Source organism: Rattus rattus, chromosome 7, assembly GCF_011064425.1.
Source record: "Rattus rattus isolate New Zealand chromosome 7, Rrattus_CSIRO_v1, whole genome shotgun sequence".
NCBI classification, from domain to species: Eukaryota; Metazoa; Chordata; class Mammalia; order Rodentia; family Muridae; genus Rattus; species Rattus rattus.
This window is the reverse complement of record NC_046160.1, coordinates 121,667,436-121,739,524: the sequence shown is the minus strand read 5'-3', so window position 1 is coordinate 121,739,524 and position 72,089 is coordinate 121,667,436. Positions and strand designations below refer to the sequence as shown.

General features: G+C 37.3%; 5 gene segments (V, D, J or C); all 5 read left to right on the top strand.

Annotated features, from left to right (window-relative positions):
* The first annotated feature begins 4,791 nt into the window (after window positions 1–4,791).
* LOC116906228 lies at window positions 4,792–6,431 on the top strand. The segment is given in 3 exon segments: window positions 4,792–4,834; window positions 4,921–5,221; window positions 6,329–6,431. Coding segments are annotated over 3 exon segments (447 nt in total).
* Window positions 6,432–17,712: 11,281 nt separating this feature from the next.
* Window positions 17,713–18,165, top strand: LOC116906227. The segment is given in 2 exon segments: window positions 17,713–17,758; window positions 17,837–18,165. Coding segments are annotated over 2 exon segments (375 nt in total).
* A 15,666-nt stretch (window positions 18,166–33,831) lies between these two features.
* Window positions 33,832–34,286, top strand: LOC116906226. The segment is given in 2 exon segments: window positions 33,832–33,877; window positions 33,958–34,286. Coding segments are annotated over 2 exon segments (375 nt in total).
* Window positions 34,287–43,644: 9,358 nt separating this feature from the next.
* LOC116906224 lies at window positions 43,645–44,150 on the top strand. The segment is given in 2 exon segments: window positions 43,645–43,690; window positions 43,795–44,150. Coding segments are annotated over 2 exon segments (402 nt in total).
* Window positions 44,151–58,309: 14,159 nt separating this feature from the next.
* Window positions 58,310–62,411, top strand: LOC116905426. The segment is given in 3 exon segments: window positions 58,310–58,373; window positions 58,454–58,769; window positions 62,375–62,411. Coding segments are annotated over 3 exon segments (399 nt in total).
* The last annotated feature ends 9,678 nt before the right edge of the window (window positions 62,412–72,089 follow it).

The following is a 72,089-nucleotide window of genomic DNA, read 5'->3' as shown; positions in this document are numbered from 1 at the left end:
GGGCTGGGTGGGGATATCAGTAGATCCTCTCTGAGATGGGTGAGGTGTGAGATGAGGAACAGTCCATGGGCTGATCAGGAGGGGGATAATGTAAAAAAAAAAGTTTACAGAATAAGAAATTAATTTTTTTCAAAACAAATAATCAAAAAATAAGAATATATGCTCTCTGGAAGATAAATCTTCATATGATATATATCCTACTTAACTGAATGAGACAATATATTTTCATGACTTCTGAAATGTGAAGTTATAGAAAAATCTTGTCTTAATTACTTTTTCTGTTGCTTTTATAAAACACAATTTTCCAAGGCAACTTATCAAACAAAATGTTCAAATTGATTTATAGAACCAGAGGGCTATAGCATGACAGGAAAGCATGGTACCAAGCAGAAACTATGTTAGTTTGGGTAATTGAAGATCATTATATAACCAACAATCGGAAATAGACTTAGGGAACTCTGAGAATGATGTAAATATTTTGAAGTCTCAAACAGAATTTCTCAAGTAGAAAACAAACTGCCTTTTTTTTCTCAAATAGTTTCACTACTGTCTTCAGATCCATTCTTTCTTCCTCAGAAGCCGACTCCATGCAGAAAAAAAGACCCTAAATTACAAAGTGAAGTCCTGATTATGAAGCCGTCATGTCTTTCTAATGGGAACCTTCTTCAGGATATGTGTGTCCTGGGGCTCCTCCTGTGCTGTGTATCTGCACGATGTTGTGAGCGTCTCAGAGACAATCCAGGGCTCTTTTAGTCCTAGTACTTATTTGGAATCTTGAAAGTATCCCATGTCATGAACTGAGGAGCTTTCTGTTGCTCTACATTTATAATTGGTTGTCAGTGGGCAGATTGCCGTGAGATATAAAAGAAAATATTACACTATGTTGATGTATGTGCATTGTTTTGATTCTTTCCACCAGAAGTACCCTTCCTAGTACTGGAAATTATGTTTACATTACATAAATGACTAAAACAGTGAGATAATACTGATCTGAAAGCAGTTGAAAGAACAAAGGCTATTTTTATAAAGACAGAGATGTGAATCACAAAGGCATAGAAGAGAATCAATGTCTCTCAATACCAGACCCATTAAATTTATGGTCAGAAAGAGATTTAACCTCATGTCTTCAGGCTATGTTGATGATAAAATATATTCTGACATTCATGACTAGGTGTAAATTACACAATGTTTCATGTGTATGGGTGATTTAGAATGTGAGACAATAAATATGCAGTCATCTGGTGTCAACTACATTTGCTTCATATTTTCATGAAATAAAGTGAAACAAAATCAAACATTTTCCCATCACATTAAGGGGCATTTTATAGCTTGCACAGACAAGTCTGTTCCCGACCAAGTGCTGTCTTAGAGATAAGCTGTAGACAACATGGAGGGACACAAATCCAGATACAGGTAATGATACACCAGACCTAGTTTTATAGGGAAATGTGACAGTATGTTATGCTATTTAACTTCATACTTTAAAAAGGAAATGACATAAATACATATAAATATCATGACTGCCAAGGTTCAAAATAAACTTGCATCTTCTCTGAGCACTGTCTTTCACAGATTTTACTACAGAGCTTGCTACATAGCAAGAAGAGATGCAAATGGGGAATTCTACTACTAAACAAAGCCTTCACAGTGCTGAGCTTCTCTTGCAGTAGAAGAGCTGAGTCCTGGATTCCAACCGGGTTTTCCCATTCAGTGATTAGCACTGTACACAAACTACTCACTAAGGAGTTGGTTTGCCAAGTCCCAGGGAAGGGGCTAGAGTCTTAGCAGATACAAAATATGATGGGAACACAAAAGATGATGCAGAGTCTGTGAAGGGCAGATTTGCTATCTCCAGTGACAATTCTAAGAACTTACCTTATTTAAAAATGACCAGTCTGAGAAATGAGACTTGAGAACACTGACATATTACTGTATAAGAAACACAGTGAGGAAACTGAGTTACAAGCAGAAACCTCTCACAGAGGTGCTCATCACCAGCAGGGGGCGGTGGCACACAGGGAACTACAGGTCAACAGAAGTGGAATAGGAAAGTGAATGCCAAAACAAAACAAAACAAAACAAAAACAACAACAATAACAACAAAAAAACCCAAAAAACAAAACAAAACAAAACAAAAAACTAAAAAACCAAAATCAAGCAAACAAACAAAACAAAACAAAACAACAAAAACAAAAACAACCCTCTGAGTGTTTTCAAATAAACATCATTAATTTTGAATGACAAATTTGAATACAGGATGCATTATGCATAGAAGAAAATGCAGAGCATTAGCAAGGCTGATGTGCCTCCAGTGAGGGTGTCAGGATCTTATCTTGTGGATACATGAAACCAACATTTAGTTTTAAAACAAATGAAGTAGGGGGAGGGGTTATGAAATTTCTCAGATGATTGAAATCTATGCCATGGATTCCAGAAACACCTGACAGAATCCTGGCCCACGTGCATTATGAGACCTTTAGAAAAGGACTGAAAAATACATGCCATGATATAATATGCTTAGAATATTTGTTTGGAGATAGTATTACTGAATATACTATATCCAATGTGAAATTCCATAACCAGCTCAGTTGTATTCTGTCTTCCTTTGAGGTAGAGATTTGTCAGTTGTATAGGAGGGGGGTATTCACCCTGTACGCTTTAAAACTGCAGAGCCTCACATGTTGAAAGGGGGTTGTTCTTGAGAAGGATGTACACTTCCTTCTCTCCAGTGGGCAGTTTTAATATGGGCTTCAATAGGAGAGACTTGTTCTTACATTCTGGTGTTGCACGCAATAGCTTACCTGCTTGGGGTGCAGGGAATGCATCTTTCACTCCTGACTCATGCGGTTTTCACATCTTTTGTTATGTGATTAAACAGGTGTTCTTATTGCAACATTGCAGCATAACCAAGGAATAACTGAAGAAATATAAATTAGAAGAAATGTAGGCAACATATGTCCCAAGTATTGTTAGGAATATAAACACATATCTAGAATTGTGTGAAAGGTGATTGTTAAAATTTTGCTTTGCTGCTGAAATTAAGGAAATAATCACAAATACCAGGAATGTTCCTTTGAACATATATAAGTAAAAATGTCACTTTCCTCATAGATTTCATAGTATCTTTGATTGTCTTCACTATCTGTGGAGCCTCATAGGGACATTAGAATAAAGTTCATCAAAGGAGTTCTTCGGCATAAAATCTGTTTATGCTGTTTAATGACATAACAGTAAATAGTTTCATTGTTTTGTGAAAAGGGCATACCTTCCACTGTGGACAGGGATAGGATCTCTCACCCTTAGGGAGCAGTGTGAAGGTGGGTGATTTATTGTGTGTATTGGAGTTTCGATCCTGCAGGTAATCTTACTCCTCCTTGCCCATTTTAATATTCTGTCATATCTCATTTGGTAGGGAGAATTTCATGCACACTGTGATATATTATGGAAGTCTATGGATGAGGATTAAAAAAATCTATTGTTTCAGGATCTTTATAACTAGACCCAACAACCAGATATTATCTTTCTGAAATGCACTAGCAGTCCATTATTGTTAATCGTAGGAACTTCATGAGACTGTAAGATATCTTTTCAGAATTCTACTGACTTGACATTTTAAAGGGGCACCCGATGATCAGGAAGATCCCAACGCTTCCCATAACACAAAGTCATTTTGATGTATTTAAATTTGCTTCTTTGCTGATCTGACCCTCAAGAGGATGGCATAGCATTGAAAATTCTCCAGGTACAATTGTGAGCTGAAGGAATGTATTTGATCAGACAGAGAGAACATTCCATACATGATATAGAGTTAAATTAGATAGAAAAAAGTGACAGCGTGTCATTCACTGGTTTGTCTGCACAACACACAGAATTCTCCCCTCAGCTTTAAAAAACCAAGAATAAAGAGATGGTTTCAACAGTCAGATAACAGAGATACTTTGAAATTCTTGCAGATTCTTTGAGTATTGGAACAGAAGCATAAAAGAAATGAATACTAAGTATGTTTTCAATGTGTTGATCTATCAGAAAAGTGTAAACTTATAATGTAGTCTGAGGTTTCATTTAATCCAAACAATAACATTTATTAAATACTTAAATGAGAGAATTGCTGATGAGCAAATGGTGAAAGTATAAATATAATGCATGCTTGGTTTAACCTGTTGTAGTTCCTATGGAATTTTCTATGGAAGTGCTCCCAAAAAATAGATTACAAATGTAATGTGATCTGCGTATATCACCTCTGTGAATAGTGCTATGGATTCTGTACTATAAAGATACCATATCATCTGGGTAATGACAGAAGAGAGGGTATGAGTTCTAGAAAAGATAAAAATACATAGTATAGGGAGGAAGAGAGAAGAAAACTAGGAACAGTGTGGACTTACAAATAAGAAAGCAAGAAGTCAGGAATCCAAGTATGATAGGAAGGTTGGTACTGACTTGAGACAACTTAAGACAGTAAAAACACAGGATCAGAAATGTGTCTGTGTGGTGGTTGTTCTAGATTAGGAAGGGTGAAATCATGTCTATATAAATATGTTTCCTGTGATTCCTACAGTCCTCATGCACTGTAATTCCAGACTCAAATTATAGGAAGCCAGAGACAGTGATTGCCTTATTTTAATAACCATCTGCATTCAGTAGACACCTTTCCCTATTATGAAGACATGGCTGGCTCCCACATGCAAATGCATCTTCTATCTCTAAGTTAAATACCTTTCTGGACTGGGCTACCTTACATATCTCTCACTGGAGGCTGATCTCTGAAGCAAAGAGGGTGTAGCCTAAAAGATGAGAACGTTGGTTCTGCTGTACCTGTTGACAGCCCTTCCTGGTGAGTGCCGCCCATTCATACAAGTGTTCTTGAGGGTTTTCTTTTTTAATTATATGATTAACAGAATTAACTCTTATCGTCTGAAGGTATCCTGTCTGAGGTGCAGCTTCAGGAGTCAGGACCTGGCCTTGTGAAACCCTCACAGTCACTCTCCCTCACCTGTTCTGTCACTGGTTACTCCATCACCAGTGGTTATGGATGGAACTGGATCCGGAAGTTCCCAGGAAATAAACTGGAGTGGATGGGATACATAAGCTACAGTGGTAGCACTAGCTACAACCCGTCTCTCAAAAGTCGAATCTCCATTACGAGAGACACATCCAAGAATCAGTTCTTCCTGCAGTTGACCTCTGTAACTACTGAGGACACAGCCACATATTACTGTGCAAGACACAGTGTGGAGTCTTCAGTGTAAGGCCAGACATAAACCTCCTTGTAGTGCAACTGTGAACCAACAGGGGTCACACAACACACACCAAGCATTGTAAATCTACATTAGAGTAGGGAAAAAACAGTTGTTGACCAAAACTCTGGCACCAGACTCCTGATGTACAGGAAGACACACTACTGCTAAGATCTTCAGTTAACATAATACACACAGCCCAACATTAATCCTACAGTTATAAGCAGAATTCTTCACTAGCACCAAATCAATGACTTTCTATATTCCAGAAAAACACAACAAAAATCTACTGGTCTCCTGGAGGACTAACCACTAATAGAAACCGTAGAAAACAAATCAGAACTACAGTGACTATTTCATTTTTCTCAATTCCAGTTACCTAAAGGCTTTATAGGAGCCACAGATGTCACACAGGCCACAAAAACTCAATGGAGGCACCTTTTGGACCAGAAGTCTCTGACCACCAGAAGAAGAGGCCACACAAAAAGAAGACTACAACAGAAACAGAAAACATAAAAAGAAAATTATGTTATCAAAGATAAACTCTGAAACTGATACCAAAAGTTCTAATAATACAATATCCAAATGACTAGAGGCCAGCAATAGAACAATATTAACAACAACCAATATTCTATGGTTTCACTGTAGTCCAGCTATCCAACTCTAGCAATCCCAGGATATTCCAAAACAGCAGAAGTACAAGCAAAAACCTTAAGTTCAATCTTATGAAGCTTAAAAGATACATTAAAGTAGAAATTCATAATGGTCTTACAGAATTCCTGTAAAAGACAAATATTCAGGGAACCTGCATACCAATTCTCTCTCTCTCTCTCTCTGGAAGTTAAAAGGTGATGAACACATTGGTGATTTGGCATCATGTGAATAACAAAGGCCCACTGACAGTTATGGTTGATTTTTGAGGTCAATATTACAGATAGAACAAAGCTTAATTATCTCACCCTAGCAAGAATGCTCCAGGAGAAAATTGTGAACTCTTAACTCGTTTATTTTTATTTTACTTAATCCCATATCAGTCGACTCGCTACCCTGCTTACTCCTCAACCCTCTCCTCTGCCTTTTATATCAACCTATTCCCTGAAATTTCAAGTCTTTGGAAGGCTAGGCACTTCATCTACCATCAATGCCAGACAAGATAGCCAAGTTAGAAGAACATCACACACACACAGGCAATAGCTTTTAGGATAACAATTATAATAGTTGTTCTGAACCCATACTAAAACCAAGCTGCTCATGTGCTACATATGAATGCAGAAGGCCTAGGTCCATCCTGTGTATGGACTGTGTTTGGAGGCACAGACTCTAAAAGCCTCAAGCATCCAGGTTACTTGACTCCATTGATCCTCTTGAGGAGTTCCTATCCTCTTCCATGCCCTCAATACTCCCTCCTATTCCTATATAACAGCCCCAAGCTCCAGCCACTGTTTACTTTGAATGTCTGTGTCTGTTTGACTCAACTGCTAGGCAGAACCTCTCAGAGGACAATTTTTCAGGCTCCTGTGTGCAACTACAACAGAGTATCATTAATAGTGTAAGGGTTTGTCATGTGGGATGGCTATCAAGTGGCAACCTGTTTTAGATAGGCCATTACCTTAGCCTGTGCTCCAACTCTAGCAACATCATTTCTAGTAGACAGTAAAAATTTTGGGTTTGTGTCTCTATTGCCACACTCGCATCCCTGCCTGGCTAGAGGAGGTGTCATCTTCAGTTTCCAGATCACGAATGTACTGAATCACAGTTAAGGTCACCACCATTGATTCTGCAGCCCCTGTCATATCCCAGGTTTCTGTGTCATCTTTGAGATGCCTCCCACTTCTCACACCTATAGTTGCATATTTCCATTCACTTTTAGTCGCCATCTAGCCATGTCACCTGCCCTTCTCCACACACATGATTCTAAACCTGCCATTGCCTTTGGCATTTAACTTTCCCTTCCAGTTCCTTCTCTCCATCTTTCTCTTTTGACTATTTAATTCCCACTTCTAAGTGAGATGCAAGCTTCTTTACCTGAGCTTTCCCTCTTATTTAGCACATTTTGGTCTGGAGTGTAACAGAATACCTTTATTTTATGGCCAACATGAACTTTTAAGTAAAAACATACCATGTATGCCCATTCACAACTAGATTACCTCACTCAGGATGATATTTTTGAGTTCCCTCCATTCACCTACAAAATTCATGACGTCTTGATTTTTAATACCCAAATAGCATTATATTGTATAGAAGTACTTCATTTTCATTATCCATAATTCAATTGAGGAACATCTAGGTTCATTCTACTCACTCACTATTACAAATAAAGCAGCTACAAACATTGTTGAACAAGTGTCTTTGTGGGATGTTGAAGCATCTATGGGGTATATTTTCGGGAGTGGCATAGCAGGTATTTGAGGTAGAAATATTCAGTCTTTTGAGAAACCATCAAATTCTTATCCAAAGTCTCTGTAGATATATACATTCCATTCAGAAAGTAAGAAGTGTTCCCCCTGTTCTACATCCTAGCCAGCATGTGTTACCTCTTCAGTCTTTCATCTTAGCCATTCTGATGGATGCAAGAGAGAACCTCAGAGATGTTTGAATTTCACTTGCCTGAAAAGTAAGGACTTTGACCATCTGTTTAATTGATTCTTGACCATTCAAGATTTCTCTGTTGAGAATTCTCTGTTTAGTTCTCTATTTTTAAATGGGTTATTTGGAATGTTCTTTCCTCTTGACTCTATGCTGTTGACAAAGTCCTGAGAGTTCCAGAATCATTGTAATTTCAGGAGATCTCATTTACAAACCCTTTATCTCAGAGTCTGAGGCATTATTGTTCTGTTCAGGGCATTGTTTTCTATACTATGAGTTCAAGATTGTTTTTAATTGCTCTTTGAGAGATATAATATATCCATCATTCTGTTGAGGTCCTGAACCACTTCAACCTCATTTTTCGGTGAGCATGGGTCTATTTTCATTCTTCTACATACACATATCCTGGTAGTCCCGTATCATTTGTTGAAGATATTTTCATGTGTTCATTAAATCATTGTGGCTCCTTTATGAAAAATCAAATTTTCATTACTGTGTTGGCTTATTTTTGAGTTTATGATTCCATTCTTTTCCATTCCGTTGATCAATGTTTCTGTTTCTATACCAATGTCATGCAATTTTTATCACTGTTGGTCAGAAGTACAGCTTGAGATCAGGGATGGGGATTGCATTCTGGAAATCCTGGAGGTTTTAAATTTTCTGAGGATCCATTTCTTTTCATATACCCAAAAGATGTCCCAAAATCGTTATCCCTGGTTTTGCCTTATTTTTTTTTTTCGAATTGTTGTTTTGGAATATTTTTTTTTTTTTGCAAATTTTAATTTCCATATGATGTTGAGAATTGCACTTTAGCCCCAAAGGTCTATAAAAAACTATACTTCAATTTAGGTGGAGATTTTACATTGAATCTGTACTCTGAAAAAAAAAAAAGAAAAAAAAAAAAAAAAAAAAAACAAAAACAGGTTTGCTAAAAGGGGAACAAGAATTTTGGTAAAGGATATTTTTCACTATGTTAAAAGTAATTATCAGGGTTGGGCAAATTTAGCAAACCACTGAACTCAGTTGGTAGAAAGCTTGAGCAGACTCGAGGACCCCTTTGTCCAAGCAGAGACTAAGGCCCTGACCCTGGACTCTGACCTCATAGGTAGCAATAAATATCCTAGTAAGAGCACCAGTGGAAGGGGAACCCTGGGTCCTGCTAAGACTTTCGTGGTCCCCAATGGGGGAGGATGTGGAGGGAACACCAATGAAGAAAAAAAAAAAATGTTATCAGAAAGAAAGGGAATCATGGAAGTTAATAAAAAATACTTTCAATCATCTGACATAGTCTTCACTTTCTTTCTGCAGGTCCTTGAAATTCTTGTCACATAGGTTGTTCAGATACTTAGAATCTTTAAATTATTTGTTGCTATTGTAAAGTGAATTGTTGACATGATTTCTTTCTTGACCTGATTATCAATTATATAAATAAGGTTTATTGATGTATTGGAGTTACTTTTGTATCCAGCAACATTGCTGAAGGTGTATATCAGCTGTTGCAAACCTCTGGTAGAATTTTTAGTTTCTTATGTGTACTATCTTATTACCCGCAAATAGCAAAATATTGGCCTCCTCCTTCACAAATTGTATCCCTTTCTTCTCTTGGAGCAGTCTTACTGCTCCTACTAGAACTTCAAGTAATATATTGAGAGATTGGAAAACAGAGGACAGTCTTGTCCTTCCCTGATTTTATTAGAAATTCTTTAAGTTTTTCTTCATTTAGATGTCAGGTATTGGCTTGCTTTATACTGCTTTGATTGTATTTAAATATGTGTGCTGTATCACCAACTGCTCTAATACCTTTAACTTAAAGGGCTGTTGAACGTTTTTCAAAGGTTTTCAGAAACTAATGAGATAACCATGTGGTTTATGTTTACAGAGATTTTTTTATACAGAGCCTTATGTTGATGTATTTGTATGTATTGAAACATCACTGTATACAGTTTCATTTCTATTTTAATACATGCTTGCATACAAAACTGTATATCATAATTTCATATGAAAGGACAGCAATATAATATTATGAATACATGTATGTGTGAGACAGTCTTAAGTTACTTGATAAAATGATTACAAATTGTATCCAGTTTTAAAACAGGCATGAAAGTTCCTTATTACATAAAGATATACAATTCTGCTGTGTTTTACCAACACCTAGTTATTTTTTAATCACTGATTTCATTTTACAAAAATGATGTCCTGTTCTATAAATTTGATCTTGTAGAAAATGCAAAATTAATGATTGCACAAACACATAGAAATAGAAACAGATTTGGCATATTGAGGATGCTTAGCAAGTTTACATATACTGATTGTGGAAAAGCCCTTTCTCCAACATTTAAAACATGCAAAATTTCATAATGTTATAGTCACAGTCTGAAATACCTGGGAACATCTTAAAATGTTTTCCATTGTTTCCAGTCAATGCTGATTTAGAACTAGTATCAAAAACAATCCAGTGTTAGGTAACAGAGCAGAAAGAATCAAGGGCTGCTAATCTGTCTTCTTTTGTCCTGTGGTGGATGATTTATATGTCTGAATCTCTGTCTCTAATCCTTCATCCCTGTCCTCCTGTGCTTCCTCCTCTCCACCAACTCATATTGCTCCTATCTCCCTGTCCCTCTTCTTCTCCCTCTCCCTCTTCCTCCACCTCCCCCGTACACACCCTCTACTCCCCTCTCCCTGCCCATCCCCACTTCTCTCTTTGTATGTCTGTCTGTCTGTATGTATGTATGTGTGTATGTGTGTATGTGTGTGTGTTTAACAAACTCCATTGTTTTCAAGTAAAACCTGAGTTATCAACTACTCTAGATAATCATGGTATAAGATTTATTCAAAACTACATTATTTATTTTCAACAAACAATTGACATAAGACATCTAAAAATACACATGCATTATTCTGGAATCAGGAACATGGAAGAGGACATGATTTAGGATTATAACTCAGCATTAGCATATTTTTAAAGTTGATTTCATGGAAAGAAAAAAAGTATGGTTGGATGGTTTATTATTCTTATTTATTTATTTATTTATTTACTTACTTACTTTTACATTCCAGAATTTATTCTCCTCCTGGTCCAACCTACCAAGGGTTCCATATCCAACACCTCCTACCTACATCTATGAGGAAACATCCTCATAGAAGAAGGGAGAGAGGAGATGGGTTAGGAAGATTATAGATGGGAAACCAGGAAAGGAGATAACATTTGAAATATAAATAAAAACTATCCAATTTTTAAAAAAAGATAGGGATTATACCTGTCAGGATCACATTTTCAAAAAAAATGATGGAAGAAAGAATTTCAAACACAGAAGATTCATTAGAAGAAATTGATACATCATCAAAGAAAATAATATTTTAAAAATTTTTCTGACTAAAACATTCTGCAAATCTGCGGTAGCATGAAAAGACCTAACCTAAAGATATAGGAATACAAGAGATTGAAGTGTCCCACCTTCAACACTAAGAAAATATTTCCAGCTAAATCATAGAAGAAAAATTTGGCATCCTAAAGGAATAGATACCTATAACAAGTAAGAAGCTCATCGAATAACAATTACACTTGTACCATTCACATACCAAAACATAACAAAAGCAATATACAGCAAACCAGCAGCTAACATCATACTACATGGAGAGAAACTTGAAGCAATCCCACTAAATCAGGGATCAGACAAGGCTATCCACTTTCTCCCTACTTATTCAATATTGTATTCCAAGTCCTAGCCACAGCAACCAGATAATGAGAGGGAAGTCAAAAGAATACAAATTGGAAGGGAAGAAGTTAAAATACCACTATTCGCACTATTTATATAAGTGACCCCAAAAGTTTCACCAGAGAACTACTAAACATGATAAGCAACTTCAGCAAAGTGTCCGGGCATAAAATTAACTCAAACAAATCAGTAGCCTTCATCTACTCATGGGATAAATCGGCTGAGAAAGAAATTAAGGAAAAGACACACTTGACAATAGTCCCAAATAATATGAAATATCTAGGTGGCTTTAACCAAGCAAGTGAAAGATCTGCATGACAAGAACTTCAAGTGTCTGAAGAAAAAATTGAAGAAGATCTCATAAAACAGAAAAATTTCCCATGACCATGGAAAGGCAGGATTAATATATTAAAAATGAGCATTTTTCCAAAAGCAGTCTACAGAGTCAATGCAATCCACATTAAAATTCATACTCAATTCTTTATAGAGATAGAAAGAGCAATTTGCAAATTTATTTGGAATAATAAAAAACTCAGGATATTAAAAACTGTAGTCAACAAAGATAGAACTTCTGGGGGAAAAGCCATCCCTGACCTCCATTATTATTACAGAGTAATAGTCATAGAAACTGTATGGTACTTGTACAGAGACAGGCAGATAGATCAGTGGAACAACATAGAAGACAGAGAAAGAACCGACACAACTATTGTCACTTGGTCTTTGACAAAGTAGCTAAAATCATCCAATGGGAAAAAAAGATAGCATTTTCAACAAATGGTGCTGGTTCAACTGGAGGTCAGCATGTAGAAGAATGCAAATCGACCCATTCTTATTACCCTGAACAAAACTTAAGCACAAGTGTATCAAGGACCTCCACATCAAACCAGATACACTCAAACTCATAGAAGAAAAGTGGGAAAGAATCTTGAACACATGGGCAGGGGGGGAAATTTACTGAACATAAAACCAATAGCTTATATTCTAAGATCAAGAATCAACAACTGGGACTTTATAAAACTGCGAAGTTTCTGTAAGGCAAAGGACACTGTCAATAGGACAAACTAGCAACCAACAGATTGAGAAAATATCGGTAACAATCCTACATCTGATAGAGGGCTAATATACAAAATATGCAACTCAACAAGTTACACTCTAGAGGGCCAAATAACTCTACTAAAAAGTGGGGTATAGAGCTAAAGAAAAATTTCTCAGGTGAGGAATATCAAGTGGCTGAGAAGCATATAAAGAAATGTTCAACATCCTTAGTCATCAGGGAACTTCAAATCAAAACAACCTTGAGATTCTATCTTACATCAGTCAGAATGGCTAAAATACAAAACTTAGGTGGGGGCAGTTGCTGGTGAGAATATAGAGAAGGAGCAACATTCTTCCATTGTTGAAGGGATTGCCAACTGGTACAACCACTCTGGAAATCAATCTGGAGATTCCTCAGAAAATCGGACCTTCCACTGAATGTTCTGAGGAACCAGCTATACCTCTCCTGTGCATATACCCAAAAGATGCTCCAACATACAGCAAAGACACGTGCACCACTATGTTCATAGCATCATTATTTATAATAGCCAGAAGCTAGAAAGAACTCTGATGCCCTTCAACAGAGGACTGGATTTAAAAAAATGGTACTTCTACACAATGGAGTAGTACTCAGCAATCAAAAACAATGACTTCATGAAATTCATAGGCAAATGGAGTGAACTAGAAAATATCATCCTGAGTGAGGTAACCCAATCACACAAAAAAAATAGAAAAAAAACAAAAAACAAAAACCAAAAACCAAAACATGGTATGCTCTCATTTATAAGTCGATATTAGCCCAAAAGCTTGAATTACCCAAGATTCAATGCAGAGACCACAGGAAGCTCATGAAGAAAGATGATCAAAATGTGCATGTTTACACTCCTACATAAAATGGGGTACAAAATTATCCATAGGAGAGGATAGAGAGGCAAAGTTTAGAGCAGAGACTGAAGGAATGGCTATTTAGAGCCTGCCCTGCTTATGGTCTGTATATATATATATATCACACACACACACACACATACACACACACATACACACACACACACAAACACACATACAGAATCCCCAAAACTAGATAAAATTGATGAAATTTAAAGGGACTGGATACAGTTCTCTCCTGAGAGACTCAACTAGAGTGTGTCAAAAACAGAGGTGAATGCTAGCAGCAAAACAATGAACTGACAATGGGACCCAATTTGGGGGGATTAGAGGAAGGATTCAAAGAGCAGAAGGGGCTTGCAACACTGTAAGGACAACAATGCCAAACAACCAGAGCTTCCAGGGACTAAACCAGTACCGAAAGACTATACATGGATTGACCCAGGGATCCAACTGCACATGTAATAGAGAATAGACTTGTTGGGGCACCAGTGGAAAGGGACACCCTTGGTCCTGCCAAGGTTGGACCCCAAGTGCAGGGGAATATCAGGGGATGGTAAGGGGGGATGGATTGTGGGGGAACACCTAGACTCAATCATATACTACACAAATGCAAAAATATAGACACATATGTAATCACAATTAATGAATTTGAGAATGAGTAAAAGATGGATATGAGAGAAATTTTCGTGGGGACAGTGATGTGTATAGTATTTATGTGAGAAAGTCTATAAAAAAAAAACCTTTACATTTCAATTTCTACAAATCACCAATAAATTTCAGCTTTGACCCAATGCAATATTGGGTCTGTTCTCAGTCCTATCAAAGAATGAAAAGACCTTAGAACTGAAATCTTCCATACTCTTCCAGAGTTGCAGGTTAAGGGCTACACAGGTTTTTATGAGCACATAGATATTCTGATTGCATTTCCTACTGCTGTATAATTGAAGATCTGATTTAAAATCATTAAACGTAGAATGTCTCAAACAGAAGAGATAAGTAAACCTGTAGAATTTGAAAGAATGTAAAAATTATTCATTATATAATTACATATTTTTGATCCACAACAATACTAATTTTATGGTGATTTTTACTGAAGACACCCCTCTCTCTACCTTGATGTCCCTCAACTGAAGAATGGATTGAAATACTACCCAGCTACAAAATCCAAAGACATCATCAATTTTGCAGGAGAATGGATAGAATATGAGCATAGCATCTAGAGTAAGAGAACCCAGTCCCACAAAGACATACACTGTATGTTTGAGTTATAAGTGGATATTTGACATACAATGCAGGTACCATGGCATGCTTCATAGACCCCAAGAAACTAAACAAGAAGAAAAGTTTTAGTTATGTATGTTTTCTTGTGTTTAGAGCAGTGTACTTGGGTTTGATCAACTTATCAGGGAACTTACGTGTGAAGAAACTGACTGTCCCACTAACTGGAGCCAACAGTTTCCTGTAGCTCTTCTTGTAGGAATGGGGACTTTTGATGTTTCCCACTAAACTATAAACATGTAGTTTATGCATTGTCTTGACTAGGTTTTCATTGCTGTGGAAAGACAACATGACCAAGTTGACTCTTCTACAGACAACATTTAATTGTGGCTGACTTATACATTCCTAGGCTCAATCCATTATCATTGAGGCAGAAGCAAGGCAATGTAAAAGCAGGACTTATAGAGGAGGAAGTGAGGGTTCTACATCTTCATTTGAAGGACAATAGGAGAGGACTGGCCCTCCATGTAGTTTGGAAGAGTTTCTTACTGCCAACTGGCACAGTAAAATTCATTCTCTAACCAGGCCACATCTACTCCAACAAAGACACAACTCCTAATATTGAAACACACTGAGTCAAGCACATATAAACCACCACATTTTAACCCCTGATCTCAATAGGCTTTTTAAACACATGAGTATATGGAAGCCATATCTAGACATAGCATAATAAAAGATGCAATTAGCTCAATTTCCCAAGGTCTCATTTTCTATCACAGTCTCAAAATGTTAATAGTTCATTCTGAGATTTGACCAATCGTTTAACTGCAATCTCCAAAGCAAACAGGGAAAACAGCTGGGCAATCTTCAAATGCTGCATCTCTATTCATAACGTAAAAGTAGTCTTCTGATATATTTTTCATCTTTGTTGTCTGCAACAAGCTTCTTTCTGCTCTACTGGTTACACTCCCTGTTAACAGCTTTCCTGAGCAGGTATCAGCAAAAAAGCCTGTCGTGCCCCACTGAGTCAATATCAGACAAAAGCTAAAAGTAAATATTTTTAGTGAACCAGCTCTTTTGTTTAGCAAAAGGAGTCACCTATGGTTGTGCCATCCAAGTACCAATAGTAGAGAAAAATCAGGAAGACATGACTCTGAGGCATAATCTAAAAATTATCAAAAATTTGTGAATTCTGAAATTTCTTCTTCCACAGGTCCAAATCATGTGGTGGCCTTTTCACAGGGACAAGGAATGTATAGGTGGCCACCAGGAGCCTCTGACTATAATGGTGGGAGTATTCTCATGCTACAGGGTCACAATCAAACAGCAGGGGGTGCCAAATTTCCATGGTTTCACAGAAACAGTATCACAGAAAGCCAGAACATACTTCTCAGGCATGGCCTTCCTATTCCTTCACAGGATAAGGAAAATCTGCCAGTATAATGAATGTTTGTTGACTACCTTTGTCAAGCAGCCTCTGTGCTAGCAGAACATCGATACTGCAGTTCAAAAGTCTGGTCTGACTACACAACAGAGTTGTGCTCATTTCTTCTATTTTCTGTCTTATTCCCACTGCTTTTGTTCTGACCCCATTATAATTGCTTATCTTTAATCCACACTATCAGCACAGAATTTAGTCCACATTATACAACCATGTGTCACTTTAAGTCAAGTAAGAGACACCTTTTCTTCACCCCTGTTCATAGCCCTGTTTTTGATAACTGTATGTTAGTGTTACACTGTACTGCTGATTTATGTGTTACATCATGATTATTAAAAGAAAATTATTAATGTGGAAAGTAGACAGAATTAGATTCCTCGAATGATGCATAGTCTCATTACATTTGGAGTATAAAAGGGCAGAAATAATATTTAAAATAAGAAAAGGATTTTCTTAGAATTTCTAAATAAGTGGATCCATTCTATGTTTTCATCATGTTAGAGCACCAAGTTTGTCAGTTACAAAACTACATGTAAAAGAGCTAGAGCTTTTATTTCAGTATGTGATATATGTTTTTCACATATGTTGAATTACTGTCAATGTATTTTTCTTTCCAAATTCTGACTATTTTAATTATGTGTTTGAGTTTTTGTGGAGGTATGTGCACATGAGTGTAGATGGCTGATAGGAGTGAAACAGTTGATTACCCTAGTTGATGAAGGTATAGGTAGTTGTGAGCTACCAGATTTCAGTGCTAAAATCAAAACTTATATCCTATGAAAGTCAATGCATGTGCATATCCCTTGATCCATCTCAATAAATCCTTAAACTACTTTTATTATAACAACTTCTTCCCTAATTTTTACTGTAATGAATTTTAGTTTTTATATTACTATAAATACATCACTTCTCCCAAACTTCCCAACTATTTTTTCAAAGTTTTAGAATTTATAACTGACATATGTAAAGGGAAAACCCATTTAATAATTTTATAATTGTATAATTAAGAAAAAGAAATGTAGTTTAATTCTACGAATTTCATAAGGGAATGTCAGTCACTGGTAAGGGAGCACAGAGGAACATAAGATTTTATTGATAGAATCCACTTACACTTTATAGGCAAAATGTACTGATGCAAATGTCTCAGTACAGAGGCTGCAGTACCCACTGGACAGAATGAAGTCATTGAATCAGAGCACAGAGCAGGGCAGTCACATAATGTGTGGTTGCTATAGGGCACTGTTACCATGTTATATGTATAAGGCTCAGGACCAAGCCCTGAGACTGTGAAGTGTATGGGTGAGAACAGAAGAGTGAAAAACCAGTTCAAGTAGAAGACTTGGAGGACAACAAAATCAGCATGGAGTCATGCACAGCAGATACTGTAAGGCATGGGCTCAGCTACCTAGTGTCATGGATCCTTTTATATCTAATTGTGCATCTGGTTTCATTCAGTATGAATTAGGGAGCCCAGTCATATGCAAATCTATAGAAGACATGAGAGTAGAAATCTGAGGCTCACCCCACATTCCATCAAGTGAGTAACCAGTCAGTCTCAAGGAAGCACTGAGCCCCAGTGTTCGACATCATGGACTTGGTGTGGAACTTGCTATTCCTGATGGTAGTTGCCCAAAGTAAGACATCAAAAACAAGAAGTCCAAGGGAAAGGAAGCAGTTCCATGAATCCTTACCACTCTGTTTTCTCTTCACAGGTGCCCAAGCACAGATCCAGTTGGTACAGTCTGGACCTGAGCTGAAGAAGCCTGGAGAGTCAGTGAAGATCTCCTGCAAGGCTTCTGGGTATACCTTCACAAAATATGGAATAAACTGGGTGAAACAGGCTCCAGGACAGGGCTTGCAGTATATGGGCTGGATCAACACCAAAACTGGGAATCCAACATATGCTGATGACTTCAAAGAACGGTTTGTCTTCTCTTTGGAAACCTCTGCCAGCACTGCATATTTGCAGATCAACAACCTCAAAAATGAGGACATGGCTACATATTTCTGTCTAAGACACAGTGTGAAAAACATATCCTGAGGGTATCAGAAACCCTAAGGGAAAAGTGGTTCAGCTGTGTCTAGACAAAAACAGAGGAAACATTCTCCTCTTGGTCTTTGATTAGAATCATGAATTTACTGTAAAACAGATAGTAAGTTGACATGTGGCCAGCCACTGAATATACTTAGTGGGGCTGTGACAGACCAATGAAAGAATGGATAAAAAATAATTGGTTCATTTACACAATGGAATAGTATTCAGCTATGAGAAAACAGGAAAGCATGAATTTTGGAGGCAAATGAATGGAACTAGACAATATTTTCCTGAGTGTGGAACATGGACCTCAAAAAGACAAGCAAGGTGTTTTACTCACTTGTAAGGTATAAAATTCAGGATCACCATGCTATCATCCACATACCCAAAGAAGCAAAAAGACAAGGATGCCCCAACAGAGACTGGTTGAATCTTTCTCAGGGTGGGAACTAAAATAGGTACCAGAATTTGATGGAGGGAATGTTGTTATCAGAATTTTCCCTTACATCCAATAGTGACACCGTTTGGTCACTGTTACCATGGCAATGTCCATATTTTCCCAGAAGACCTTTTGGCTCAATTCACAAACCCACTTGGGAGCACTTAGGTCATATTCCAAATAAAGGGCAGACTTCTTCTCTCTTCCTCTTTTCTCTTCTTTCTCTTGCCCCTTCCTTTTGTTTCATTCTCCCATTAAATTTCTCCACATGGAACCGTGTTGGTTTTGGTTTGGTTTGTTTTATCTGGATGGACACGTGCAAATATTTAACAACGTTATTGGTGGCTAGCACTAGGTTTATGATTTTCCAGTGAATAAGGCTTCTCCTTTCCCCCACCTCCCACCCCCTTCCCGCAGGAGAGGCCGATCTTGGGGGATCTCTACTGCTACTCCTGTGCTCAGTAGTCTCACCGTTCCATATACTGCTGTATGCTCCAATGCATCGTACACTGCTTAGAATTGAATCGCTGGGGCTTCTAGGCATCCATAGCCATCTTCTAGCTGTTGTGAGACTCAAGACTTAGGCCATGTGAGTTAGCTGACTTCTCCATGACTCACTGCCATCCTTGACATGTTTTGCTAGTTTTCGCTGCGGAGACAGGCCATACCCCATGGTTCTACACTCCTGCTACCAGATTTCAGGCATGATTTCGACACACAGAGACTTATAGTTAGGCCTTTCCTGGTTGGCAGGGAGGACCTGCTTTCCCGGAAGAAACCTGTTTAGTTTTTTCTGGGAGTGCGGAAATCTCCTGAGCTAACACACACTTGACAGAACCTCAATCTTTGCGCGGAACATCCCTCAAAAGCCGCCTTGCCCTCTTGCCCTGGGCTATCACCGCTGACAGGAAATCCCAGGCCTGGCTGGACATGATGTCTGGTGGGTCTGAACCTGTTATAACTTCCAGGAATCTGAGTGACAACTCAAATATCTGTCCTTGGCACAATTCTTTCTTTGTCATTAATTTCCCCTGGGATGCAGGTAGAAATTAATTGGTGACTTTCCCAAATGGAAAATTTGAGGTCTTTGACTGTATTCCCACATACACCATTAGGATGACTTTTGGAGAATTTCAAAACTTATAATTAATGCCTCACTTGAAGACATCAGAATTGATACACCTGTACAATAATGTTGGGACCCAGTATTCATTAGATAAAGGTTCAAAATGGCCACATAGGGGCATTCTGAATTCCTCAATTTTATGTGATCTTCGCAATTACTGCCAGCAATCTGGTAAATGGAAAAAGATTCTTTATGTTCAAGCATTTAGTATCTTTGCTCTAACCCCTCTCTGTGCTCCTCTTGCAACATTACCCAACTCCTCTTAGCTATGAAACAGGCACAAGTTATATACCTCTGATGAAAACAATCAATATAGCTCTCAATCATGTCTTGTAATTATTAACATGTTTAAGTTTATGACACAGAATGTCCCAAAGGGTTTAACAGTTTGCCCCACAAGGTCTCAGAAGATATGAACACAACTTCAACAATCTGCCTGGATTGTGCTATGATAACCACAGAGAAACACAGTGGACAAAACTGGATACCCTCAGAGTCAATTGACTTATCTAAATTAAGGTATGTCATTTGTCATGTAACAGGTATCCATTACACACGGGGGAAAAAACTCTGTGGCTACTGGGATGAAAAGCCAAAATGACTCTGCCCAAGTTGTCATGAAGACCACAGAGACCACGGGGAAATGTTGGCTAATGGACTCTCATTTTTAAATAATACATGAATGCTAGATTATAGTTTATTCTTCCTCATATTTCTGAATACATTGAAAGCTAAGATAAATAACTTACCAACTAAGAATCAGACCACTCAACTCAGTTTCTAGCAACTAGTTCAGATGTAAGCTTTCAAAGATGTAATATGTTACTTCCTTACCTAAACTCAGTTTTCATTGATTAAATGCTTCATATTTCCTCTTCTTGCTTTACCACTCTGTCCTATTCAAGTTCTTATAAATTTGCCTATACTGATGAAACTTCCCACTATACGATCCAACTGTAATCACAAACTCTTATTCCTTCTGCTCCACAAAAAGCTTATTTAAGGAATGTTCATGTTGTTGACTCATGTTGTTATCTCTTTTGTAAACTTATAAGCTACAGGAAACCCACTCAGACCTACCTCTCATGGACCAAATAGACTCCACCCAGATAACTACATCTTGCTCAAGTTCCCACTTGCTACATATTCCAAAGGGTGGGATTCCTCTGAGGTTCAAAGGTACATCTAAGAAAAAAAGTATTTCTTTCTCCCAAACATGCTTAATCTTATTCTCTGCCTATAATATATATGTGTATGTATGTTCTAGCATCTTGTCAAGTCCAGGCTCTTAGTACAACAGGACAGCTCCAGAGATGTGACCTCCAGATATTCCAATCTCCTCTCACAGACATAGACATTACTGTTTGATATGTTCCTTCTGGCTTATCCTTGGAGAGTTCCACAGACCCTGAACAACAGGGAGACAACCAACTCTAGGACACGACAAACGTACCCTGTCATAAATAGCACCAACCTGTCATTCTGCCTTTTGCTCCAGTTCCTGGACTTTTGAAAACCCTATATGGAAATGGATAGAATCTTTCATAACAACCTTTCTAATCACCCTGTTGGCATTCCTATTCATTCCCTGTCTCATTAATCTTGCCTCTACATTCCTTCAATGACAGAAACAAAAATATTCTATTCAAGCCATTAAAAAATTTGTGTTACAGAATTACCAGCCTCTATTCACTGAGTAGACTGATGCAAACAATTACCAAGTGGTCCCTGATGGTGAAAATCAGCTGTGTCAAGACATGGACTATGCCCCAAGACAGCAGGAAGTAGCCTAAGAGATCAGAGGCAGCTATTTCCTTTGACCATCAGCTTCTCCCTCCCTTTTTTCCCTCTATTTATGATAAGAAACAGGGAGGTCTGTTGGTATCAGGATTTGACTTTACCTCCAACAGTGACACTATTTGGTCACTGTTGCCATGGCACCGGTCATACATTTCCAGAAAACATTTTGGTTCAATTTGCAACCCCACCTGGGAGCAGTTAAGTCATATTCCAGATAAAAGACAGAGTTGTGTTCTCTTCCTCTTTCCTCTTCTTTCTCTTGCCCCTCCCCCTTGTCTTGTTCTGCCATTAAATCTCTCTACATGGAACTATGCTGGTGTTGGTTTGGTGTGCTTTACTCAGATGATCAAGGGCAGATAGTTAACAACAAAAGGGAGGGACTTGGGTAGAAGGAGGCCTGGAAGTCTTATGGGGTATCAGATATAGGGAGATTAGGGAAAGAGACCAACCTGGAAGGGAGGGAAGCCACAAGAGACTGTGGAGGTGAGTCTAGCTGAAACTCCTAGCAGAGGAGTATATGTATCTGTGGAGAACCTTTGGTGTCACTCATTGAAATTTTTCCAAGTACCTGTGACAGGGCTCAAGGAAGTAGGCTTTGATAAGAATATTCACATTTGGGCTAATGTAAGGCTCAAGGATCAAGATAAACACTGCCAAGGATTGTGTGTTTTCCCTTTTTTCTTGATTATCCTGTTAAGCCACAGGGACTCTGGAGACTTTGTTATTTTGTTTGATTGCTACTTGGTGTGAATCTTTAATCTTTACCTGGCTTGATCGCCTTGTCTTTGATCTGAGAACTGACTTTATTTTTTTGAATGTACCTAGATTGATATAAAGTCAGACTGGAAAATAATAAAATTGCTTCAGCCTCAGCACTAGCTAAGGTCATTTTATAATGTCTAATCGTCTTTTTCTTTTCAATTCCCTCTCTCTCCCTTGAGGCCCTGTTGACAGACTGAGCTGGCTTGGTCATGGAACCAGTTCTCTGATGTAGTAAAAATTATTTGGGGGTTTATATCTCATCTCAGATACTTTAGTTCCCAAATAAAAAACACAGATCTTTTCTGTTTATAATAAGCATTAAAGCACTAGAGCTGAGCAGATATCAACCTTCTAAATATTTTTTTTCTATTTCTCTGTCAAAATCACTGAACTTATAAATACTTTCATTTTGAAAACTTAAACAAGTAAATCAATTTATAACAATAATTGTTGCAGTATATTGAGACAGGGTTTCTCTATGTAGACTAGGCTGACTTAGATTTGCTAGCTAGATTAGGCTGGCCTCAATCTCACAAGGAACATATCTGTCTGTCTTTGTCTGCCAGGTATTGAGAGCAAAGTCATGGGTTTATTTAGTATTTATGTCCTTGTAAGCACTCTGTCTGAGCTCCACCCTCACAGTTACCTGGAAAAAGCCTAGTATACTCCACCCCAGAGTCTTTTGGCAACAGCCAACTATACCTGACAATATAACAGTGGCTGCTTGAGCCCTCCTCACTCTCTTGCTCTCTCTTTCTCCCTCTTGCCCTCTTTCCCTTTTGCTATTATCTTCTTCTACTTTGTCCTTTCTATCCCTATTCCCCTCCCCATTTAGCTCCACATGCTCATGGCTGGCCTCTCTCCTCCCTCCCCAGTCCCTCCCCCTCCCCAGTCTCTCTCTCTCTCTCTCTCTCTCTCTCTCTCTCTCTCTCTCTCTCCCTCTCCTACTACTACTGCCTTTTACCTCTACTCCCCATGCTCTGAATAAATTCTATTCTATACTTTACCATCCTGTGCCTGGTCCCTCAGGGAGAAGTGATGACTCAGCCTGGGCCTGCTGAGGCATCCCTTTCCCAGAACTCCATAGAACATAATCCCCCTCTCTTTATCATTTTATCAACACAATATTAGTGCCCGAAACCTGAGACATACCTTCTCTTTATTTTTTCATAAACACATCGTATGATGCCAAGATTCAGATTTCGAAATTGTGCTTGTTTTTATCCCCCTGCTACTACCCAATGATTACTAGCCTAAACTTTGAAGAACTGGTAAACCCCTCCCAACACTTGTCATAGTAAAAGTACAAATGGTCTCAGGGGAGCATTCTTGAGCTTGGAGCTAACCCTGTGCTGCTCTGGAGGATGGAGATTTTTCACTGAGCCTAGTTCTAGGACATTTTCCATTGGGTGAGATTTTCCTCTCTCCTTTTGAGGCAGTTTTTTTCTCGCTGCTGAAAATGCCAGTGCGGGCCTGGATAAACTGTTCTCTGGGTCAGGAGAACCAGTTCCTATTTTCTCATGTATGGGTCTGTCTTTGCTGCTTGTCTCTATTTACTGGGATGTTTTGGTCTAATTCACAGTAAGTAAGCAGAAAGCAATATCTCTATGTGGCCACTAAATGTGCACTCTCTTGCTAGCCACACTTAGCATAGGCTCCCCCTCCTCTTTTCTTGATTGCTGCTGAGCTACAGGAGCTCCTCCTTTGAACTGCCCCATGGAAACCAGGTCTGGCCCAATACCTTGCTTCTTACCAGAGACTCTGTGAGACTTGCTATTCTATGCATGTGTGACCCCTACACTTAACACAGTTTCTGAAGTGGGGCTTCTGCATGCTCTGCCTTCCTGAGGCTACAGTCTCAGGTTAGCAGCAAAGTGAAAAGTGGGTCTGGCCCTGCCCCTATCATCCTGCAAGGAACTCTGTTTGTGAGACTTGCTTTCCTGCCTTCATGGCCATATGTATCTCCCTCTCACCCTACATTATGAGTGTTCTCTTGCATGTGCTCAGGACTTCTAAGCTGCTGCTGAAGCTGCTGATTCTCAGTGGGAAAATCTTGTCTGGTCCCATCCCTTGCATGCTGCCAAGGACTCTGCCTGCTAAGACCTGAGTGCCAGAGAGCTCTTTCTCTTTCTGCCTGTGACTTTGCTCTGGTGCTCTGCCTGCCACAGCTTCTAGAAAAGCAGCTTTCAACCTGTCTTTTCCAGCATGCTTACAACACCCTCCACAAGAATTGCACATTTGTTAATAGAATAGGAACACTAAGGGCTCCTCCCCCCATCACCATCACCACGGGTGGGGCAGTGACAGCCAGAAGCTGAAATCACTGATCTTGTCCTTATGGCTGCAAAGAGGAAGCTCTGCCCCACCTGCCATGGTCCTACCTTTGTGTGCCACTGAACCACCCTCATGCTGGTACCTGTAGCTTGCTCCGAGGATTAGCCATTCTGAAGGCTTGCTGTTCTCAGTATCACAGGCTTCGTGGTCTCACACATGGCTGAGTTTTCTCATCCTTTTCTAAGCTTAAAAAGCTGTCGAAGTTATTTATGATTTTTTATTCCTTTCCCATCTTGATATAAGATCCTCACCAATTTACTTCCTGAAGAATGCTGGAAAATGTACATGCAGACAAGATCCATGCAACAGTCAGAACATATCAAATAGAATCTTAGGCAGTATCTGACCAAGATCCCTGAAGCAATTATAATTACATAGGTTGTATTTTAGCCAGAGATAGATCTGTAACCTGCCCTCTGGCCAGGTTTATAATGGCAGGCTTAAAACTAGTAAATTATGAATAGGTCCAAGAGGTCATCCAGGAAAAACAGGAAAACTCATCTCAATTTTTAGAATGCCTCACAAAGGCTTTATTGCAATCGACTCATTTGAACCCTGAAAACTCAGAAGGTAAGCAAGTTCTAATGAACCATTTCTCTTTCTACAGCAACCTTGACATAAGACAAACTTAAAAAGTTACATAAAGGGTCACTAACTTCACAGACAGAATTTTGATGCTAGCTTTCAAAGTATACCATAAAAGCAATGAGAAGGCTTGCAGACATATGAACCATATGCTGGCAATGACAGTCCTACTTGCTCCAGCTATAACGCTGGACTCATGCTTCTCTAAGGCTAAGAGACCACCAGGCTCCTGCTACAAATGTGGTCAACAAGGTCATTGGGCAAGGGCTTGCGCTAACTTCTGCAAGCTAAAGGGGACATGACCAAGGTATTTTCAGGAGGAATATTGGGATGTCAATTGCCATTATGTTGTACAGGACAGAGGAAGATCACTACAAGATAATCTCCAGCCAATATTCTAGGCTTGGATACAGATGACTGAAGGTGATCAAGCACCCTTGACCTGACCACTGCCATCACTAGTAGGGAGCCCTAGGTAACCATCATGGTGTGTGAGCTGCCCATCTCCTTCCTCTTTGAAACTTATTCAAACCTGACAGTGTTTTGGAGATGCACTTCTCTTTCCCATGTTCCTATTGGTGTGGGAGGACCCTAGTCTTCCTCACTGGAGCCCTCTACTTAGTTACAATTCTAGGTGTGTTTTTCTCATGCATTCCTTTTTGTAGTGTCAACACATCATGACCCTTTATTGGGATAGAAACTCTTATATCTAAGTTGCGTACATCTATTTCCTTTACTCCACCCATTCCCCTTAAAACATGCTCAACATCAGCCCTTCTGTTCTTTCTTCTAGCCAGTCAGCCTACTAACACGAACATGTTGCTTCCTTTTCCACCTTTTCAGGTAGACCCCCGAGTCTGGGAGGTCCAGAATGCATCTGTTGCTCAACATTCTTTCCACAAAGTTCCAGAAACTGTTCCATGACTGCATGTCAGAAATCAATTAAAGTGGCTGCCATCCCTGTATTACTTATCAAATTCTAAGAATTTTAATCTCTTTACTTTTTTTCTCTTTGACCAGAAAAAAAAAGAAGATTGTAAGAAATGGTCAGAAGAATATGGGGGTTGTCCATATTGGTTTTGTCAGATACATAAGCTAGGATCATAGATGAATCACTTCTTTTATCAACAATGCAAGACATGATTTTTCTACATACAAGATCCACAAAATCCCACGTGGGAGACAGGAGTTGTTGGTAAGCTCTGCCATAAAAATCAACCGGGGTCCCTCATAAGTACTATCCACATTCAGAGAAAATATGTCTCAATGCCAAAACTCTAGGTATCAGAAAGGTGTGGGACATATTCAAAAACTCCTCCAAAGTCCTTACCTCTTTGACATTCCCCCTCATAAATGACACTAACTTGTCATTTCAACTTATACCTCAGATCCTGACCTTGGCATACCAACTCCTTAATGTTACCTGTCCAGGTCACTTAAAAGATTGTTGGCTATGTGTTACCGCGGGAACTAGCTCACAAATGCCATTTACAACCTGTCTGGTGAACCTGCCCAAATAATCTTACCTCACCTTTTGTCAGCTGCCCTGACACTGATGTTAACATGACTCCATACGTTCACTCTATCTCTCTTTTTGGCATAGCAAACTGTTTTAAGACATCCAGGACATGTTCTCTAGAAATGTTAGGTTTCCTACAGTGCAATAGAACTACAGCCCTTGATACCTCACCTCTGCCATAATGCCCTACAATCCAAAACACATCAGTCCTTTGTGACACACAGGCATATCATTGCCTACCTGAAAGCTGGTCATGAGTTTGTACATTGGTACTCCTGTTCCATAAACTAGGAGTAATTCAAGGAAATGAGTCCCTGCCAATACCAGCGGGCCAGGAGGACCCCAGTTTCCCAGGTAGGGCCTGGCCAGCCTTTGTGGGATAAAGGGACCTCCTAGCTTACATACAAAACATGATTCTGACTTTTGAGTGAGTGTTTCCTAGAAATGATCTCTCAATCTCATCTCCCTTCTTGGCTCTTGCAGCCATTTGAAGGAACTCCCACAGATGTGGGATACACTTTCTGGTGATTCCAGGACTCACTTTACATGGCCCCTAGAGGATCTGAGTAACAACTTAGACATCTTGCCTGGCAGAAATTTGGGGTGTTGAGATTATTCTCAGGAAGCCAGTACACATAATTCAATACTTCTTTTAATGAGTAACTCATTGTCTTCAATCTAACTTCTCTTAGCTAAGAGGGACACATCAGATAACAGTACAACCCTCCATCCAGATAACGACTGCCTCCTTTCTGCCTCAGACCTGTTTCCACACCTCCATAAACCCAAGCTGCCACCTCAGTTTCTGCTCTTTACCAGGCTACCCCAGAGTCTCCTTGCTCATCCTCTGCATTCCCTTACCCTCCTCTTTTGTGAGCTGTAGGACTCTCCAATCACCCTGCATTGGCACCTACCTTCACTCCTCCAGTCACCTGCTCTGAGGACACAGCCAAACCCTAGAGTCTTTCACTACCAGGGACACTTGACCCAATACTGATACTTCCTTTAATGGAAGTTGCTGTGGTAGATGGCCTTATCAGAGTAAATGTTCCTTTCTTGATGAATGAACTTTCTCAGATAGAAAGCAGACTTGGTTCCCATACCTCTAATGCCCCTGCCTCTATTAAAGAGTTTCAGGACATTACTTATATCTTATAATCTTATAACTTGACTTTCCACAATGTACATATGATGTGTTCTATTTAGATGTAACCAATCAATATAGCCCTCAGTCTTTTCAGAAGTTTTGTAATCATTAAAATATTTAAGTTTATGACAGACAAAATCTACCAAAGCCTTTAACAGTTTGCTCACAAGATCTCAGAAGATATGAACTCAGTTTCAAGAGCCTTTCTAGATTGTGATATGATAAGCAGGAAAATGGCATATAGTCAGCTCAGGGGGCACAGCCACATTCCAGACCATGATATGAACATCTGGACCATGCATGACAAACCACCACACATTCTAATGCTTGTTCCAAACCTTGCTTGTTTTAGAGAAACAGAGTTGCAATGGAATCATTTCTTCCTGACTTCCTAGGTAACTGCAGTGTTTACTTTAAAACAAGATCATGCCTTCAATTCTGGAATCAAACATTTAAATTTGGGTTAGTTAAAGTATGGTCTTACAATATGTTAGTTTGCAAAAATGTTCTCGTAAAAATTAATTAGGGATTTCTACTCAACTCTTGATCATTTGGCCACAAAACAAAATAACACAAAACTTTATATTTATTTTAAGCCTTAAAGCACAAGAGCTGGGCAGTAATCAACCCTTTAAGCTATTTTGTGTACTTCACTCTCAATAATACCAAGATATCATTTTTTTTTCATACTCCATTTGGGCTACACCCACTACAACAGGTCTGGTGCTTATGACCCTGTTTTCACAGTGCCCGTATACCATGGCCATCTTCCTCTTTTTCTCTCTCCTCAATAGTGGTCTCTGCCTCAGACTCCAAGCCTGGGAAACAAAGTCCCACCTAGCTCTCTTCTTCCCAACTGTAGTCTGTAGGTAGTTTTATTCTACTCATATTTTTAAATTATGGAGAAACAATAAGTAGTATTATTTATTGTGCATGAGGATCTCCTAATCCCCTGAGCAACCAGGGCCAATATTTATCATTACAATGCTTAACCATTGGCAAAACCCCAACAATTCTCCAAACTAGTCCCCCTTGACTAGTATTGCACTTAGTATTGCAGTGACTGATGTGTGTTTTTGTGTGTGGGGGATTGGTAACAGGGGTGTCCTCTTTATTAGAGCAGAAGGAGAAGAATAAGGGGTGATGTCTAATACAAGGAGAAATTGAAGAAGAGGGGGACAGATATTATGATGTAAAGACAGTTAATTAATTAATTATTTAAAAATAAAGGTCTCTGCTGGTGATGAGGTTCTTTTCTCTTATAAAAGCAAAGTGTCAGTAGTACTGAGATTGGGAGAGGCATTTGGGGACATAATCTGTGACTTGTACCCCCTAACAGGTCTCAAATATTTATACTTTTCCTAAAAACTGCACATGTGAAGAACAGATTTGACCATTTTCCAGTTTTAGATAATTCAATAACTTAACGTATAACATTCTTCAACTTATATCCTACGGTATTTTCTTTATCTAGGAAAAGCTGTGATGTTTGTTCAAAGCACAGTCATGAACCACTTAGCTTAACTTCATCAGAGGCTTAGGCTGTAGCTTTTGTGGTGATTTCTGAAGGTTATTTGGAGATGGTCAGTCCCAGTTTCTCTGATTCTTTCATCTATCTCTTATTATAGGCTATTATAATCTACAACATTGTTAATATGGAAAAATTTTCTGTTAAATAAAATGTTAATATTATGTGGATAAATAACTTGCCATGATCTGTTCCACCATCTTGTGCCATTTTAGGAAGACTGGCAGATTGGTCATCTGCTGAGTGCTGAACCCTAGAGTTCAGAGACCAAGTTCTCTGTGTGATATGTTATCCATTTCCTTGATAATAATCTAGCAACAGTTGAAAGTTCTTTCATGGAAGTCATTCTTGTGATGTCTCTAAGAGACTCATGCATTAACTCTATCCTCACAAAAAACTAGAAAATATTTTCATGTTTTCCGTTCATTGCTCATTATCAGAAGAAAAGAGATATTTTTATTGAAAATTTATTTGTGTGAGAATGAATTTATTTCATAAGATATGTGTTCAATATCTACATTCTTTCATGAATTAGAATTTTGAATAATGTTAACTATACACATCCATTATTGAATAACTCCTTCTTTATCATGAAAAAATAGAAATGTCTCATTTACATTAGAAAAGACTAGAAGTGTTTGAATCTTTGATCTACATGATATATCCTGCAAACAGTTTTGTGTCAGTTGTATTTAACGGAGTGCGAAATCTTAAAGTATCTATGAACAGATGCAGAACATTTCCCACTTCAGAGTTGTGTGCATGTTTTCTTATTTTAGACATTTATATTAAAAGTAGCTATAAAATGAAGGCAAGTGGAATTGTAATTGTGTTACAAAACAAATATTAAAATACATGTAATTTTGTGGTGATAGCAGGTAAAATATTGTCATGTTTTGGCAAATTCAGATACCATGACAATGAGTATATGTGTGTGCAGTTAAGGCAATATTCAACAGAATAAATTTATAGAAGACAGTGGGAGAAATCTCTTACTTTTGTATCAAACCTCAGTGTAAGTATAAAATTGATTCTAATCATAGTCACCTCCAATGCACAATTTTCTTGACCTACCATTCCTGGGGTCTGTTCCTCATTCTCAACCATTGGCTTTTTCTTCTCATGCTTTTATTTTTGCAGGGAGGCCCTTGCTCTGAATGTTCATTGTTATGAGGACTTTGTCCCATGAAATGACAGCACTTCAAAGATCTCATCTGTACATGCTGGCTCTTACAGTCTTTCCAGCTCATCATTGCTGATGTTCCTTAATACTTGGAGAAGGTGCTATCAATGTTTCCATGTTTCATTTAGATATTAGCAAATGACATTAAGTTCTATCATCGATAACATTGTGATGAAACATCAAAAAAGAAACACCAAGTAAATTAATTGTGCTGAGTCTGAGAAGCAGGTACAGAGAGGGGACAGCAAGGGTGTTGCCTAAATCTAGAATGCTTTATCCTCTCAGTTAACCATATATAAGACCCAGGAAACCATCACCTATGTCATTTACAACTCTTGCTTTGAAGAATACAAGAGGTTACAATAATCACTGAAGATAGTTCCAAAAATCTATATAACTCTTATAAGAAGCTGTAGAATGGGAAATGTCCAAAATCAAATCCCCTATCATTATGAAGACCATCTCCTGTGAATCCCTCTTCAGTTCCAATGAGGGTGTGGAGTGTACTTTACTACATTTACCCTGCACAAGTACTGTTGTGTGCTGGGATTTAGGGAAACACTTAGACACTGTGCAGGCCATGTGGAAATGTAGCCTAGGATGTAGGAGGCCAAATCTGGGGTTCTCAATCTCCAAGGTATCCAGTCACCACTGGAAAACAGCAGAGAGGCTGGATTGAAGGAGCAGGGGAGCATGGGCTTGAGACTAGGCCAGTACAGGGACTCCCAAATGCCAGGACATTCAGGCAAAACTGAGTCTTGAACAGTTGTGAACAGTCAGGGGACTGCAGCCTGAGGATCCAGGGCATGGAAACTTTGTCTTAGCATCTGCCATTATCCTAACTTTTGCCGCAGTTGTCTGGGAACACAGAGGGGCTTTCTGAAGGAGACTTAGTCTGTGGATTTGTAGACAAAGACATTTTCCATGCTGATCACAGTGGTTCTTGATGAAAAAGACAGTTCATGTTTATCCATACCATTCATTTACAGTTCATCATGGAAAATCAATGCTTAGTAACTCCTCAGGGTGGACCAGAGAATAAATACCTTAGGCAGCACAAAATGTCAAGGAGGGGAAGCTTACTGGATAAATTGGCATAACCTCTAGATATGGCATTAGTATGGAAATTTCTGTTCTGGAATATGTGATCATAGGTCATATTTTCTATGAGGAAAGTGTGGCATTCAGAATGAATTCCTCAATTGGAAAACTAAAAGCTGAGGAGATTTTTCACATGTAGAGGCAGTTTCTAGGTCCACCTACACCATGTTGAATGAGTCTTACCCCAAACCTCCAAAGAATGTCATTTCGAAGAAGGAGGCAGGAAAGAAAAAAATGGAAATATATCAGAACAGGGACCTAGAATGATGGCTCTAAATTTCTCTTTATCTTTTACGCTCAAATACATATTCTTTATTTCTTGAAGATGCTTTAAAGTACTTACCTGCTGTATAGGAGTGTTCCATAAAACACAATCCACATGAAAGTAAATAAAAAATAAATAAATAAACAAATAAATAATAACAACAGACACAGAAGTATATATATCTTTATTTTTCAAAAAATGGGTGTTTTGTGCCAGTACTTTTTCATAAATCAGCACTAGGTTACATACATGAGACCAATTTCTTTTTTTTAACAAAGAAAATTAACTTTTACTTAACCTCCTTAAAATCCACAGGAATCTTAGCCAGGAGTAATAACCCATTGTACAGGAAAACAGGGAATGTAGGGAGAAGAGACAAACACTCTTTCACAGTGTTTCTCCTTTCACAAGCATTTTATAGAAGCACAGAAACGCAGAGACAGAAAGTGGTCAACTGCAATGAAACCGAAAGGGCACGGACCCCATTCACAGAGTAGATCCCATGAGTCACATGGTGGATCCCATGAATCACACGGTGTATCCCATGAGTCAAATGAGACCAATTTCTTTAATTTACTATCTTCATTCAACATTCATAATCTTTGTTACTTCTCATAAAATTATCAACAGTGTATGTACCTATAATTTGGATATTTTGTGGGTTCTTCTTTATGTCCTTCTCAATCCCTCCCTTTTTCTACCCTTTAAATCCCACAATACTAAACAAAAAAGAAAAAAGGATATATTTAAGTGGGGCCAATATTATATTTGGATCACTTCCTGACAATTAAGGTTTTGGAGTTTCTTCATGTGGGTTTTATCTTCACACAAAAGAGATCTGTTTTCTTCTTGGCTCTTCTTTTCACACTAATTCTTAACAAACCACAAAACAACAGCAACCAACCAATTAGTCCCCACCAACAATGACCACACTGACCAATCTCATCTCTCAGAGCTCTCTCTTCTATATTACTTTCTGAAAAATTATATTCTGAACTCTTAGAATTTCATATGTCACACACATGCACAAACTATCTATAGCTGACATAGGCATGCCTCTGCGAGATAGCAAGGTAAATCCTAACAGCAGGAGACCCTCTGAAACAACCCCATCACCTACACTTGGGCTTAAAACAAAAACATAGCCTCATAATAATTCTGTGGTTTTTAAAAGAAACTAAAATTCTCACCACAAGTGTAGTATAATACACACAATCATAAAGCAGAGAGAGGTTATCTCATCAAAAACTTAATAAAATAAAACAATAAATTATACTACAAATGCGCAATAAATTTTAAATACTTCTTTAGTTCTTTACCACTTCTTAGTTTTATTTATTCAATTGTACTATACATTCATATGACTAATGATTTCAATTCCCAGCTTATAGTGCAGAAGTAAGAAATGTAAACAAGGTCTCACTCTGTTCATGAAAACCAGACCAGCTCTGACCTTGCAGTTCTGACAGAGGATGGAAGTCATGGATTCCCAGGTCTTCCCATTCAGTATAGCACTGAACATAGACCAATTCTCATTGCTACTACCAACAAACAATGTGCATCAAGACAAGTAAATGATTGAGGTGAAGATTCAATTTTAAAATTAAGAGATCAGGATTTGATATTATAACTAAATGGTCTACACATGTCTGACAAAAATTTTCTGAGATAGAATTAGGATTTGAACCCCAGCATCTTGTTGACTGATCCAGGTGTAACCTACTTTCTTCTTTTCTAGCTGGAATGCCCTTATATAAACAAGACCTTGCCTCATACATATGCAAAACATGTGAGTCTATGATGATAAATACAGGGATATCCACACCAAAAAACAACATATAGCCATGTTTTCTCTACAGTCACTGAATCACAAGGTCCTCATCATGAAATGCAGCTGGATCATCCTCTTCTTGATCGCACTAGCTACAGGTAAAGGGCTCCTAAGTCTTAAAGTTGAGGGACCATACATTCTGGTGACAGCACCGCTCATTTTGCATTTCTTTCTACAGGGGTCAACTCAGAAGTCCAGTTGCAGCAGTCTGGGCCTGAGATTGTGAGGCCTGGGACCTCAGTCAAATTGTCCTGCAAGGCTTCTGGCTACACCTTCACAGAATACTATATAGAGTGGGTGAAGCAGAGGCCTGAACAGGGCCTGGAATGGATTGGAAGGATTGATCCTGAGGATGGTGAAACTAAATATGCTCAGAAGTTCCAAAGCAAGGCCACACTGACTGCAAATACATCCTCCAACACAGCCTACATGCAGCTCAGCAGACTGACATCTGAGGACACTGCAATCTATTTTTGTGCTAGACACAGTGTTGCAACCACACCCTGAGTATGGTAGAAAAACAAGAGGAGCAGGAAGCTTCCATAGGACTGAAATAAAAGAAAATATTACCCTGAAGATTTGTCCATAAATTGTCATTCTGAGTGTCCATGTGTCTGCCTCATCCTCACAGTTATGGTATGGTATTTTTCAATTTTTCTAAAGGATATCTATTGTGTTATAGTTAAAGAAGTGTCTGGTTAGTCTGGCTAAGGGTTAATGTATCTTGTTTATTTTTCTCAAAGAACCATGACCTGCTTTTGTTGACTTTTAGTATAGTTATTTTTGATTCTACTTAGTTGATTTCAGCCCTGAGTTTGATTATTTTCTGCCTTATACTCTTCTGTGTGTATTTGGTTCTTTTATTCCAGAACTTTTATTTGTATTGTCAAGCTGCTAGTGTATGCCCTCTCCAGTTTCTTTTTGGAGACACAAGAGCATGTTTTCCTCTTAGCACTGCTTTCATTGTGTTCCATAAATTTGGCTATGGTGTGCCTTAATTTTTATTAAATTCTAAAAAGTCTTTAATTTCTTCCTTGACCAAGTTATCACTGAGTAGAGAATTGCTAAACTTTCATGTGTATTTGGGATTTCTCTCATTTTTGTTATTGTTGAAGACCAGCCTTAGTTCATGATGGAATGTATGGAATTATTTCAATCTTCTTTATCTTCTTGTATCAGTTGAGGCCTGTTCTGTGACTGATTACATGGTCAATTTGGAGAAGATACCATGAGTCTCTGAGAAGAAGGTATATTCTTTTGTTTTAGGATGAAATGTTCTTTATATATCTATTAAATCCATTTGGTTTATATTTTCTTTTATTTTCTCTGTGTCTCTGTTTAGTCTTTGTTTCCATGATCTGTTCATTGCTGAGAGTAGCGTGTTGAAGTCTCCCACTATTATTGTGGGAAGTGCAGTGTGGGCTTTTGAGCTAAGGTTTTTTAATGAATGTAGTGCCCTTGCATTTGTAGCATAAATATTCAGGACTGAGAGACTTCATTTTGATGCACTTTCTTTTCAACTTCTTGGACTCAGAGCTTTTGGGAAACTTAACTGTCTTATTACGAATGTACTATCTGCAGTAAAGAACACCCTCTGGAATTGAGAGACATATAAAGACACCCATGCCTTCAATTGTATAGATAAGGTACCCCAAAACCAATGTAATTTTAGGTAAATAATACACACATATGACAAGAATTCAATTCTTGCTGATGCTCACTGGGAAGACACAGTGAAAATGTAAGCAGACAAAAAAAGTGAATATGTGAAGATTGTGGAAAAGTATGAGGAGGCATGACTGGTTGTTCTTCATAGAGACTGGTTGAAGTTTGTTGGTAGTAAATAGCAAAAAAAAATGCTTTCTGAGCTGAAGTTCGTTTATGCTACTAAACAGCTACCATTCACTAAAATAATAAAAAAATTCACTAAAGCCTCTGAAATTCTTCAGCGCCATGACATGTCCTGAAAATAGAGGGTAGTGGGGGGGGTACCAATCAGATTCTTAAAGAGAAGAGAGATCCGTGATGTCACAACCAGATCTTCCATCCATAAAGATCAATGGCAAAGTGAAGAACAGTCCACATTAAGTTTTCCATGCAAATGATCAAATTGTTCAGTAAGCAAAATCATTGAATCTTAGTCAAATTTCTCTAATGTTCTGGTTCCTTCTGAATTGTGAAAGTAATTTATAGAGACGTGAACTGATTTGTGAATACCCTATTTTGATTTGCACTGTTGCTGTTTGTATAAGTGTTCTGTTCTTAACGCAGCGGCAGGTGTTGGGAGATAATCTGGTTTTACAGACACTGCAACTTGTCTGTGTCTGGATACTTAGCCCACTAGCAGTGGTTACTCATAATGCTAGATGCAGCAATACCTAGAGAGAATCCACAGATTTATATAGACAAGGAAAATGATTGAAATGTCTGTCATTATTGTCAGGTTGACAATGAAGAACATAATTTCTCTACATTTGAAGCAATAGCCTTTATGGACTTCATGTCTAACATCATTATCTTCAGTGTCCCTGGTCTAATTGAAATGTAATTTCCTAATGTTAAAACACTGGACAGGTTTTTTAAAGTAGAATCAATATATGATGTCAATTAAAGACATATTATATCCTTATTGCCACTGGATTATAGTGATGTCATGAATCAGTTATTATTGTATCGTAAGTATTGTTGGGCCATAGTATGCTGGGCAATGATCAGGAGTTCCCAGGTGGTATCACAGAAGTAAATACCCTTACTAATCATATTATGGGTTGGAAAATATGTACCATTTCCTGTGCTAGTGTCTGATGCACTGTCATAGAAAATCATGATGGTGGCAACATGGCTTCACTGTGCCTGCTCAGCATCTCCTATATATTTCACTCTTAGGGAACTCAGATTTCCTGTGAACAATTGAAGTATGGTTCATAATAACAGAGATGGATGTGGGGACTCAATTCTCATTGGGAAGGAATAGTTCCTTATACAGAAATACCAGAGTGGAAGGCAGAAAGCATTTCCTCAGACATGTTTATGACTCAAACCTCACAATCTCTCTGCCTTAGCCGTAATACCTCTACCTTCTGCTATCATTCCAACTGAATGTTTGGGGAATATCATGGGAGAGAGAAAGGAAATAACTAAATAACCCTAGCACGGGAAGGGGTCTTGTAAATTATTTTACTTTTTGACATTAAACAATCATTGGAAACTGAATTTAACAAGAACTCTGGTTTCATTCTTACAGACAATAATTACAGTGTGGACGGGACATCAGTTCCTGAGGTCCTATCCCTGGATGATGACCCAAGGATACATGGTTCTTCCTGAGGGAGAAACATTCATTTGTGTGTGTATGGATTCCAACAGATTGTGCAGACCATAGAGCGTGGACCTACACACATGAGCCTTTGTATAGAATCAATCAAACTCTGTACTGGTAACTGTTTAATTGAGAATAGGACAGGAACTTGGAAGGGATAAGGTTTGATACTACTGGGAAGTGGCTTTAGGAGGCTGAGGGAGGAGGGTATCACTGAAATATATACTTATAGGTATGAAATTTTCCACAATATTATTTAACAAATCTAATTGAAATGGATAATGAGAAAACCTGTTTGAGTTATTTTCAAGTGCTTAAGTATAAATAATTCAAATATTTATAAACCAGAAAATTAAAAGTATTTGAGGCAAAGATTCACATTCCAGTGAGAAGATGTGCTGTATGCTTTTCTGAGCTTGAGTTACTGTGTTCAAAAATAATTTTTCCCAGTCCCCCCAAATGTTCTAATAGTTGATTTCTCTTTTTCTTTGAGAAAATCCAATCACATATTTATCACATCTCTTATACATTCAGCAGCTCATGGACATCTAAGATGATTCTATTCCAAACCTAGTTTGACTAATTTTAAATGTACAACATTAAATTTGAGTGTTTTAGAAGTCATCACACTGATTTCAATACTATTATACTAATTAAACCTCCCACCGATAGTAATTAAAAATTTCCCTTTACTCACATTGGTAGCATGTAAATGTCTTTTAAGTATATATTATTAATTTTTAATGGTGCAGATGAAATTCAAATTTAGAGTAGATTTGACTTTACTTGAGGATTAATGAAATTTAATTCATTTAAATTTTATTTAAAAACAAGAGAAAGTCTTTCCCCAGTATATTTTTTGAAGAATATTAGTAGATAGCATTTATAGTAAGCTAAAATATTAACCCAAATACTAATACCAACAGACAAAAGAATTAAACACAGATGATACTCTAAAAAGAAAACAAGAATTCATAGTATACATATGAACCAGTGTTCAGTATTCTTAGACATCAAAGAGAAGAAAATGTAAGGTATTCATTACACAATCTCATTTAAGTAAGAATGGTTTTTCATCAAGAAAATACTCAATATATCTGGTATAAATACAAAGAAAAAAGAATTCTTACATATTGCTGGTAAGAAGGTAAACTGGGTAAATCAAAATAAGTTATTGAAGTGTTATCACAGACACATAATATACAGTACTGTAATACTGCTTCTGCTGTTGAACTCATCTATTTCATTAGTATCTTCTGTAATAATTGCATCCCCTACAGCTTCAACCCATGAGCTGATGCTATAGCTGGAAGACATGCAAATGGAGACCCACTCCCTTCTCATAAAAATCTGTCCACACACTAGCTGTAGTTTAGGGTACTAGTCCTGATTTCCTCAGCCTTCAGTTGCCAGAATCAGTGGTCAGCCCTGAACACAGACCTTTTACCATGAAATTGTGGCTGAACTGGATATTCCTTGCAACACTTTTAAATGGTATTTTAGTGAACAAGAGATACTGAGTATATAAGTGTTTGAAGTAAGAAGGACAGTGGATATTTGTGACATTTTCCTGACCAGGATTCTCTACTTTTGCAGGTATCCAGTGTGAGTGGAATATGCAAGAGGTTTGGTACAACCTGGAGTTTCTCTGAGACTCTCCTGTGCATCTTCTGGATTCACCTTCATTAATTTCCACATGAATTAGTTCCCTCAGCCTGAAGGGAAGGCACCTGAGTGGGTGGGTTTAATTAGAAAGAAAGCTGGTATTTGCACAACAGACTACAGTCCATCTGTGAAGGGTCGGTTCACCATTTCCAGAGATAATTCCCAAAACATCTTCTATCTTCAAATGAACACCCTGAGACCTGAGGACACTGCCACTTATTACTGTGCAAGATATTTACAGAGTGACGTAACTTCAGTGTGGGTTCATGCACAAACCTCCTTGCAGGGGTGCTCAGGACCATCAAGGGGTGCACATAGCCATAAAAAAGACAGTGCATTTCTTCTACATGAATTTTTTTTCATCTGAAAATGTCATTGGAACTTATAATACTTTATCTACTACAGAAGTCTTTGCATTGGAAAGTGACAGCTGAACAGAAATGCTAATCTGTGAGAAACCGTAATGTGGGTACAAATTTCTACTTGGAAAGAGGGAAATTTTGAAGGCATGAACACAGATATGTTCTCTTTCCTATTATATGTTGTATTTAGACATATTGTTCTGCAACTTCTTGTGTATTAGTTTAATGAGTTGAACTTCTACAATAAATGGCACCTCCACATTCCTTTTAAAAGTACATTACAGTGTTATTCTACACCAAAATTTGGGGCTTAGTAAAATTATTGGAAAATGTATTGTACTAATGCAATTTTCATGCTTGATATTTATTCATATGATATGAAGGAATTACTCTAAATAAAATGAAAGATGGAATTTGTTTATAAAGTATGCCTTCATGAAAAATATTTTTCTATATTTTGATAAAAAGTAATTTATATTATACATATTACACTAAAGTAAATTTATAGTTAAGTTTTATGATGGACTTTCTGCAGAAACACTTTCCAAATATAGAACTCTGACACAGTTTGACATAATTCATTAATATAATATTCATTATTAGTTTTAAATCATAGTGTAAGCTAAATTGTAATACTTTACTGAGGTGTCAAATGTCACCCAGACACATGAATTCAGTAGATAAAATATATTTTTGTTACAATAGATACATGTCGGTGATTTATGTTGTCTAAAGTCCAAAGGAGTAAAAACAAAATAAATCATCATATGTTCTCCATGTTTAACATCATGGGCATTCCTCAAAAGATAAAAACCGATAATGACCTTGCCTTCACTATCTCTCAATTCAACACCTTCTGCATACAATGGAAAATTACCCCATGAATTCAAGGATGAAAAATTTTGTTACCCTCAGGGTCTAAAATAGTAAAACAAAAAAACTCATATGTTCAAATGTTTAAATGCTCAAAAGATAAAAAATTTCTCAATTCACACCTTCTGCATACAATGGAAAATTACCCACAAGGAAAAGTACCCTCAGGGCCAAAAAATAGTAGAACAAACTCGTCAAATGCTAAATGCTCAATTTCTAACACAGAAGACGATCGCATTACCCTTAATGTACAATTAATGATAGTTCTGACTATACTACACTATCATTTACAAAAACTGCAAACACATCCTGTATACCTCCATTGGCATATAGCAAAATTAACACTCCCCATCCTAGTATGATGGCATGATCTTTGGATGGGGTTTGGAAGGGACCAAACTTCCTGCTTACAACCTGGAGGGGTTTTGTTTGTGTTTTCCTACAGGAGCAGCCTAAGTCTAACTGGATTTCCACCAGAAATTTCTGATACTACCTCACCTACAAAGAAGATGATCTGCCTCTTGCTGGCAGATCAAGGACAGAGGAGGAGGAAGAAGAGGAGTTAGGGGCCACTTAGTTGAAATTAATGTACAATGCAAGCAACCAAGTTTTATGGCAATATTCTAATTGATGGTCTCCTTAGAGGTCTGCTTGAGTGTCTGTTAACTGCATATTCCTCCAGCTCTAAAGGTGTTCAGACTTTTCCTGTGTGAAGACTGAAGCAAAATGTTTTATTTGTTGGGGTAGCAGGATTTTATTTCCTAAATAATAGTTTATGCTTTCTGATAATGATTTTCCCTAATAATTCGACCTTGAACTGAAATCAGTACAAATACATGAAACGTTTTTGTCTGCATTTTACTGTATTAGTTTTTAGGACTTTATTTTCCTTGTTTAAAATTAAATGGAATTTTATTTGCACATATCCTTACATTACATTTTGTATTTTTAATCCAATTAATTTGACAAATATCTACATGATATTTCGTGTCATTTCCAGACAACTTAATTGTGATGAACTTTCATCATTAAAATTCAAGAATGAAAATGCCTGTTTCAACTTCATTGTTTAATTGTTTTTTCTATTAACACGTGTTTTAATTTAGGCAGCTATAATGTGTTTGAAGAATTATTCAATTAATTTTTCTTTATCGACGTTACTGTTTCACTTGATGTTTTCAAATTTTATTACACTATTTTCTTACATGTTAACTCCTTTCATGTGTTCTGAAACAGTGTATCAAATATTCCCCTGCATTTATCTCCTTACAGTATAAAATTATTGTTATTATTGTTTCTCTTTTCTACAATAGTTAGAGTTTTCCTTCATTCATGTGTGGTGTGGTCTGTGTGTGTGTGTGTGTGTGTGTGTGTGTGTGTGTGTGTGTGTGTGTGCACTTGTAAGTTTTGACAATGAGAGATAAACATTTCAGCAGTTCCCCTTTTCTGAAGCAAGATATCTTTGTTTCTCCTGACATGGTATTTATACCAGACTTAGATGGCCCATGAGTTCATTATCAATTGTCCCTCTAACACTTCCCTCTCTGGGTGTGCCTCCTGTGATTACACATAATTGACACCACAAAATGTGTTTTTTCCTGAGTTTTAGGACTGAAATTAGGTTGTGATGAATGCTTAGACTTTGTGTTTACCTTCTACACCATTTTAGTTTTTTGAAAGTAGTTATACTTTAAGAGAATTACAAGGACATTTAACCACTTCCACTTCTGAACAGTAATGTTAGCCTGAACTTCTGATCAGATTCATCATGCCATGGTAAACTTTACACAGCATATGCTGAGGAATGTATATTAGGATTCTCAATCCATCAATAGTTGAGTCTCTGAGACAGTTCAAGGACAGTTATCTTTATCCAATTTGCAGAAGGTATTTGCTATAAGCTCCTGTCACCTGTTGATCTTTGATCACACTCTTGAGTCCTGTGAAAATTCTCCCGTTTTTTGTTAAGAGAACAAAATATGTATACATTAGGGGAACTTTAGGGTTGTGTTCCTTCTCAATTTTAACAGACTATAACCTTTAACTTTAACCTGTGTGCCTGTGTGTGTGTGTCTATGTCTCTCTGTGTGTATGTAACATGCTTTGGTTCTTCTTAAATTCTTGAGTGTAAGATTAGATGATTATCATCAAGTAGATTCTTTTTTCAGATATTTGTGCCTGAAATGTCCATATGCATCATGTTTTTCTCATTTATGTTCTGGAATTTTAATGTAATAACGTTGAACTCCAATGTTAACTTCCTGCCTTCATACATCACCTGGCCATTTTACATTATTTTGTGGAGTTATATACTGGAGCACTAAGTTTTATACTTGTTTTCAAAGAATATTTTGAGCTAATAGAGAGGAATATTTCCCTGCTTTGCTATAATCTTTCTTACACTTTCAGTTGACTATTTTAGCAAGTTGAATCATTTTAAGCTGTGCAGTTTCTAATGTGATCCAGAGTTTTTAAATTTTTTGAACCAAAGCTTCCATACCCTGCTGTCTTTCCTAAGGTTTTTCTTTCTTTTGCATAAACTAATGCATATATCTTCAATTTGGTCTTCTTTGCTATTTTTCCTCAGTAATGAAATGAACACTGTTCTTAGGAAATATCCCAAAGTTCAGTTGGTAATCCGTAGTGCAGGAAACTAAAGCCTACTCAAACCTGAATCAGCTAATTAAATGATAATAAACATTTTGTTTATTCATTTAGTCAGAATATCAGTCACCATTAAAGTAGAAAAGCAAAACAAAGTAAGCTTCTGTCAAACAATTTTTTTCACTGAAAAGTCAAACAGAAAGTCATCATCTGTCTATGCCTATGGTCATTAGAAAGTGAGAATCAAAGTTAACAACTAAAATTAAAAATAGAACCGTTAAATGCATGTGATGTGGCATAATTAAAAGTGTGGGAAGAAAATTCAAGGGGAGGTGTGTAGGAAGGGAGGCCGTTCTTTTGGAAGCCCAGGGTATGCATACTTTGAGAATATATAGAAGTGCAATTATGACCCTTGTAGTCAAATTCAGTTTGCCAGTCACTCCATATTTATAGTGAACAAATAGGAAATATGCAGAGAAAGAAGAACTAAAATACATAATAACAAAATAAATTCACAGACTCATGGGTACACACAGGACTTGACAACATTTTGCATTTTGTTATTTAAACATTGAAATGCAGGTATGTCACGTGACTTCAATGCAAAAAGGGAGTTCCCAATCCCATGAAGCAGCTGCACTCAGACCTGGTGCTTCCCCAGGGATCTGCATGTTTATGAGGGAATAGGCACTTTGAACTAAATCCTACAGGATACCCAGAATGAAAAATTGATTTGAAATAAACACCAAAATGCAACTGAGGTGCAATTATAAAATGAATTAGATGATTATTAGTTTCTTTCAAGCAAAATACTAAAATCTTATACTAAGTTTTCAATATTAACGTTGTAACCTGACTTATCCAGTACATTTATAAATGGTCTATTACTTGTTGCCTCTTGGCTCCCATTATATACCATGCTGTATTTAGCAGGAAGACATGCAAATAGGACTGCTTTCTATTCATAAAAAGCAGACCAACCTTCCACTTCAGGCAGATTAGCTCTTCTCTGGATCCAAAGACGTCTTATTGACTGCTAAACATGAAGTTGAAATTGAGCTTAATTTTTGTTTTTGCTCTTTTAAAAGGTAATTTTTTGAAAAGCAATGGATGCTGAATATGTGAGTTGACATGAATATGAGGAACAATGTCATGTGTGGAAAATTTTGACTATTATTTTCTCTACTTACAGATGTCTGGTGTGAAGTACAGCTGCTGGAGTCTGGAGGAAGCTTGGTGCAGCCTGGGGCTTCTCTGAAACTCTCTTGTGTAGCCTCAGGATTCACTTTCAGTAACTACTGGATGAGCTGGGTTCGCCAGACTCCTGGAAAGACCATAGAGTGGATTGGAAATATCAAATATGATGGCAGTTACACAAACTTTGCACCATCCCTAAAGAATCGATTCACAATCTCTAGAGACAATGCCAAGAGCACCCTGTACCTGCAGATGAGCAATGTGAGATCTGAGGACACAGCCACTTATTACTGTATTAGAGACACAGTGAATGAACTTCAGTGTGAAACTAGACATAAACCTCACTGTTAGGCCACTCTGAACCACCAGGGTGTGCATAGGACCGCTGGTGTGTATCACAATGGTTCAGACCAGATTATAAATAAATAATCATACACACTTCTCAGGTATCTAAGCTGCCTTTCACCTAAGTCTCCCAGAAAGTCTTTATAAATGTTTCTTTTGGAGGAAATTGATGTGCTCAAAACATTTCCTGTATTTCTGCTTTCTTTAAAAATCAGGGTGCAGATTCTCACACGAAGAAAATACGAATGACAACAAGGAGGTTATAAATGTTTCAGTTTTCATGACTGAAATCACAAGACAACAAAGCTCATGGATATCCCTGTGTCGTAGTTAGGATTTCATTATTTCAATAAAACACAAAAAGGAAAATTTTTAATAATTAAAAAATTTAGTTGAGCCTGTCTTACTGTTTCAGTGCTTCAGTCTGTTGTCATCATTATGAGAAACATGGCAAGTAGAAGGCAAACATGGATCAAATTAAAGTTTGACATCTTGATCTGAAGACATCCAGAAGAAGACTGTGTTCTGCAGGACAGGAGTCTCTTTCTCACTGGTATGAGCATTGTTCAAATCACTACACCCTGTTTATCTTTTTGTTTGTTTGTTTGTTTGTTTGTATTTCTCAGATTCAAGACAGAGTCTGGGTCATATTTCTTGATTAGAGTAGCAATTATATTTAGTGAAAAATCCAGAGGGAGATATGGATGATTGGACCATAATCCCTAGTGAGCTTTTAAACACGATTCTTCTCACTGGATACTGTGCATATCACATTTCAGATCTCACCCTCTCTTTTGAATAATTCAATTTATTACACCACGACCTTCATGACTGTTAATTAAAGAATTTTATATAAATTTATTTATTCAGTAAAGTATGTGCTATATAAAGACAGACATTTCAAACATGGTCTCTTGTCTTTTAGAGGACCTAAAGATGAAATTACACATCTAGAATGGTATAGAACATATGCATCAGGGAACATGCTGCCCTTCATGGGAAGTTAAATCTACTAGAAAGTCTCTCTCACACAATTTGATATTTTATCTAAATCCATCATGGATAACATGAATATCAGGTGTCACCTTAACCCTGCAAAGCCACCTCATTTCTTCAAGAGCAACAGAAATTCCACAATCAATTTTGCAGGAATTTGCCTCACACTCAACAAAGCTGAGAATGTCTTAGTTAATTTTGATGTGAGAAAAAGAACATGAAAGTGGTTAAAAAAAATCTGAGAAGAGTCATGGGAGAGGAAGAAATAACTAGCTTGAATTAAAAAATAAAAAAAAGCAACAATGACGTGTGTGAAACACTCCAGTATGATAAAGCACACAAGTAATTACATTCCTGTGTCTTTTTGAAGTGAAATCATGACAAAATCCAATAGACATTAGCATCATATTTACATAGAATCTCGAGTGTTTGACAGTTACTGTTTAAAATTCATAAATTCAGAAATGAGTATTTTTAGATCAATAATATTACCTTCTGCTTAATTTATAAACACAGTGTGGAAATATATGGGCAGGCTGACTTACATAAAATGCTGATTTACATAAACTTTCCTGGCCCAATTATTAAATATATAGGGAATAAATAATTTTAAAATGAAAAACAGTCTGTACAGCCTCTCCTGTGCAAGTGGAATTTCTGTTTTTCCTCTATAACATCTCCTTTCTTCCACAGCCTCTGTGAATCCTGAGATCATTGCTCACAATTTCAGGATTTTTCCATTTCATGTCCCTTGTAATTCAGCTCAGGCAGCACTGTTTTCATGTATCTGGATTTTGTTACTTAGTGCAATATACGCAGGGCCAATCCTGTTCTCTCACACACAGGACAGCATTTCCTTCATCTAAATACCACATCACATTATTTTCATAAATTCTCATTTTCCTTATCCATTACTTCTTGTATAACAGGTGATTTTCTTCTTTATCATTTTTGTTGCAACTTTGAACATTTTGTACATATATAATATTTGTTTTGATTATATTCCACTGTCATTCCAGTGAGTAAGTCCTAAATTTCCACAATTGGCAAATCGCTCTCAACTTGACAATGAGAGATTTCCTTTCAAATCTCTGTGACTATTAATAATCCCACAGTTATTCCAACTGGTGGTATAGTCCTCTCATTGACACTTGCCACTGTAGTTTATTCATAACATAGTTGTTGGTTGGGAGAAGTTATGAGGATGCTGTATTTTGTTTGTTGAACAGTACACACAAATGTGACAATGTAATTACAATTAAACAAACAAAATATTCATATCTGTGCATTGTCTTCAGAATTTTTATTTGCTCTTTCTTACATGTTATTCTAAGTAGGTGATGAATATTCTGGTTATTATTTAACTTGAATTTAAATGATTGAATTTCTTTACATATCAATGAACATACAAATGTATTATTTATGACATATCTGTGATGTGTTTGACTATTTAATTGAATTTTTCTTTTCCTGTGACTGAGTAGAGTTACCTGCATATCTACACATTAGCACATAATCATATTTATGCTGTGTAAATATTTTCAAATACTGATACAAGAGGTCAGAACTGAACTATTCTAAATGAAACACTGAGCAACGAACAGGGAGTCTGTGTGTGTATGTGTGTGTGTGTGTGTGTGTGTGTGTGTGTGTGTGTGTGTGTGTGTGTGTGTGTGTGTGTGTATGTGTGTGTGTACAGTCCCTAAGGTTTTTTTTCCCATGGACATTAGCAGTCTTCCAAGGAATTGTTTGTCAGTACCCCAGAAGCATTCTCAAAGTGACAGATAATTTCCAACTCTAGTATTCCTCACAGTTTCTCTTGTATGTCAAAGCTGAAGTCTGAAGCCTGTTGGTGCAGAAAATAAAAGTCTCTAAAGGGACAGTTGGGACTTTTCTTTGAGAAAGAGAGGACCTCGCTAGTAATAAGAAAAAGTCAAGTCCTTGTGGATCTAAAGAGCAGATTTTTTTTAGAAAGGAAAGTACATGGGACACTGGGTCTTTTAACAAGGTCACATAAGAACTGGAGCACCATTGTGATTGGAAGGATAAGGTTTATATGATGGGTTGGGAAGATTAGCCTTGGTTAGTTAAAAGCTAAAGGCCAGTCTTCAAAATAGTGATCAAATGTTTTCAGATATCATTTATATATAATAGTTCTTTTATTTTATAGAGTCAAGCCTTGGACATTATGTTCATTATATTTCAGCACAGATCTACGGCCTCAGCCACATTATGTTAAATCAATTTAACATAATGCATTTTTCACTCACTAACCTTAAACAAAACTCAGTCTTTGCCTCTCTCTGTCTCTGTATCTGTTTCTGCCTCTGTCTCTCGTTTTTCTAAACTGATTCATTCAAGACAAATTTTCTCTGTGTAGTACTGGTTGTCTTGGACCTCTCTTTGTGGACTACGCTGTTCTCAACCTCACAGAGATCCACTGTCCCCTGACTATCCAGTGCTGGTAATTAACACATGCATCACCACACCCAGCATATAATATTTGTTATATAATTGTATCTTAGTTTTACTTCTCTTTATTTCTCAGTAATTTTTAAATAATTTATGCTAAGACAGCAGAAGAGTTTACAAGTACAAAGCAAAAGTACAAGGATAAAGACTGAAATCTATATTACAATGTTTGTCTGTAAATTCATAATAATTTATTCTTTTCATTCTTTCTTATCTTTCCTTTTTAAAAAGAGTTTCACATAGAAAAAGCATAAGAAGGGGAATGTCATGGGAGAGGTAAGGGAGGTGGATGGGGGAAACATCTGAGTGGCAGAGTGGGTGGAGATGTGGGCTTATGGACAGTAAACTCGGAAAGGGAATACTATTTGAAATATAAGTAAAGGAATATGTCTAATAAAAAATTAAAAAATATGATTCTCTGGCTTCAACATCTAGGTTATCATGTAGTCATGGGAATGAATACATGACTTCTGGCATGCAAAAATACACTACAAAGTAAACTACATCCCCAGGATAATAAGTGATACATTGATATTATAAAAGTCTTTGGCCCTTATTTCTTCTAGGGCATCTGCATCATTATTTCTCTTCTCTAAAGCTAATGCTTCTGAGCTCATGATATAATAAGAAGACATACAAATAATTGTCCTCTTCTCATTAAAACAGTCCTGAGCTTATTCCTCTGACAGAGGATTCCAGATCTGGCCGCAAAGGTCTTCACATTCAGTGATCCGTACTGAATGTGGGCCATTCAATATGGCATTGGGATGAGCTAGATGATTCTTGATTCTATTTTAAAAGGTGTAGATAAAACGCATATAGTGTGTGTGTGAGTGGTTGTGAGTGAGAGGGACTATGGCTAATTGTGACCTACCCTTAACACTTTTTACAATATTCTCTTTTGCAGGTGTTCAGTGTGAAGTGAAGCAGAGAGAGGCAGGGGGATTCTTGGCACAGTCTGGAAATTCCATAAAACTTACCTGTGGTACCTCTGGGTTCCCTTTCTATGAATACTGGGTAGTATGAAACCACCAGTCTCCTGAAAAGGACTGGAGTGGCTTGCTCAAATTGCCTAAAAAACTCATAATTATGCTACATCCTATCCAGAGTCTGTGAAAAGCTGGTTCATCATCTCAACAGATGATTCCAAAGGCAGTGCCTACTTGCAAATGAACAGCTTAAGAGACAAAGACAGTGACATTTATAACTGTGCAAGAGAGACACAGTGAGTGTCTGAATCCAGACCCAAATCTTTCTGCAGGAGCACTTCCAACCAGCAGGGGGCACAGAGTACTTACAAAGATGGGACAGATCAGCAATAGGAAACAAACTGAGTACTGCTTCCTGGTGTCACTTCCTCTATTGATTTGTCACAATGCTTTCTACATTTATGGTCTGTGACATATGTGAAAGTGGAGTTTTGTTTTGCTCCAGTTAACAATGTACATGACCATGAATTTAACATGGAAAACATTAAAAAAATACCTCTGCTTGCAGACATAAATTTGTTGAGGTCACTAGAATTGAATGCTTAGGGATTCTACAGTATTCGTGATGTTTCTCCCTCTGGCAATCCAGGGCAAATCTTCAGTGGTATCATGTTGAGAACAGTGTTTTACATTTGGGGAAACACAAGAAAGTTTTGGTTACATTCATTGAAACATGTAGTCAAACAAACAACAAGACTTTCTGATATCACTGAGAACAGTGCACATCAGGAAAAGATCTGACTCATCTGTATTTCTTGCTGATTCATTAAGTAACATAACTTTTTATCACTGTTTAAACAGTTATTTTTATTTTAACTAACATCTATACTATCATGGTATAACTTCTGACACTTTTTCTAAGCACAGACAAGAGTCATAGTAAGTCAACTGAGGATCGAAATGTAATTACGTGGCCACTAAGAGAAGGTCGTCATCAAATGAAACAAGGAAATGCACATTTAAATTTAACAAATATACCAGGTACATTGAAGGAGAAAATTTATTGTAGATAAGTTTGATATCCTAGCCAAAGACAGGTGCATCTGAAAGAGGCTAAAGTAGACATAACTCTGAACCATGTTAGAGGGAGGCAGAAAAAAGAGAAGAGAGAAGGGAACACGTGAAGTAGCCAAGATATTTTCCCAAAGCCGAGGTGAAAATGACCACATAATGAAAAGAGATGGAACGTAGTGCGAAGTCCATTTGAGTAGAGGGAAGCCCAGACACTGGGATTGAAAATTTTAAGGGTTTGGATGGGATGTGTCAGAAACAGGACCCTATAACTCTAAAAGGACTGCTGGCTGCATGGGAAACCTGGAAGCTTGTGTGTGTTATTGGTTAAATAGGTACCTCAGCTACTCTTCCCTGGGTGGAGACCTAAAACTTGGGAAATGACCAATCCCAATTTTCTGATTCCTTCACCTGTTTCCTGTCAGAGACTCTTGGAAAGCTAAAAAGGACCTGGTTAATCTGTTAGTCTGTCTCCTATATCAAAATATTCTTTGAAGGAAGGACTCACCATGTTCTGTTCCACCGTCTCATTTCACTTGAGTAAACTGGCAGATGGGCTTCCTGCTAATGAGTGAGATCTCGGCACACTACCCAGGTCGCTGTTTGTCATGTTGTCCTTCTTTCTGATTATTAAATTTCATCAACTAAATCTTGCTTCAAGGCAGTCCTACCCTAGGTGAAGACTTATAACAAAGAGTCCCCATGCTAACTCTAACCTGACACCAAAGGAGAAAACATCGTCTTGTCTTTCCTCCACAACCTCATTATTGGTAGAGAAGTATTGTCATTGAACAAGGGTTTAAGTGAGAAAGGCTTTATCTCATAAAATTTGATCAAATGAATATTTGTTCTAACATAATTCTTGTACACAATAAGAAAAAACATTCACTAACGGTACATGTCTGCTGTGGAGCACCTCCTTGTGCAACATGAAAAGATATAATCTCAGTCAAAGTACTAAAAATGTTTTTAAAATGTTAAAAATAATAAAAGACTGGACATAACAAAAAAGAGAAATATTACAAAACTACTTTAAATTTCTGTGCAAAAACAGGCAAAATCTCACATGGTAATATATACAGATGACATCATGTATATAAAAGAAAGGAAATGTTCACCAGAAGGAAAAAAGAAGACACAGAACACAGAGCAAAAAATCCTAAATTTTATCTTTAAAAAAATTTTGCTCTGGAATATAAATATTTGTGTCCATAATTACCTCCATTATAATCTGTCTTCCACCAACAGCTCAAGCTGACCCCGTCTCTTTTATAGCTTTTGCTCTTCCTAGTGCCATGCCTTTCTTATGTGCAGGTAATCACAGCCTGTGAGCACTGACTGCTGAGATGTCTTTGTCCTTTCTATAAGGCAGCAACTCATAGAAACTGTGTCCATATTCTTTCTCTTACAACTTACAGCCATAATATTTCTCAGTCATTAGAAGACATGCTTTCAATGTTTTATTTCATTTTTGGCACTCGAAACTCAACTATTCTTAACACTTTAGCTGTTTGTGAGTCTCTGCATTTATCATCCCAGCTAGAAAGTAAAAACACACTGTGACCCAAAGTGAGAGCCGGACTATGAATGTAAACTTAAATGATTAGAAAGGAGTTTTCATACATATCCATTCATCAAAATCTCCTCTGATTCTTATCTAGGGCCTATTACTTCAAACCATAGGCTTTTGACTAGTTTAATAGTAGCAGGCACTCAAGCTAGTAGTTACTCTACCACAAACACATGGTACAGTGCTATTTCTTTAAATTGTTTTATTTACTTACATTCCAAATATTGCTCCAATTCCCAGTTCTTCCTACAAAAATTATTAAATCAATTTCCCTTCACTATTGTCTCTGAGATTGTGTGCCCCTAGTCATTCATCCCATTAACCCCCTTACTCTATCACTTACCCGCGCCTCTAGCAACAAAACTACCCACTCCTCACTCCACTATCCAAACATCCTGCTTCCTTGTGGTATTATGTCTGTACAGAATTTCATATATTCTTCATGGGACTATACAAGGTAGTTCTCTGCTACATATGTGTTGGGCGTCATAAATATACCCATGTATGCTCTTTCTTTGACAGTTTTGTCTCATGGCGTTACCAGGCATCTGGGTGAGTTAATATTGTTCGAGTTCCTCTGGGATCTCTATCCCTTCACCTCCTTCAGTGCTTCCCCTAACACTTCTCTAAGGAGGCTGACTTCAGTCAAATGGTTGTCTTTAAGCATTTGCATACCAAGTAAATACCAAGCTGTTCCAGTGATTAGAGGATATTTCTATCATTCTGTGCTTATTTTATATTTTGCAATTCTTTTAGACAGAAAAAAATTGTGGGTCAAACAATTTGAAGGACTGTTGGTGTCCAAATACCCCACTGTTTTGCATTTCTGCTAATGCCATCCCCTTGAATTCTAAGAACTTCCCACATTCCAGGTGTCTGATTCTTTCTAGAGGGTCCCCTTGTCCCAAATGAAAAACCGTTGCATATTTCCATTCATTCTTGTGGCCCTCTGTGCTTCTCTCCTCTAGTCCCACAAACCTGATCCTATTCCCACTTTTATCCTCTACTCTTTCATCCAGGTCCCTCGCTCCTTTTGCCTTCCCCAATTATTTTGTCCCACCTGCTAAGTGGAACAGAAATATCTTCCTTTGGGCCTTCCATATTTTAAACTTTACAGTGTGCAGGTTGACCCATGGCACTTTATACTTTCTGGCTAATATCCACTTATCAGTGAGCATATACCATACGTGTCATTTTGGGGCTGCTTTATCTGACTCACAGCGATATTTTCTAGTTCCATTAATTTGCTTGCAAAATTCATAGTCTCCTCAGTTTTAAAAGCTGATTAGATTCCATTATGTAAATGAACCACATTTTCTGTATTCATTCTTCAGTTGAGGGTCATCTATGTTGCTTCCAGCCTTTGGGTATTACCAATAATGCACCTAGTAACACAATGAAGCAGCTACCTTTGTAGTATTTTGGAGCATCCATTGGCTATGTAATGCTCTATTCTGGTGACAAAATTTATATATCTAACTGAACATGAAGACGCTGAGTTAATTCCTAATCAGAACTGTCACCACTCCTGTCTGGTATTCATAGTACTGAAAGGTACTATGCATGGTACCTGAAAATAAAGCTAAATACTAAACCAGCTAAAAATAATTCAATTTAGCAGATGACATGTTAACTATATTAACTTGCATAATACCATGCTAATATAGTTACACAGATGTTTTGCAGGTAAACACCTGCATTTTTGGCCCACTCCAGGACATGAATCACATATCTGACAGTACATGGGTGAACAAAAACCCAATATAGGTCACTGACCAATGGAAATATCATATACAATTGTTCTGTTAATGGGCCATATAAGCAAAATGGATATAAAACTATCATGCTGTACCCAGAGAGCACTGTCTCACTTAGCCATCGTCTGAGAAGATTCCTCCAGCAAAAGATAGGGATACGTATAGAGACTCACAGTTGGACAATGTTCAGAAAGCAAAGGAACCTAAAAACATCAGGTCTGAATAGGATGATTTCATTGAACCGTCCTCTCTGGCCTCTGCATTTGTCAGCTGCTGGATGGAACATCTTACAGAACAAAACTGCTAGACATCTATCAGTGAGCATAAAAAGTATCTTTAATAGTATCAAAGACTGTTGCTTGCTCACATGATGGATCTCAAGTTAGGCCAGTTATTGTTTGGCCATTCCTCCAGGCTCTATGAATCCATCATGCCTACCTTTCTTGTAGACAGGATAAATTAGGGTTAACAGTTTTGGGCATGGGTGGGTGTCTCTATTGCACCACTGGAGTTCCTGCCACATTAGTGGAGCTATTCTCTTCAGGATCCATGTACCCCTTTTTGGGAGTAATAACTAAGTGCATTCCAATAGATTCTTGGGTGACTCCCATATCAGACGTCTTCCTGGAGATGTCCTCATTTCCTCACCTCTATCAGTTGCATATTTCCATTCATCCTCATGGCCATCTGCCTATCTCTTCTGTTCCTCTCCACACCTGCTTTTGAACTCGCAATTCCCCTTCCCATCCCCTCCCTGTCTGAGTTCCCTCCCTCTATCTGACTCTTATGTCTATCATTTTCACATTTCAAGTGAGATTCAATCATCATAACTAGTGCTTTTTTTCTTGTATAGTTTCTTGAGGTCTTTGAAATATGGCCTGGTACCTGTATTTTATGGCAAATACCCAATATTCACATTTCAAATACATGGCCTCCTTATTCATTGTGATTATACATGTGTTAATGTTTTTGTATGTATGTAGTGCATGTATTGAGTGTAGTTATAGTTGTGTTTGTTTACTTGTGTTTAGAGCAGTGTACTTGTGTTTGATTAACTTATCAGAGAGCTTAAGCATAAAGAAAATGAATGTCCCACTTTCAGGGGCCATTGATTACCTGTAGTTCTTCATGTAGGATTGGGAACTTTTGAGGCTCTCCCCCCACACTATAAACATGTAGTTTAGGCATTGTGGTGATGAGGTTTCCATTGCTGTGGAAAGAAACCACGACCAAGGTGACTCTTCTAAGGACGACATTTAATTGTGGCTGACTATACATTCAGAGGCTTAATCCATTATCATTGAGGCAGAAGCATGGCAATGTCCAAGCAGGCCTGATAGAGGAAGAGCGGAAGGTGCTACATATTTATTTGAAGGATGCTAGGTGATGAATGGGACCCATGTGTTTAGGGAAAACATTCTTATAGCCAATCATACAATATTCTTCTTCAACCAGGCCATACCCCACTGAAAAAGACACACACCCTAACAGTACTCATTCAATGGCCAAGCAACCACATTTTACTACCTGAACCTAAGAGGTTGTTTTAAACACGAGTCTATGGAAGTCACATCTAGGCATAGCATAATAAAAATGCATTTAGTCCAATTTCCAAAGTCTTCCATGTCTATTACAGTCTCGGCAATGATAAAAGTCGCTTCTGATATGCATCCAAACACTTAAATGCAATCTTCAACGAAAGCATGGAAAACAGCTGAGCAGTCTTCAAATGCCATATCATTATGCATAATGGAAAAGTAGTCTTCTGTTTTATTTTTTTAATTTTTATTGACTGCAAAAAACCCAAAGCAACAAAACAACAACAATAACAACAACAACAACAACAACAACAACTAAACAAACCTTCTTTCTGCTCTGTTGGTTACACTCCCTTTTAGCAGGTTTCCTGAGCAGGTATCAGCCAAAAACCCATTCCTGTTCCACTGCATCAATATCTGACAAAGGCTACAACTATTTATGTCTAGTTGTCCAGCTCTTTTTTTTTGCCAAAAGTATTCATGTACAGTTGGGGTATTCAAGTACCAATAGCAGAAAAATCAGAAACACATGACATTGAGGAATAACCTAAAAATTATCAGAAAAATTATGAATTCTGAAATATCTTCTCCCACAGGTCCAAATCATGAGGTGTCTTTAAGACAGGTACAGGAAAATATGCAGGAATTCATCATAAAGCTCTTACTATAATGTTGGGAGTCTTGTAATGAATGCTACAGGGTCACATTAATACAGCAAGGGATGCCAAATTTCCACTGTTTCATTTATATCATTGAATAGGTGCACAGAAGGCTGGAAAATACTTGCTGTAAGCCCTGGACTTCCTCTTTCTTACCAGTATATGGAACGACCTGCTAGTAATGAGTAATTGTTGACTTTTGTCAAAACAGCCTCCGTGCTACTAGAACATTGATAGTACGAAAGTCTGGTCTTGATCAGCCAAATAAAGTAGGACCTATTTTTTTTCCCCCATTCACAATGTTTATGTTCTGACCCCATTGTAATTGCCCATATTTAATCTACACTATCAGCTCAGAATGCAGTCCACATTAAAAACACTGTGTCATTTTAAGTCAAATAAAAGAAACCTTTGTTATCACCCCTGTTCATAATCCTATTTCTGATGACTATATGTTAGTGTTACAATGTACTGTTGCTTTTTTGTGTCTCATCATGATCACTAATAGGACAGTATTAAATGTGGAAATAATCAGAATGATTCCCTTTATGACATAGTGTTATTAAGTTTGAGCATAAAAAGAGCAGAAAAATATTAAAATAACAAAGCATTTTCACGGGTATTTCTAAATACAAGTGGATTATTGCCCCTTTTCATCATGTTAGTGCACCAGGCTCATTTAGTTACAAAACTACAAAAACAAATCCATTGTGTTTATTTTAGTAATGTGATTTTTTTCACACAGGTTGATTTTGTCCAAAGCATTCTTCTTTCCAAATTCTTATTATTTTAATTTCTGAGTTTTTTGTGGTGGTATTACATGTACTGAAGTTACCTAAGGGGTTGGAAAGGGTTGGCTACCCTAGGAGCTGGAGGTATAGGTAGTTGGCTACCAGATTTCAGTTGTAGAAGTAAAACTCAGGTCCTATGAAAGGCAGTGCATGTGCCGATCCATAGATCCATCTCAACAGATCTCTCAACTATTTAACATCTGCTTTCCCAGTTTTATTGGCTATATTTTGGTTTCCATATTACTATATACATCAGCCTCCTAAAATGTCCCACCTTCCCTTTTGCCTTTTCAAAGTTGTAGTATTTTACACGATATGTCCAAAGTGAAAACACATGTTTCACAATTTAAAAAATAAATTAGTTTAATTCTTCAAATTTGATATGGAAATGTCAGTCACTGCTATGGGAACACAGAAGAATATAAGAGTTCAAGGACAGAATCCATTTACCCTGTACAGTCAAGGAAGAACTAACGCAAAGGTCTCAGTATGCAGACTGACAATTTACCAGTGAAGCTTTCAAGAGAGCATTCCCTAATGATTTATAATGTTTTTTTTCCTGAAATATCCAAAGCAGATGTGACTAGAGATCACTATCTTTATACCCTTGAATTTAAATCACTCTCCTGGGACTCTAACAGAAGTAGAAATGCCACAATCTACAGGAACATTTTGATACCAAAACCACATTAGCTCTCATAGTGGAATAAACTCCTCAATTTAAAAACAAAGAAGAAACATTGGTTGTTTTAGGTGAAATGAGCAAATATTTCAGCAAACTTAATCTTAAAACTTAACTCACAACTACTATGGAAGGATTATATGCTCAGTTAGAATATAGGCAAGGTGAGTTGTAATATGGCCTGAGATTCGAGAGGAAGACACCTCTCTAAACTTTTGTGATCATACACATAGTTCCTTTCCTAACTTTTAGCACATTAACTAGTGACTTGACTTCTAAGGTGGTTATCTCAAATATATCCCACATAAAGATGTTTAGATATAGATATAAAGGTACAGAAGATATAGTAGACATAGATAGAAATATATAATATGCATATAGAAACACATATGTTAATGTAATATACATATAGATATATATGTGTGTTTATATATGGAAGAGACCTTCTAGGTTATTTTACTTTAGAGAATATATTTGTAATGTTAATTTTTCCATTACTCAGGTTTAACTTCAAGAAATGTACAATGCTACAACGCTGGACTATAATATTTTATCTTGATTTATATGGTATTGAATAATTTAGCTTCATGTTAATCCTCTGAAAATCTATTTTTATTATCATATTTAATAGGTAAAGTTAAGGAAATTATGATTGAAAAAGCAGAATAATTCTTCATATTTTATCCAAATAGATGCTATTCTAATGTAATAATTGCCACAAATTTCTTTGGTTCACATCTGGCATCTGCACTAGTAACTGGTATCTTTAAAGCTTCCACTCCAGAACTCCTTTTTAGCAAGAAGTCAGGTGAATAAAGTCTTCCTCAACTCATGAAAAGCAAAAAAGCCCTGATCTTGCTGTTGTGGATCAACAAAAATATTTTTAAAAATAAAATGTTTAATAATAAAACAAAATATATAAAATAAAAGTTTATAATGTTTATTAAAATGTTTAAAATGTTTATTGCATATTTGCACTCAGCAATTGTTTCTAACTCTAGAAAATCTAAGGTCCACAAATGAGTGAGTCATACAATATCTGCATTTCTATAAAGGTCTTAATTTATTTAAGAAAATTGAGTTCAATATTGATTACAGAACAACATATTCTGCTGTATTGTATGTCTGGCATATTTATTTATTCAATTGTTAGTGGACAGACATGTTTGACTCAGGAATTTAGTCTTATAGAAAATGCTGAAAAAATAAATTACGTGGACATAATTCTGAGGCAGGTTCATTTGCTTTTATTTGTGTAATATTTTGGTATGCAAACTTTCAGAAAGACCACAGCAATTTTCATGTATATGAAAGAAGATAGCAAACTATCAAAAATAGTTTTTTTAATGTCCAGTAACAGTTATCCTCATTGCTACTACCACCATCAATTGTGTCATCAATATAACTAAATATCTGAAGTTAGGATTCTATTTTAAAATTGAGAGATTGGGCTTTGATATTATATCTAAAAGTCTGCATATGTCTCAGGGTAAGTTTCTGAGATAGAATTAGGATTTGTACCCCAGCATTCTGTTGACTGACCCAGGTGCACTTTTCTTCCTTCTTCTCCTGCTGGAAAGTCCTTATGTAAGAAAGACCCTACCTCATGAATATGCAAACCATGTGAATCTATGATGATAAGTACAGGGATATCCACACCAAATAACAACATATGAGCACTGTTTTCTCTACATTCACTGATTTACAAGGTCCTCATCATGAAATGCAGCTGGATCAACCTCATCTTGATGGCATTAGCTTCAGGTAAGGGCCTCCCATGTCCTAAACTTGAGGAACCATAAACTCAAGTGACAGTGGCACTAATTTTGCATTTCTTCCTACAGGGGTCTACTCAGAAGTACAGCTGCAGCAGTCTGGGCCCGAGCTTCGGAGACCTGGGTCCTCAGTCAAGTTGTCTTGTAAGGCTTCTGGTTACACCTTTACAGATTACCTTATGCACTGGGTAAAGCATAGGCCAGAACACGGCCTGGAATGGATAGGATGGATTGATCCTGAGGATGGTGAAACAAAATATGCTCAGAAGTTCCAAAGCAAGGCCACACTGACTGCAGATACATCCTCCAACACAGCCTACATGCAACTCAGCAGCCGGACGTCTGAGGACACAGCAACCTATTTTTGTGCTAGACACAATGTTACAACAACATCCTGAGTGTATCAGAAACCCCAGAGGAGCCAGAAGCTGCCCAGGGGCAGTAAATGGAAGACAATATTATAGTGAAGATTTGCTCATAGTTGTTCTGATTGTCCCTGTGTCTGCCTCCTCCTCACAGTGCTATAGGTATTTTTTTCAACTTTTCAAAAGGACATCTCTGGGGATATAATTAAAGAAGTGTCTGGTTGGTCTGGTTAAGGATTTATCTATCTTGTTGATTTTTTTCAAAGGACCAGGCTGCAGTTTGGTTGATTCTTCTTATAGTCCTTTCTGTTTCTACTTGGTTGATTTCTGCCCTAAATTTGATAATTTCCTGCCATCTGCTCCTTTTGCATGTATTGCTTCTTTTTGTTCTAGAACTTTCAGTTGTGCTGTCAAGCTGCTACTGTATGCTTCCTCCAATTTCTTTTGGAGGCACTCAGAGCTATGAGTTTCCCTCTTAGCACTGCTTTTCCATTGTGTCCCATAAGTATTTTGTTCCTCAGTTTTCATTAAATTTTAAGAAGTCTTTAATTTTTTTTCTTTATTTCTTCCTTGAATATATTATCATTGAGTAGAGTGTCAATAAACATCCATGTATAGGTGGACTTCTGTGATTTTTTTTTTGTTATTGAAGACCAGACATAGTCACTGGTGATCTGATAAGATGCAAGGGATTATTTCAAATGTCATGTATGACATGTTGAGGCATGTTTTGTGACTGATTATATAATCAATTTTGGAGAAGGTACTATGAGGTCCTGAGAAGATGGTATATTCTTTTGTTTTAGGGTTAAATGTTCTATAGATACCTGTTAAATCCATTTGGATCATAATTCCTGTTAGTCTCTCTTTTTCTGTTTATTTTCTGTTTCCATGATCTGTCCATTGCTGAGAAAGCGGTGTTGGATTCTATGGTATTATTCTGTGAGGTGCAATGCATGCTTTAAAATTTAGTAAGGTTTCTTTCATTAATGTGGCTGTCCTTGCTTTTATAGCACAGATATTTAGGACTGTGTGTTTATCATGGTAAACTTGTCCTTTAATGAATATGAAGTGTCCTTCCTTATCTTTTTTTGATAACTTCTGTTCGGGAGATGATTTTATTGGATATTAGAATAGCCACTCCAGCTTCTTTGTTGGGACCATTTGCTTTGGAAATTGTTTTCTAGCCTTTTACTCTCAGATAGTGTCTAACTTTGTCACTGAGTTGTGTTTCCTTCATGCTGCAGTATTCTAGTGCCTCTTGAAGTATCAAATCTCTAGTCTATGTATTTTTAGTGGGGTATTATGTCCATTGATGTTAACAGATATTAGGAAATAGTGATTACTGTTTCCTGTTATTTTTCTTTTTGTTACAGATGGAATCATGTTTGTTTGGCTCTCTTTTTTGGCTGTGTTGCAAGATTTTTTCATGCTTTTAAAAATGTGTAGTTTCCTGGGTTTGGTCCCCAGCTCCGAAAAAAAGAAAAAAAAAATGTGTAGTTTTCCTCCTTCCTTTGGGGCTTTCTATTTATTATCCTATATAAAGCTGGATTTGTGCAAAAATACTGTATAAATATGGTTTTGTTATAGAATATGTTGTTTCTCCATCTATACTAATTGAGATTTGCTGGATATAGTAACATGGGCTGGCATTTATGTTCTCTTAGGGTTTCTATGACATCTTCCGAGGATCTACTGGTTTCATACTCTCTGGTGAGAAGTCTGATGTTTTTCTTGTAGGTCTGCCTTTATATGATACTTGACATTTCCCTTACTGCTTTTAATATTCTTTCTTTTTTATGCATTTTGCATTTTGACTACTATGTGAGGAGAGGAATTACGTTTCTGGTCCAATCTATTTGGAATTCTGTAGGCTTCTTTTATTTTTTGGGCATATCATTGTTTAGGTTTGGGAAATTTTTCTTCTATAATTATACTGAAGATATTTACTGACCCTTCAATTTATGGATCTTCACTCTCTTCCATGTCTACTATCCTTAGGTTTGATCTTCTCATTGTGTCCTGAATTTTCCTGCGGGATTTGGATAATGAGAGTATACACATTAACAAAAATAGGAAGGAAAAGTAAGGCATAACAAAAGAATCTGAGGACGTTCAAAAATCATCAGATCCTACTACAAAGTCTATATTCAACAGAAGTGGAAAATATGGATGAAGTAGACAATTTCCTATACAGATACAAGGTAGCTAAGTTAAATCATGATCAGATATGCCATATAAACAGTTCGGTATCTCATAAAGGAATAGAACCAGTTATTAAAAGTCTCCAATCAAAGAAAAAGTCCACGACCAGATGGGTTTAGTACAGAATTCTCTCAAATCTTCATGGAAGACCTAATACCAATACTCTCCAAACTAGTTCACAAAGTAGAAACAGAAGGAACACTATCTGATTCCTTCTATGAAGTCACAATTACAAGCACACCTAACCACTCAAAGACCAAAAAATAAAGAACCTCAGTCAAATTCTCTTCTACATATCCATGCAAAAATACTCTTAAAAATTCTTGCAAATGGATTCCAAGAACACATCAAAGCCATTATCCATGATGATCAAGTAAACTTCAACGATGGTTCAAGATGCAGAAATCAATAAAGGTATTCCACTATATAAACCAACTAAAATCAAAGATAAAATAAAATAAAAACATGATCATCTCATTAGATGCTGAGAAGCATTGAAAAAAATTAAACCCGTTCGTGACAAAGGTTCTGGAAAGATCAGGAATTCAAGGCCTATACCTAAACATAATAAAAGCAATATACAGCAAACCAGTAGCCAACATCAAGCTAAATGGAGAGAAACTTGAAGCAATCCCATAAAATCAGGAACTAGAGAAGACTGCAAACTCTGTTCGTACTTATTCAGTAAAGTACTCTATGCCCTAGCCAGAGCAATCAGATCTCAAAGGGGAGTTAAAGGGATACAATTTGGAAAGGAAGAAGTCAAAATATCAGTATTTGCAGATGAAATGATAGTATACTTAAGTGACCACAAAGGTTCCGCCAGAGCACTATGAAGCCTGATGAGTAACTTCAACAAAGTTTCTGGATACAAAATTAACTCAAATAAATCAGTAGCCTTCCTCTCCTCAAAGGATAAACAGAATGAGAAAGAATTTAGAGAAACTACAGCCTTCACAATAGCCACAAAAATACAACATAATTCTCTGTGACTCTAACCAAGCTAGTGAAAGATCTGTATGTGAAGAACTTTAAAACTCTGAAGAAAGAAAATGAAGAAGGTATCAGAAGATGGAAAGATATCCCAAGGTCATGTATTGGTAGGATTAATATTGTGAAAATGTCCATCTATTCAACCACAATCGTGGCATTCGATGCAATCCCCATCAAAATTCAAACTCAATTCTTCATAGAGTTAGAATGAGCAATTTGCAAATACATTTGGAATAACCAAAAACCCAGGATAGGAAAAAATATCCACAGCAATAAAAGAACTTAGAGTACAATCAACATCACTGACCTCAAGCTGTATTACAGAGCAATGTTTATAAAAGTATATGATATTGGTTTATAGACAGGCAGGCAGATCTCCTTTTCTCTCCATTTAAATTGATTTTGTCTACTGGTTTGCTGTACATTGTTTTTACTATGTTTATTTATGGGACTTGAATTACTGATCTTTCTGAGACTTTTACCATGAAGGATTGTTAAATTTTTTCAAATGTTTTCTCAGTATCTAAGGAGATGATCATGTTTAAAGGTTGTTTCATCCTCTGAGGTTGTTTTCATAGTGGATTATATTGATGGATTTCAACATAGAACCATCCCTCTATCCTTGGGATAATCATAATGGAAGATTGTTTTGATGTGTTCTTGGCTTAGATTTGCAATAGTTTTATTGACTATTTTTGTGTTGACAAATATAAGGGAAATTTTTCTGAAGTTGTCTTTATTTGTTGTCTCTTTGTGTGGTTTAAGTATAAGTGTGGCTTCATAGAAGGAATTGGGCATAATTTTTTTTTCTGTTTCTATTCTGTGGCATAGTTTCGACAGTATTAATATTAGGTCTTCTATGGAGGTCTGATAGAATTCTCCACTTAACACATCTGGTCCTGGATTTTTTTTTTTTGGTTGGGCGGTTTTAATGAATGCTTCTATTTTTTAGAGTTGTGGAAACTGTTTAGATGTTTTGTTGTTGTTGTTGTTTTGTTTGTTTGTTTGTTTGTATTAATTTTGAGTATTTCTTATTTTATTTCGAAAAGTTATTCCTTTCCCGGGTTTCCGCAACATCCCCTAATCCCTCCCTTCCCCTTTTTATGGGTGTTCCCTCCCATCCTCCCCCCCATTGCCGCTTCCTCCCTCAACAATCATGTTCACTGGGGGTTCAGTCTTAGCAGGACCAAGGGCTTCCCCTTCCACTGGTGATCTTACTAGAATATTCATTGCTACCTATGAGGTCCAGGGTCAGTCCATGTGTAGTCTTTAGGTAGTGGGTTAGTCCCTGGAAGCTCTGGTTGCTTGGCATTGTTGTTCATAAGGGGTCTCGAGCTCCTTCAAGCTCTTCCAGTTCTTTCTCTGATTCCTTCAACGGGGGTCCCATTCTCAGTTCAGTGGTTTGCTGCTGGCATTCTCCTGTATTTGCTGTATTCTGGCTGTGTCTCTCAGGAGCGATCTACATCCGGCTCCTGTCGGCCGGTACTTCTTTGCTTCATCCATCTTGTCTAATTGGATGGCTGTATATGTATGGGCCACATGTGGGGCAGGCTCTGAATAGATGGTTTATCTGATCCTGATATAAGTTTGGTACCTGGTATCTGTCCAGAAGATTTTCAATGTTTTCGAATATAGACTTTCCTAGTAGGATCTGATTTCTTTAATTCCCTCAGATTCTGTTGTTATACCCCCTTTTTATTCCTTATTGTGTTCATTTGGATACTCACCCTGTGTCCTCCAGTCAGTCTGGCTAAGGGTTTGTGTATATTGGTGATTTTCTCAAAGAACCAGCTCCTGGTTCTCTTGGATTCTTTGTGGCTAGGGTTTTTTTTTTTTTTACCATGACTTCAGCCCTGAGTTTTATTATTTCTTGCCATCTACCCTTTGTCTTAATTTGCTTCATTTTTTCTAGAGCTTTTAGGTATTCTGTCATGTTGCTAGCATATGCTCTCTCCAGTTTTCTTTTGGAGTCACTCAGAGCTAAGAGTTTTCCTCTTAGTACAGGTTTTCATTTTGTCACAAAATTTTGCATATCTTGTGCCTTCATTGTCATTAAATTCTAAAACAGTCTTTAATTTCTTTCTTTATTTCTTTTTTGATCAAGTTATTATTGAGTGGAGTGTTGTTCAACTTCCAGATCTATGTGGGCTTTTTGTGGTTTTTGTTGTTATTGAAGACCTGCCTTAGTCCACAGTGATATCATAGGATCCATGGGACTATTTCAATCTTCTTGTACCTGTTGATGTCTTTTTTGTGACTGATTATATAGTCATTTTTTGAGGAAATAAAATGAGGTGCTGAGAAGAAGTTATATTCTTTGATCTTAAGATGAAATGTTCTGTAGATGTCTGTTAAATCCATTTGGTTCGTAACTTGTATTGCTCTGTTTGTCTCTGTTTACTTTCTGTTTCCATGATCTGTCAATTGCTTAGAGTGGTAGTATGAATTCTCCCACCATTATTGTTTGACGTGCAATGTGTGCTTTGAGTTTTAGTAAGGTTTCCTTTATGAATGTAGGTGTCCTTGCATTTGGAACATAGGTATTCATGGTTGGGAGAGGTCATTTTGGAGCCCTTCCTTTTTAACTTCCTGGACTCAGAGCTTTTGGTGAAATTAATTGTCTTATTGCATTGGGCCTATCCTCAGTACAGGACAGCCTCGAAAATAACAGACAATTACAGACACCTGTGCCTGCAATCAGATAGTTTTGGTGCCTCAAAACAAATGTAATTTTAGATAAATAATATACGTGTTTGCCAATAAGAGAATACTTGTAGGTAGTCAGTAGTAGAATACAATGAAAATGTAAAATACAAAAAAGTCTATATTTGAACATTTTGGAAAATATGAGGAGTCCTTGGTTGATCGCTTCAGAGAGGTTGGTTGGAAGTTTCTAGCAGAAAACACCACAGCTAAAAACGTGCCTCTGTTTGAAATCGTTATGCTACCATACAGCTACCACTCAATTTCACTAAAGCCTCTGAAATTATTCAGCAGGCATGACATGCCCTGAAAATAGAGGGGAATGACTGCCACAAATTAGATTCATAAAGAGAAGAGAGCTGCCTGACATCACAACCAGAAACTTACATTCAGAAAGATCCATGGCAAAGAACAATCCACACTCAGTTTTCCATAAATGTACAATCTGTTCATGATAGAATTGCTAAGTTAGCAAATACATTGAAGCATAATCAAATTTGTCTTACATTCTGATTTCTTCTCAACTGTGAAAGTAATTTATAGAGGTGTGGATTGATTCATGAATATCCTATTTTGATTTACATTAATGATGTTTGTGTAAGTTTTGTGCTCTAAATGCAGCTGCACGTGTTGGAAAATAATCCAGTTTTACAGATGGTGGCACTTGTCTGTGTCTGAATACTTACTCCACCATCATTGATTACTCGTATTGCTTTATGGAACAACACAAAGAGAAAATTCACAGATTTATGTAGAAAAGGAAAACAGATTGAAAGGTCCTGTCATTATTGCCAAGTTGAAAATGAAGAGCATAATTTCTCGACAGTTCAGGTCACTGAAGTTTATTAGCAGAAAAAAAACATAGTTAGGGACTGTATATGAAACCATAGACATACTTGCATATGGAGATACTCATGACCAGCAGGAGGCACTATAGATCCACCAAGTTTCAAGAAGTAATGTACATCAGAAGAAGAAAATTAGCTGTGCATGAGGCAATTCCAAAAGCCTTTCTGGACTTCATGTTTTACATCAATATCTTCAGAGTCCCTAGTATAATTGACATGTGAGTTTTCAAAGTTAAAACACTGGAGAAGTTTAATTTTTTAATAGAATCAGTAAATGATGTCACTGAAAGGCAAATTAGATCCTTATTGCCACTGGACAATAATAATGTCATGAATTAGTTATTGCTACATGATAAGTATTGTTGGGCCTCAGTACCCTGGGCAATATTTTCAGAAAAAAAAAATATCAGGAGTTCCTAGGTGGTATCACAGTGTGGTATCCCCTACTAATCACTGTTATAGGCGGGAAAATGTGTACCATATTCTGTGCTAGTTTCTGATGCACTGTCATAAAAAAGCATGAGGGAGGCAAGATGGGGTCATTGTACCTGCTCAGAATCACCTATACAGTTCACACTTAGGGAAGTCGGATCTATGAAAAATTGAACTATGGGTCACAATTCAATTCTCAGTGGGAAGGAATAGTTCTTTATGTACAGATACAGAATGGAACACATAAAACATTTTTTCAGACAGGTTTATAACTCAAACCTCACAATCTCTCTGACTGATCAAAAAAGATCTGTATCTGCTCTGTTTCACAGTGTATTATGCATTAATATTAGAGATATAGGTAGATTCCACTAGAAGAGGTCTGACATCTTATTCTTTAAGCAAGAGCACTAAGGTCTAAGAGAGACCATATGAACATAGTTGTAAGTTGCAAAGAAAAATTTGATTACCAATATTTACTTATCAAGACAACAAACTTCAGAGTTAAAGAGTTGATTCAGTGACTGAGAGCACTAGCTGCCCTTCCAGAGGATCAGAGTATTCCTAGCACCTGCATGGCTGGTCACAACTCTCTGTAGCTTCAGTTTGAGGGAATCAGATATTCTTACACAGACATAAATATAGGTAATATATTATATGAAATCAAAATAGTTTTTTAAAGATAAAAGAGTCATATCTCCTCCATTATTCTTGTGGATTTGACAAAATGACCTTACCAGCAACTCTGATTTTTAATCAGGAATCAGTTAACTGTAGAGGTACCAAGTTATTTCTTCATCTACTGAATCTTTCTAATAGATGAAATTTCAGTTCTTTTTCTACATTCTAATGCCTTTCATAGACAAAGTATATGTCCTTCAGTCAAGTTCTGGACAACAGAGTGTCCTTAGTAATGGGTCTCCACTTTCTTGAAGCAAAAACAACCTTCTTTAAGAAATTCTGAATGGAAAGGATACAGATCTTTCCTGGAGAGACATTCAGGGCATGTCCAATACAGAGGTCAATGCTAGCAGCAAACCACCAAACTGAGAACACGACCCCTCTGGGGGAATTAGAGGAAGGACTGAAAGAGTTGAAGGAGCTTGCAACCCCACAAAATGCCAATCAACCAGAGCTTCTGGGGACTAAACCACTACTGAAAGACTATACATGGATTGACCCATGGCTCGAACTGCAGATGTAGCAGAGAATAGCCTTGTTGGGGCACCAGTGGAATGGGAAGCCCTTGGTCCTTCCAAGGATGGACCCCCAGTGCAGCGGAATATTGGGGAGCAGTAAAGGGTATATGGTGGGGGGAATATCCATAAGGGGGAGGGGGAAGAGAGGTGATGATTGCTAACAGACAGGAAACTAGGAAGTGAAATAACATTTGAAATGTAAGTAAAGAAATATATCTAATAAAATATTTTTTTAAAAATCCATTAAATTTTAGTGGTTCTCATCAATCCGGCACCACTTTCAAATAAAGTTTGTCATATATTTAAAAGTTTGTGACTCATATGTACTTTCAGAGGCTTGTCACTAATATAACTTTGTGATCAGGTATGATAGCCTGAATGAAAATGGCCCTTTAGAGGCTCATAGAAAGCACCATTATTCAGAGATATATCATTGGTGGAGTAGGTATGACCCAATTGGAGTGAGATTGTCATTGAGTAAGGAATTTAAGATATCAGATACCCAAGTTAAGCCCACAGTGACTCTCTGCTCCTGATGCCTGATGACTGAGATAAGAGCTCTAACTGCCTCTCCAACACCATGTCTGTCTTCATGCTTACATGCTTCCTGACATGAAGATAATGATCTAAATGTCTGAACTGAAAGTCAGCTTTAATTAATATTTTCCCTTGTATGATTGACATTGCATGGTGTTTCTTTACAATTATAGAACATTGACTGAAACACAAGTTTTCCCATTCTTTTGAGCGAAAATGTATGGGCTTAAATATAATATAATTAAATTAAATTAATTAATAAATTAAATATAATAGACTATATATTCTCCAAGCTTTGTCCAGCCTGGCTCTAGTGTGAATAGTAATTCTAAATACTGATGCATTCTCTCAGAGAATGAGCCTTTGGGATTATGCATAACATCCACCAGTAGTATCTTGTAGAGAGGAGATTACATACATCTCAAGAGATGTATTCAAAAGTCCTTCTTACAGCTGAGATGTCTCACCACTGAAAAAGTCATGATGTATCAATGTGTATGATGAATGAATGTGTTGAAAATGACAAATGAAACTTCATAAATTGAAAAGATTCTGTAAGGAAAAAAACTGTCAATAGGACAAAACAACGACCTACAGGTTGGGAAAAGATCTTTAGCAACCCTACATCATGTAGAGGGATAATGTCCAAAATATATGAGAAACTCAATATTATACTCCAGAGAATAAAAAGTTAGTGATGATGATTCCGCATTTTTTTTTGCTACTCCACATGAATTTGAGAATTGCTCTCTCTAACTTTATGAAGAACTAAATTGGAATTTTGTTGGGGATTGCATTGTATCTACAGATTGTTTTTAGTAAGATGATCATATTTACTATATTAATTCTGCCAATCAATCAACATGAATGAACTTTCAATCATCTGAAATCCTCTTCAATTTATTTCTTCAGGAACTTGAAGTTCTTGTCATGCAGGTCACTCACTTCCTTGGTTACAATCTTATCAAGATATTTCATATGATTTGTGACTTTTGTTTCCTTAATATTTTTCTCAGCCAAAATTAAAAATAAACATGAGATAAGTGCGGACACTCAGTCCTTTTTAGTAGGTGTATGAAAATATTCAAAGGAGGAGATAGGGAGACAAAGTGTAAAGCAGAGACTGAAGGAATGACCATTCAGAGACGGTCCCACATGAGGATCCAGCCCATGTACACACAGTCACCAACTACAGACAATGATTGCTGATGCCAAGCAGTACGTGCAGACTGGAGCCTAATATAACTGTGTCCAGAGAGGCTCTGCCAGAACATGACAAATGCAGAGCTGAATGTGATCTGCAAGCCAATCAGCTGAGAATGAGGTCCACATTGGAGTTGGAGAAAGGATTGATGGAGTTGAAAGGGTTTGTAACCACATAAGAACAGCAATGCCAACCAACCAGAACTCCCAGGGACTAAACCACTCCCCAAGAGTACACATGACTCCAGCTACATATGTAGCAGAGGATGACCTTGTTGGGCACCAAGGAGAGGAGAAAACCATGGTTCTGCCTAGTCTGGGGAATGCCTAGGCTGCCAGTTTAGGGGAATACCAGACAGGGAAGTAAGGAAGGAATGAGTAGTTGAGTGGTAGAACACCCTCAGAGAAGAAGGGGAAGTGGGAATTGGATAGGAATTTTTTGGATGGGAAACCTGAAAAGGGGAAAACATTTGAAATGTAAATATAAAATATCCATTAAATAAAACAAAATATGGGCCATCATAAAATTGAAGAGCATCTGTAAGACAAATGGCAATATCAATAGGACAAAAATGGCAAAGGAGAGATTGGGAATAGAATTTTACTAACTCTACATCAGATAGAGGGCTATTATCTAAAATGCATGAAGAACTCAACAAGCTAGACTTCAGAAAACTAAAAATTAAAAGTTTACCACTAAATTACAGATCTAAAAAGATAATTTTCAACTGTAGAATATCACATGGCTGAGAAGCATTTGACATAAAGTTTAGTATCATTACTCATCAGGGAAATGCAAATAAAACTGACCCTGAGATTCCACCTCACACCATTCAAAATGTCTCAGGACAAAAACTCATATAAGAGCCTCTGCTGGCCAGGATGCAGAGAAAGGATAACACTCCTTCATTGCTGGTGGGACTGTAATCTGGTACAACCACTCTGGAAAACAGTCTGAGAAAGTTGGAAACAGTTATTCATGAAGACACAGCTATACCACTGCTACACCTATTCTGAAATGATGATCCTACATAAAACAAGGACCCATATTCCACTCTGTTCATAATAGCCCTATTTCTAATAGCCAGAGCCTAAAAGCAATTCAGAAGTCCCTCAGTAGAGGAAGGAATATAAAAACTGTGGTACATATGAATAATGGAATACTAGTCAGCTATGAGAATCAATGACTTCATGAAATTTGCAGGCAAGTGGATTGAACTAGAAAATATCATCCTGACATAGCTAACCCAGACATAAAAGAAGACACATAATATGTAATGACTTAAAAGTAGGTATAAGCCTGAAAACTCACAATGCCCATGATACAAACTTGAGACAATACGGAACTTAGGAGGAAGGAAGACCAGGGTATGGATGTTTTAGTATTGCATTTAGGGAAAAAAAGTTGATGACAGTGGGAAATGGAGGAAGAGTGAGTCTGTGAGGGGTAGAGGTAGGGGTGGAAATAAGGGAGCAATATCAGGTATTGGAGCAGACAGGAGAGAGGTACAGTGTGTAAGGAAATAGAATAAAAATATGTCTAGGGTAAGTTATGAGGAATTATGTACAGTCACTGGAGGGTCCCAAATGCCAGGGAAATATAAGGCTCCCAGGCCCTAGTGGGGATGATTTTATCAGAGAATGGGAGATGGAAATTGTAGAGACGATCTGCAATAGATAGGTAAGGTGAATGGTCAAAGGATAAAACCACACACACACTTAAAAGTTTTTAACCCAGAAAGGTTCTTGTCAAAGGAAGAACAACTACTAAAAAGTGGAACAGTGACTGAATGCAGGGCCATCTAGAGTCTGCCGCATTTGGGGATTCATCCTTTCTACAGACACCAAACTGAACAGTTTTGCCATTAACAAGAAGTACCTGCTAACATGAACCTTGTGTGGCTGCTCCTTGGGAGGTTTATCCAGCAACAAATCATTGCAGATGTGGATGCTTAGAGCCAATCATCAGACTGAACACATGGAACATTTTGGAAAGCAGGTAGAAGGACTGGAGGATCAAAGGGGAATTACAACTCCATTGGAATAACATTAAAAGGCCAGACAACAATGGATCCAAGCAACTAGACCAAAAACAAAAGGTGTACAGGGAGAGACTCATGGCTCCAGATATCTATGTAGAAGAAGATGGCCTGGTATGAACTCAATTGGAGAGGAGGCCATTGGTCCAGTGGAGGTTTGATGCACCAGCATAGGAGGATGCTGGAGGGGTGGGGTAGCAGAGGATAGGGTTTGGAAGAGCAACCTCAGAGACAAAGGGGATGGAGGAGAGGAAGGTTGGGGGAGGGGGCTGTGTGGAGTGGTAACTGGATAGTGTGATCTTATTTGCGATGTAAATGAAGGATTGATTAGTAAAAAAGTGGGGAGAGAAGAAATGTTCAACATCCTTAGTCATCAGAGAAATTCAAAACAAAATTACCCTAAGATTCTTTCTCACACCAGTCAGAATGGTTCAAAACAAAAACTCAAGTAACAGCAGATGCTGGTTAGGATGTGGAGAAAGAAGAACATTCTTCCATTGCTGATTGGACTGCATATTGGTAAAAGCACTTTAGAAATCAATCTGTCAGTTGCTGAAAAAATTGGAAATACTTTTACCTGAAGACCCATCTATACCACTACTGGACCTATACCCAAATGTTACGACAACATAGAACAAGGACATATGTTCCACTGTGTTCATAACAGCTTTATTGATAATGGCCAGTAGTGGGAGACTACAGGAATGCCCCTCAATGGAAAAATAGATAGAGAAAATGTGGTACATTTGCACAATGTATTACTCAGCTATTAAAAACAATGACTGCATGAAATTCATAGGCAAATGGATGAAAGTATAAAATATCATGCTGAGTGAGGTAACCCAGACAAACAAACACACATGATACGTACTCACTGATAAGTCGATATTAACTCAAAATTCCAGAATACCCTTGATCAAACCCACTGATCATATGAAGCTTAACAAGAAGGAATACCAAAGTGTGGATGCTTTGTTCCTACTTAAAATTGAGTACAAAATAATCATGGGAGAGAAAGAAGAGGTGGATTCAAAAAAGGCGTCAGGATCATGGGAAGAGAGAAGAGAAGATTTCAGAGGGTCAGAAAAATGAACAAATATATGAAGCAGTGGTGAGTGGAGACTGGAGGGAGCCAAAAGAAAGTCATAGGCACCAGGGAAGTGAGAGGTTCCTAGGACCCA